The following is a 70550-nucleotide window of genomic DNA, read 5'->3' on the forward strand; positions in this document are numbered from 1 at the left end:
CATTTCCACTCCCATGTCTTGTCCAGAGTGAATCTTTCCTTCTCCATTTCAAAATTGCTACTTAAGAATATGTAGGACTTGAGTGTCTTTCCCTCTGAATAATTTCGCATTGGAACCCCTATCAAGCTGTGGGATGATGGAAATTGTTTGGGCTCTGCTGAGATCATTTGACTTGTTACAAATGTGAGTCTATTCTTATGTGCACATTGGCTCCATGGTAAATCCACAGGCAAATAAATTAGCTGACAAGCTATGATGTGACATCAATGAAACCAACAGAGAAATAAGTTGCTGAAGTTGAACAGAATTACATAAATAGTAACTATAGTTTCAAGGGTCTGCATTTGCTGATGGCCTACAATAATGTAACTCCTGACACTCATGAACTTCTTCTTCCATCTGGACTTGATGATCTGTGGAGGTCCCTTCCAGCCCCTCCATTCCAACCCCTACCAATCTATGATTTTATGATCTGTGAGACCAGAGTGCTGTCCCTAAGAATCCAACATTTCCCGCCCTCACAGAGGAACTGCACCACCGAGCGGACAGATTCAAGACCTCCAATTAGCTAAGGATAAACCAACTGTTTGTAGCAAAAATAGAGTGCCTCGGTGTAAAACCTGTTGAGAGTCTTCACCTGATCACCAGAGCATTTCAGCCACACTTGACAGATTAATTTTCAGGTAGTTCTCCACTTCCTTTTTTTTAAAGCACATGTACCCAAATCACTTATAATATGTACATATGAGTATATATTGTATATACCCATCCAACTGTCTTCCTATGTTTGTAACAGAAAATACTGGAAATTCACTGAAACACCAAATAAGACAGGCTTGATTCACTGGCCTCAATACATGTATCTAAAGCCATCTCAAACTCTCTCAGCTGAGAGATGTCTCAGTGTGGGCAGACACAACACAGGACCTCCAGGAGATGCACATCCTTCCAGTCCAGCTCAAAGTCACACAGGATTTCCTCGGGCATCCCAATGGCACAGGAGATGTGTGCTCAGTTAAGTGATTCAAGTCCAGGTTTTCCAGATGAGACAAGGCTGCCAAGGTTCAGATGTGAACTTTTAGGCATTTATTGAAGCATAACACATTAGAAGTTTGCTTTGTACCATTTTTACTGTTGCATTTAACCAGCTGCAATTGGAGTCCTTTTTCTACTGGTGTTTGACATGGCACTGAGTTACAGAATTAACAGCATATTTCAAGAGCTTCCAATGCATGATCTAGCTTCTTTCCCAAGTACTGTATCTTGTTTTATTTTGTTCCTCTAGCTAGTAGAAAGTAGGTCTCACTTTTTCCAGGATGGGTCAGGTTACCAGAAGAAGCTTTCTTCCTGCTATGAAGGGTCCTCCTGCCAGTCCCAGGCTTTGGGACCAGGTCAGATCCCACTTGCCAAGACTGAAGCTGTTCACTCAGGACTCAGTATGTCACAGCCCATCCTGCTGACACCCACATCTTTCACAGTTTGAGGGTGCCTGGGCAGTGGAACCCTGGATGGGAGGCTGTACCTTCCTTTCTGGTGGAGCTGGAGGGGATTCTGCTCACTACCACAAGAAGACAGGTCATTTTTGAGGCAAAAGCATGATTAACAAGCCCTCTGCTTTGTTTTTATGAGCTGTACCAAGGTCTTCTGCTGATCTTCTGGTACGTTCATGTTCTGTAATTAGAATTAAGCTTGTGGGCTCTACCTGTATACATCACAGAATCACAGAATCATATACATTCCTTTAAATAAGCAGAACATCCTGGAGAAGTGCAATTTTCTAGCTATGCTGCCATCCATTGTATAAATCCCTGATTGCAGGAGATTTGAAGAACAACAAAACAAGAGAGTTAAGAGCTCAAATTCTTCGAAATCTTCTGAAAACGTCAGTTTAGCAGAGTAAAATGAGGTGGCAAAGCCCTTGGATATCTACAGAATTTGGCTAAGTATAATACCTTAAGATGGAAAAAGGTGTATTTTGAGTAGATATAAAGAGCTTACATTTTAATTTGTAATAGCTTCAAGTGCACTAGATTGCATATTTGTTGCAAACTGCTACGAAGACAACAAGCTAAGAAAAATGCAGGCTTGTTCAAGAATTATTCCCAAACATCAAGAATCTATGGATTATGGACTAACCCCCCAAAAGGAACGTGTATGTACATTTATGGTACACTGACTATCCCATCTGTTATAAGATAACATGTGCAAGGTGAAACACTTTATTTTTGTCCTTTGTGCTCTACAATCAGATTTTGCAAAATACTCAAACCATTTTTTTCAGGATTCTGCCTTATTCTGTAGTGTTATCCACAGGGACCCTGCCTCTTTCCTTCACTGCTAAGATGAAAGGGACAAGCCTTCCAGGAAAGCCAAGATGGATTTGTGGCAAAAGAGCTGCCTGTGGAAGTTGCAACCGGTGTCGAATACCTTCATATGAGATTATAAGGTGATGTGATTTATGGCTGCTGTTTCTCAGTGTTAGCAGCTAGTGCTTAGACTGTGACTTCTGCTGGTCAGTGCACTCCTTTCCCTGCTTGGACCAAAGTGATGGCATTCCCATATGGTGATGGCACTGCAAACAGAGTCCCTTCCTGCCTCTGTGAGCATGACATGCTTAAACTCACCAGGAAACACACCCCAGGAAAGTAAACCCCATTATTTTTGCTAAACTCCATTTTCTGAAGAACTGTGTGGGGAAGAAGTCATATGTTGTGTTTTGTTAGGAGACTTCACATATTGGCAACCATCGGCAGACTGGGAATGTATCACTGGAAACCCTGTTCCAGCTCCCAGCTTAGATCTTAGCAGAGCTTGGATGCAGCTTGTGCAACATGGCCAGACAGATTTAAAGCTGCCTTGCACCAATATATCTTGTGCTTGTAAATTACAAACTCTGCCAACATGAGGCATACTTAAAATCAATGAGGAACCTAATCCTTACTCTGATTTGGTATTGATTTAACTACACTGACTTAAATTCAAATATAGTAGACCAATAGAGTTCCCTAGCATTGACACAAAAATACAGGTCAAAATTATAAATAAATAATAAAGTAATAAAATATTATTTTATCAAGATTATTATTTTATCAAGATTATTTTTTCCCAGGTTTCCCTCTGAATATGGTTGAACAGTCACAAGCAGGCAGGTTAGTTCCTGAAAATATGTAAGAGGCAACTTAAGAACATCATGTAAAGGAAGAAACCTCCAGGAAAGGCTGGATAAACAGAAAGCAGTACATGCTAGTTCTGTCCTCAAAGCTCAGCTGTCTCTGCCTATATCCATGTGCAGAAACAGGCATGTGAATTCTACCAGTTTTCTACCAAGCTAAAAGTAACTGAAGCCACTTGCATCCATAGTCTGAGGTTAAATTAAACCATCATGGGACCTGGAGAGGATGGGATTCTGTGCCAGCTTGTAGTGGAGATTTCTTACTGGGTCTGAGCCAAAGAATATTAATAAGAAAATCAGAAGAATGGATGCATATGAATGGTAGCAATGCATAGCAAAAGGCAGATCGTTTCCTAGCAACACAGGCTTTAGGCTGGTTAGTTTGGGTTAGCATATTCTGACTAATAGCTGCAATTTTTATTTGTACTGCTGCTCACTTGCCTAACTGTGCTGAAAGAGAGAAAAAGCAATAGAGAATGTAGGACACAATCCATCTGTGGTAGACTACATGTCTGAAGGTAATATCTCTGCATGTGAGGGGCTTGTCAGCACTTTGAAAAACAATGGGCTTGAAAGCACCTCTTGAGATGGACATTTCTGCCACATGAACTAGTTCAGACTTGGGCTTTGTGCTTCAGGCAGCAAAGCCAGGGTGCAAGAGTTTCACCTCCACTGCGTTTTGGCACTTCCCTCCCTATGTCCATTCTATAATACTCCAAGAGTACCTCATGGCTGATTCTGCTCTCAGTCTCATAGCAAGAGACCCTTGATTTCACTGGTTACAGGCCCTTTTATTTTTTTTTTTTTATTATTATTTATTTATGGATGTTGTTCGTGGTATTTACACCACGTCCTCAGGGAATAATGTAGGAAACTAGCCTCAGTGTGTGTGTGTGTGCACGCGTGTGTGTGCACGTGTGTGTGTGTGTACACATAGGTCTTGGCAGATAGGGGTCTCTGCTCACCCATTGCACGGTAAATAATTAATGATTGCAGGCCTCTTAGTAACCTTTTCCAAAGATGTTTGAAAAATGCCTTGCACTGCTAGGGTGCTACAAAAGCAATTCCTAGCAAAAATCCCAACCAATCCTTTAGACACTATCTGTGATTAATATGGGCTTGATACCTGTGTCAATTAAAGGTCTGACTGGGGATTTTCACAGGTACACTTAATCAGGCTACACCAGCTCCTTAATCAAGCTCATAAGCTCTGCTTTCTCCATACAGAGCCTGCTCACCTCTCCCCAGCCTGTCAGTACTTCCAGAGCTCAGCCTCTCTCAGACTTCTGGAGAGCTGCATGTATTTTAAGTCCAATTTCCTTGCTACAAGAGGAAAGAATGTGAGAGATGTTTTAAAGAGCATGTAAGTTTTCACATTGTTCTTAACTCCTCTGTGCTGCTGGAGAGGAAAGAATTACACAGTTCATGCTGCAACACAGGGGATGGTGAAGCCAGGGAGAGCAGCCGTTGTACCCTAAAGGATGTGGCCTTGCAGTCTCGTGCTTTTACAGTGATCTGTCTGCAGGTCCAAGTATTTAAAGCCAAGGGCCAGGGCCTTGCCAGTCTTTGATATCTGTAGTGGTGATGGCACCTGCTCCTGTGTCTCACTTCTTTCCCCATGTTTTGGGATCACCACAGCCTTCCCCTCATAGGAGAAATCTGTAGAATAAATCTTTCTAGGAGCCAGAGAAATCACAGAGGAGAATGAATCATGGCAAGTGCCCAGCCATGAGAAAAGCTTATGCCACCCCTTGCACTTTACTAAGACAAAAGCAGCAGATCCACAAGACATGAAGTCACTGGAAACGAGGCTTCATTCAGTCCATGGGACTGGCTACGTCTTATATTCAATTTTTATCTGCTGTGAAAAACTGTCTGGGTAAGAAGGAAGCAAGCAGGTTTTTGACATACAAAGAAAGACAGCCCTCATCAACTGAAGAGGGAGAAGAGGTTTCATGTATTCAAGTTATTTAAAATTCTGCAGCCTTTGTTAGCAGCTGCTCAACTTGAACAAGCCAGCTCTCTCTGAAGGAGCTGTGACTGCTCCTCCTGCACTGCAGAGCTGGGAGAGTGCCCATCCACACGCGTGACTCATCCAGACAGGCCTCCAACAAAGGCTGCTCTGGCTAGGAGAAAAGTGTTAAGCCCTCAACTTTCTACTTTTCCTGGCCTAAGATGAGTAGGGGAGGGAAGGAGAGTACAGAACTATTTCTTTCCCTTTCTGCTTAGATTTAGAAAGGCTAAAGAACAGAAAGTGTCTGCGGGCAGGAAGGGATAAATGAATGCGACTAGACAATGAGACCCCAAAGCTCAGCAATTTGCTTTGAAACATCAAGCTACCTTGTCTGAGCTCACCAAGAGCCCTCTTAACTTTTCATAGATTTATTGGCAGGGGCATGTGAGCACCCACTGTGCAACTGATTTCAGCTGCAATTTTTGTGGGGTGTGTTACTGGTGGCTCCACAGCAACAGAACTGAAAAACTCAGGACAGAGAGTTAATACTAAGGCAAAAAAGAGAGCATGCTGCAAAGTGGGAAATACTGTCACACCCCCAGAAACCCATGGCATCAGAAGGCACCTAAAACCCCAGGGGTGTTGACTGCCATGGGCCACTTGCTGAGATCATGGGACTCCCTCTTCCATGGGGTAAAACACATGGCACAGCAGAGGGCATAGCAGCTCTAGACCTGCTTGTAAAGGGTGTTGATAATATACAAATAATGTATTTTCAAGGTGATATTGAATGAAGTCATCACTATTTGGCAATGTTTTGTTTAATTTTGGACCTATAATGAACCACAAAGGTAAGCTTTGGATTGTGTCAGTCTGTCACTTGAGTAAGAAGCATACTGATTGTACAATTAAATGAATTAATGAGTAAGTTAATACACCAGTGAAGCACTCCTCTTCATGGCAGAATGCGTCCCATTGAGAGCAGTGGGGTATTCCCAGTAGCTTTTACAACATAGCCAGATCACCTGTGGTTCTAAGTCAAGGATGAGTCTTCCACCTCTACCCATCTAATCTGTCCTACCAGGAACCATGGTGGATAAATTCCCTTCAGCACAGGGAGAGCAAGATGTTCCACTGAAACCTCTGCATCTCTTTCAGCCAGGCTGATTCACTGCTTCTCTGCACAAAAGGGAATTCCTGGTGGTTTGGCTCATTTCCTCACTTTCTCACTTAGTATGACTGTAAATTCTTTGAGAAGATCTTGTCTTTTTGCTCTGTGTTTTAACACCACTCAGGGGAATAACCTCTGGGCATGAGAACAGACCAGGAAAGTCCCCAAATGATAACCTGGGAAAATCCAGAGCTGAAAATCCAGCATGCTTCAGAGAGTAGGCCTGTAGAAGAAATTGGTTCTATACACATCTGCTGAAGCTGGCCTACAACTGCTTCTTGGTGAAGTAAGGGACAGAAGATGCGCCTCTTGTGAGCAGTGCACCTTCTGCAGCACCTTTTTCTGCACCCTGTGAAGATCTCAGGGATTCCCCTAGAGCTTCTAAAGAAGTGGAGTCCCTGCAGCATGACTGATTAACAGCAGAGCATGGAGACACTGTACAACACAAACCACCTCATTGCACAGAGTTCCTGCAGTAAGATCAGTTGATATAATACTGCCTGGACCCCAGGTCTGCTCTGAATGCAAAGTTTTTCAAGTCTCCATCAACACATGTAGCATTCCACAAAAGGGATAGCTATTCTTTCAGAGGCAGCTCTCTAGATCCAGGTCACTAAACCCAGAACATTCCACAGTAAAAAATACTGGGTGCCTAAAATACCTCAAAGCCCTGAAGTTGTCATCAAGAGAGACCAGTGCAGCTGTCTGCCCCAGCAGCTCAGCCTCCCTCCTTTGCACCCCTGGCCTTTTTCAGTTTCAGTCTGGAAAGGTGGAAAGGGATTTCAGGGTATCTATTCAGTCATCAGATGATTAGCTGCCAATGACTATGTTAATTTTCCTTTTCCTTTGTTGTAAGAGGCCACTTAGGGCCCTAGCCAGTGACCAGGGAAGCTGCTGGAAAGAGTCCCACTGATTTGAATGGCTGTCAAAAAAAAAAAAGCAGCCATATATGCCAAAAATTAAATACAGTTCCTCCAAATTCACTTCACACATGCCATTGCACTGTCCTCTGTTACTCGTGATTATCATTATCATTGTCATTACTAGATTTGAATTAATGCCCATGAATGCAGATGGACAGAGATTTTTACTGAACACAAATTCTGCCATTTAACTAAGACTTTCTCAGAACTTAAAACAAAGGAAAATGGTTCCAAATGCTGTTCTTTTACTTCTGCATCCCCACAGCTGCTGACCAGCTAGGGTATCCACAGCAAAATCTGAATTTCTTTTAAATGAATTGCAAAATCTGTCCAAAATTTCTTTACATACTGCAACAAATAAAATAAATAAAATAAAAATCTTAACCTGAGCAGCAGAAACTGGTAAAGCTACCACAGGAGTGTTAACAAGACAGGAATCATTAGCACTTAAAAAAAATTACATCATTTGCTCTGTACTTTAAAAACCAAACTATAATTTCATCTTTTAACTTTATAGATAATGGTGAGTTTGTGGGAAAGGAAATTGTTCTGTCAGCTTTGCATGTGTCCTATTAACACTTTTTTAATAAAAGGAGCTCAGAATCTATCACCACTTTGATCTCAGTTCAGTAAGGCTCATCTTAGCACTGGTTTTAATATGGACATCTAATTGTGTTTAATCATCTTCTGCAAAAATCAATTTAGTTGACGTGATACTGACCAGGACTGGTCAGCAGAGATAGGAAAGATCTGTGTTCTAGCTACTCCATCCTATTACACTTACCCCTAAACAGATAACTAATTAATGTGGTTATCCTCACAACACCCTTGGGAGGAAGGGAAGATGCTACCCTTGGTTTGTTGGGGTTTTTTTCAGTAAAATTAAATGACTTCCTCAAAGTCACCTAGTAAATATATGACAGTGCACAGAATTATTTTCTTGTTTCAAGCTGGCACCTTCACTCCTAAATCAGTTCTTTGCTTAAAATTAAGACATCTGTCACTAACCAACCTGAAGCTAATCACAACCTGTTTTGATAGTCAGCTCTTCTTAAACAGCTGCTTCAAACACTGCTCAGTTTTGAATTGAATTTGTCCTGCAGAGTGCAAACCCCATGCCAGTGCTCAATGAACATAAGGTTTTCCACCCAGAGCACAAAAGTTAATTTCAGGCATATTTTACCATGGAGTTTGCTTGGAAAGCTCTGGGCTTGCCTCATGGCACTCTTTGTAATTCATGTCATAACTTAGATCTGCATTATTAACCATAACATTTTATATTTATAGAGCATCCTCCAGCCAAGGATCTCAGTATACTTCCTATCTATTATTAAAAGCTTTCAACATTCCTGCAAAGTGAATTTGACATCATTTAGGAGATGGAAAAACTAGGACACAGAGAGGAAAAAAGGCCACAAATTACAAAAGAGGCTAGTTGAAGATTTGTAAATTATTTTGCTTGGGAAAACATAAATAAATAATTTCTAATATGTTTAAAAGGTCTGAGACTTCACAAGAGTAATAAAGTTGCTCAGCCAACCATGACCAGCATAGGTGTGCCTAGAGATGATAGTGCTTGATACAGTCTACAGTAATTCCCAAAACAGTCATGAGAATATTACATATTTCTTGGTTTATTATCACAGACTGTACATGCAATTATCTGTGGCACATACTTATTTTTACTCTAAAGAAAGTCACACATATTTGATTTTCATAATAGCCAGCAAAGTCTTGTCAAAGGTGACTTGTGCTAGTTGTCAGCTCTAGCTATGAAGTATGTTTTGTTGTGTTTAATTGGCCTTTAGTTCACAGAATCACAGAATGTTAGGGGTTGGAAGGGACCTTGAAAGATCATCCAGTCCAACCTCCCTGCCAGAGCAGGATTACCTAGAGTAGGTCACACAGGAAGATATCTAGGCAGGTTTTGAATGTCTCCAGAGGAGGAGGCTCTACAACCTCTCTGGGCTGCCTGTTCCACTGCTCTGTCACATTCACGGAGGGAAAGTTTTTCCTTAAGTTCACATGGAACCTCCTATGTTCCAGCTTTCACCTGTTGCCCCTTGTCCTGTCGCTGGACATCACTGAGTGGAGCCTGGCTCTGTCTTCCTGACACTCACCCTTCATATCTTTATAAACATGAATGAGGTCATCCCTCTGTCTCCTCTTCCCCAAACTAGAGACCCAGCTCCCTCAGCCCTTCCTCACAAGGAAAGTTCCTCTTTACTCCTGTCAAGAATAATCTGCAGTTATCTGAGTGGCAGCAGAGAAGTATACCACAGTAGCTTGGAAGAGGCTGGCATCTTACGGACAAAGCTGCTTTAAGACAAACTGCTTCAGCTGGAGTCAATGGCTGATTCCCTCAGGATACTTCATCAAGGGTCAGCAGCTCGTCTGGTGAACCCTGATCGATGCCACGGGTACAGACTGGAGGTTTGCTTGTTTGGTGTTGTAAGAAAATCAGATTTTTCTTACTTTGTGGCTCACATTTGTGAAGTACAATAAAGGATGATTATTCTGCAGGCACTCAAAGGTTTTTCAAGAGAAGACAGAAGGAAAATATTCTTGACTTACAAGTAAAACCAAATAGACGCTTAATATGCTTTATGTCATCTAAAATATAGGAAAATCTTGGGATATTCTCTAACAAGCGCTCTGGTGTAAGTAAAAAAAAAAAAAAGCTTCAACTTTACTACAAATCTACTGAGCAGCCAAACAGACTAAACATTGCAGACTTGTTGCACTGCAATTACATGCAGCGTTTATGCCACCTACAGGCATCAACACCAGCTTGTCAACAGGTTTGCCTACCAGACTTTCTAAGTACTTCAGCTTTTTTGGACTCCTGTGAGAAACAGTTAGCCCTGACCCTCGACCCATAAAAACATTCTGTTCAGCTAATTAAAAATTAACACAAGCATTTAATTAATTTGATCCACTAAACAAACTTGCCTCTTTCTTATCACTTAGGTACTGTGACTATGAAGCAATGAGGATACTGAATTTAACTATATCAAGTGACTTTTGTTACTTGTGTTGGAATGGCCCTTTAAAGGCCATCTAAAACAATCCCCTCTGCAGAAAGCAGGGATTTCTTCAACTAGATGAGGCTGCTCAGTCCTCCCTCCAACCTGACCTGGAATGTTCCCACGGATGGAGCAATCTACCACCTCTCTCTGACAGTTTCACCAGACTCACTGCAAAAAGGTTTCTTCCTCATATCTAATCCAAATCCACGCTCCTTTAGTTTAAAATCATCACCCCTTGTTCTTTTGCAACAGGCCATGCTAAAAAGATTGTCCCCATCTTTCTTATAGTCCACTCCAAGTACTGAAAGCTCACCCACAATAAGGTCTCCTCTAAACCTTCTCTTCTCCAGACTGAACAATCCCAGCTTTCTCAGCCCTTCCTCATAAGAGAGGTGCTCCAGCCCTCTGATCATTTTTGTGGTTTCTGGACCTGCTCCAGCAAGTCCATCCATGTCTTTCTTGTACTGAGGACCCTAGAGGTGGATACAGTACCATTGGTGGGGTCTCACCAGAGCAAAGAAGAGGGGCAGAATCATCACCCTTGACTTCCTGGCCAAGCTTCCTTTGATACAGCTCAGGATGCAATCGGCCTCTGGGATGCAAGCACAGATTATGGGTGGCAAGTGTTAGAGCAAACCCAGAAGTAGCCTACAGCCTCCACTGAAACCCAGCAGCAGCCTCCAGCCTCCATTGAAACCCAGCAGCTTTGAGAGTGATATACAGACATCCCAACAGCACATGTTCCTGGGCCCAAAATAAGAAATGCAATTTTGAGGAGAGATTTATAAAAGAGTTTGAGGAGCCTCTTTTTATGCAGATAAAATAATTTGTAGTTACTTTTACGAAGGCAAGTGATGTGAATGGAAGGTTTCCAACAAAGACATCATCTCCAGCAGAACTGTACAGTTTCATGTCACTGTGTTGGGGAATGGGCTATTTTCAAAGCTGGGGAGTGGGGGATATGGATGGCACCTGGAAGACCACTGTCCAGGTTCCCCCTACAGCCAGGTTCTTCCACATCTCTCCTGAGAATTGACTCCACTGACTGTTCATATTCCCAGGCCAAAGATGATCACAGGCCACAATCCTGCAGCTGCCATCTCTATCCTCCTTGGAGCTTAATTTCCTGAGAAGTAAGTCAGAACACACACAAGATAATTAAAAGATGTTCCCTTCTCATTCCTTCCTCACCCCACGGGACATTTTAGACTATATGCTGTTTACCAGACACAAAACAGTCTGTTGTTAAATAGAAACACTTGCTTCTACTTTAAATAACCCAGCAGATGTTACTGCGTTTTTGCTGTAATCTCTGAGATTCTTCTACAGTCAGCCAGCTATGGACAGTGCCAGGGGGATTCATTTTTGCATTCAAGCCTCTCAGGATGCCATCAAGCCCTTGGTACAAAGAGAGCTTGGGTGAGCTCATGATGTACTGTGCTAACAGCTGGTCTGAGAGTGGCTGGTCTGGTTTTTGGGTGCCTAAATTGTGCCACAGACCGGGACAGAAGAGGCAGCTGACTCAGAGGTTTAGCACTCATGGAGGTGTGAAGGTTAAGTGCTCTTGCATCCTGAATCTTCAGTGTCTCTTTCTAGGCTTCCTTCATCTTTACATTTGACAAAAGAATCACTTCAGTCATCACTTCTACAATATCTTTCTCAAGTTCCCGCAGGTCCCTCCTGCTCACCTCTACCCTTCTTCTCGCAAAAGGAGGCAGAAAGGAACTACAATTTGGACGCACATCAAAATTATTGTCTTCAGCTGCATTACTTTCACCTTTATCAACACTGTGATCATCTCCCAAGAACAAGCTGATGGCAATCTGAGCTCCAGCCTTTGGCCAGACTTCAACCAAGCTCCATTACTGAAAGGAAGATTGTGCCATGACTTAGGAAGCCCATTATCAGTTTTGGGGCACAAAACCCCTTTGCGACTCTGGGTACCTCCTTTAACTTCTACATGATCTTGATTCATTCTGTTAACTCTTCAGCATATCTTATATAAAGCAAGGACAATCTTTAATTTGGAACAATGCAGTGAGATGGTACTGATGAGCATTTAGACTCCCTGTAGAAATGAGGCACCCAAACCTACAGAAATGCTGTCATTTTAGTGAGAGCACATGAAGCTGCATGTATGAGGTGACCTGCTCCCCATTAAGGTACACAGAGAAATTTGCTGTGCCTACAACAGGACCATACGAAATCTGAGGAGCCTGCTGAAGGCTCTGGCCCAGATGATGTGAATTCTGTGTGAACAATGTTCATTTCCCATCAAACTGATTAGATTTTTTTTCTGGCAGTCAATGCCAGGATTTATTCCTCCAATGGAAGGGTAACGTGACTAGACACAGAGCTTTGATTTGAGACATCGGATATACCTGGTTAGGTTATGTACAATCAGCACTTCTGCTTGGCTGCTTCGCTAATAACTACAATGCTTGGATAAAAAAAAATCTTTAGGCAGTCTCTCAAGTGCTTCATTGCCTGTAACTAAACGCCGCGATATGCCACTGACATAAACCACAGGCACGAAGCAGCTCCGTTGGCCTTTCCCCACTTTAATCCCGACTTCCCGCGCCCCAGGCCGCGCAGCACTCTGCCACATCCGCTCCTAGCAGCGCCTGCCGGCCCAACCACCGCGCTTCTCCCGGACTCCGCCCTACTGCCATGCGTGGTGACGCAACCCATCAGTATCTTTCTCATTGGTTGCTTGGCCTATGACAGCACTTTAAAGTGCGCCTCTCTGTGATTGGTTTGCGAAGGGAGCGCGGTGCGGGCTTTGATTGGCAGCCGGGGAGAAGAGGCGAGCGGGATTGGTTGTTGAATAGTGGACGCGTGGTGCATCGTGGGGTGGTGTGTGCGCGTGGGTTTCATGGCGGCCATCGGTGTCCACCTGGGTGCTACCTGTGCCTGTGCTGCTGTCTATAAGGTGAAGGGCTGTCTCCCGGGCTGTTACCTGAGTGAGCTGGGACGGAGGCGTTGTGGACTCTCGGGAGTCCCTGCCGTGAGGGTGGCTGCGATCACCTCTGTTCCTTCAGGGCGCTGCGGGGTCAGGGAGCGAGTATAAGCCGTGACGGAATGTGGCTGGGCTCACGGGTGGTGCCTCTGTCTATAGGATGGCCGCGCCGACGTGGTCGCCAATGACGCCGGGGATAGGGTCACACCAGCGGTCGTTGCTTTCTCGGAAAGCGAGGAGGTGAGGCTTCCTTTCTAACGTGGGGGTTTGGAGGGGCGGGGAGTCTTTGCCTGATGTTCGCTTACTTTTTTTTCCCTTAATGTATTTTTCCTTCAGGTTGTTGGCTTAGCTGCAAAACAAAGTAGAATAAGAAACGTTTCAAACACTGTAGTGAAAGTAAAGCAGATCCTTGGGCGAAGGTAAGAGAACTGGTGTGAAAGGGAAGGTGAGAAGTTTAGTTCACTCCATTAAAGCTGCTCAGTGAAACGTAGTTTTAGCACTGATGTTTTAATGTAGTGTGGTAATAGTAAAGCTAACTTGCCATTGACAAGGATATGCCTTAGAAGTTCACTACGTTATGAATTACATGTTACCATAGAATGACTCAGGTTGGAAGAGATCTTGAAGAGCATCTACTCCAACCTCACTGCCATAGACAGGGACACCTTTCAACTAGACTCAACTGCTCAAGGCCTCGTCCAGCCTGGCCTTGAACAACCCCAGGGAGGAGGCATCTGCTGCCTTCCTGGACAACCTGTTCCAGAGTCTCACCACCCTCATATTGAAGAACATCTTACGAAGATCCACTCTAAACCTACTCTCCCTCAGCTTAAAATTGTTCCCTCTTGTCCTATTGCTAGAGGCACTTATGAAAAGTCCATCTCCAGTCTTCCTGCAGTTTCCCTTCTGGTATTGCAAGGCAGCTGTGAGGCCTCTTCTGCATTTCATTCCATTAGTAAAGAGATACGTAATATTTTGTGGCTAAATTAGTTTGCAGAAATGAAGTTGTGAAGCTTAGTAACAAGTTGCATGTATGTACACTAAAGTTCCTTATCTAACACATCTTGTTATCCAGATGTTTTACTGTGGCTAAAATCCACAGTTTTAATTGCGTAGAACTTTGTATTGCTTTTATTGCAATTATGAAACACATTGATGTAATAGGGGATAATGTGATTTAGAGCAGCCCTGTGGAGAAGGAATTGATCATAATAGTGGATAAAAAGCTGTACATGAGCCAACAACGTGCACTTGCAGCACGGAAATCCAGTCACATCCTGGGCTGCATGAAAAGTTGTGTGGCCAGCAGATCAAGGCAGTTGATTCTGGTACTCTGCTCTTGTGAGACCTCACCAGGAGTATTCTGTCCAGCTTTGGAGCCCTTAGTGCAAGACGGATGACAACCTGTTGGAGCAGGTCCAAAGGAGAGACACAAAAATAATCAGAGGGCTGGAACACCTGTCCTATGAAGGCACACTGAAGGAGTTGGGGTTGTTCAGCATGCACAAGAGAAAACTCCAGGGAGACCTTATTGTCACCTTTCAGTACTTAAAGGTGGTTTGTAAGAAAGATGACAGTCTTTACAGTGAGGGTGGTGAGACACTGGAACAGGTTGTCCAGGGAGGTTGTGGATGTCCCCTCTCTGGAGCTCTTCAAGGTTGGATGAGGCCTTGAGTAAACTGATCTAGTGGAGGGTGTCCCTGCCCATGGCAGGGGGGTTGGAACTAGATGATCTTCCAGGTCCCTTTCAACCTGAACCATTTTATGAATCTTTTTAACAGGACCTGTTCTGAGAGGACAAACTGTGATGGTTTTAAAGTAAAAGAGGGGAAATTTAGACTGATACAAGGAAGAATTTTTTTACATTGAGGGTGGTAAGACACTGGCTCAGGTTGCCCAGGTAGATGCTCAATCCCTGGAAACATTTGTACAGCAGTAACAGGAATTGTTGAAGTATAGCTTCATATGCAGTAGAAGTTATGAGGAATAACAGCAAGATAAATTTGTGCAATTAGCCTTGAGTATATGATTTGTTTTGTTATTTTGAATTTGTCTGGACAGCTCTGGTGACCCACAGGCAGAGAAATATATTGCAGAAAGCAAATGTTCAGTAAGTATGATCTAGTTGTGTTTTTTTTGTTGTTGTTGTGCTTCTCATAATAACTTGTATCGTTTTATTCCTTTTTTTCTTGGTGTTGTTTGTGCCACACCATGCATGTGTTCTGTAGTGATCAGCTCTCATTATGAGGTCCATTTGCTGTTTCATGGAGTATTTCTCTTGCTATAGAGAACTTTAACCATGTTCTGAAATCTGCCACCATAATATAGTCCAACAGAAAGGTGATATATATCTCAAAAGGGATGATTCATTATATATTTGGGCAATAGCACTGTGGTGTTTCTAAGTCCTGAGAGATCCTCAGGTTACAGCACAAAAATGCTTATCCACTTGGTTAAATCTCAGTATTGAATTTGGATAATACTGTTACTGGAAAACATTTTGCAAAAGGATTAAAAATACCCTGGAAATACAGCTGCAAATTTCTGTTTTTTGACTGTTGGTATTGACATGCTTGTATAATTAGTTCTTATTTTTTTAATGGCATATAAACAAATAAGTACTTTTGTTGTAAAGTTTCTTTTGTACTAAGGAAAGCTTCATAGAAAAAGTAAGTCTGGAGTCATTAAGTCTGTATGAATGGCACTCTACTGTCTCTGGGATCATAGAGGCTTTTTTTTGTAATCTTTGATAAGGTTCTTAGAAGCATTTATTTTCTTGTAGTAGAGTACAAACTCAAAAGTATTCACACAGTCCAGTGCTTATTACTTTGAAAAGGAACTAATTAAACATTACCTTTTCTTAATTATTTGCTGTCTAACAAAGGTGTGTTGATTTTGCTTGCAGGTAATTGAGAAGAATGGAAAACTTCAGTATGAAATAGATAATAAACTTATCAGCCCAGAAGATGTGGCAAAGCTAATTTTCAGTAAAATGAAAGGTATCTAATGTGTAAAATCATTAAATAGTTGTGGGGTTTTTTTTTAAATCTCTCCTTGAACTTTTTGAATGTGTTATATTGAATTTATTTAATTTTTTTAATCAACGTGTTCTACCTATGTTTATAAACAGAAACTGCTCAGTCTGCAGTGGGTTCGGATGTAAATGATGTTGTTATCACTGTACCATTTGATTTTGGAGAGGATCAGAAAAATGCCCTTGGGTAAGAGGATTAAGATCTTTCTGGGGTTTTTTAACTTGCCTAAAGCAGATTGGCTGGCAGCTTAGCAATGGGAATTCTCCTGCTGGATTGCAGTTTACAGCCGTCAGTCCAGATACTTGGATGTTGTTTCAATTGGGAAAATAGGAGAGCGGGAGATTAACTCTTGACTTCAGCAGCTTTTCATGGAATTCACTGCTGCAACCACAATGAAATTGAGTCAATTAAAAAGAAAGGGAATTTTGGTATCATCAAAGATAATGTCATTTCAGATGTGGATCTTCGGTGTCCCCTTTGAAATGCAAATAGTTTCTCATCCCTATTTCATAATTTCCCATCCTTTCATACAACAGCACTGACTGAACCAAATGGTGTTACTTTATTGAGGACTGTTTTATCAGAGAGCGAATCAGAATACACCACAGTACTCTACTTGGAAGTTCTGTTTGGAAAAAGTTATTGTGTATAAATTCTTTCATATGAAAAGGAGTACATTTAAAGCCATAATTGGCAGCATCTGTTTCTACTTTCTGATATGTAGAAGCTCTTACGTTTAACTGTCATGAAATACTTAAAAGCACATTTAAGGTTGTTCATAAAACGTTAGCAAGCTGCATATTTGCAGTGTGTATAATAAACCATGCTTTGCTTAGGTGCACAAGTTTCAAAATAACTTGGAGGAATCAACTTGCAGTGCAGTCACAGGGTTACTGAAGTTTCAAGAAGGCATGTAAAGAAAAAGCAGTGAGGTGCAGTAACTTGATTTATAACTTAAATCAGTTTTCCTAGCATGATATCACTTAGACTGATACATAAATAACTTCTAACGCTGCATTGGAAGATAGGTTGCCAAGTTTGAGAGTGGAGTTTTTCGTCTTGTAGGGGTTTTGGCTAGTTTTTATGGTACACAGAGTGATCTGTCAGTGTTTTCTTTGACAGTGAGCACACAGCAGTTAAAACTACCTAAAGAATACAGTAGCAACTGAACTTATGATACCTTCCTTTTCCAGTCACTTTGCTTTGCTGATACCATGCTGTAACCAAGTTCTGAGTTGGTGACATATGTAGTTCAGATGAAATCTTAATAGCATGTGTAACTATGGTGAAGTCTTTAAAATTAAATGCTGTTCTGCCTTATCATAGGGAAGCAGCTGCAGCTGCTGGATTTAATGTTATGAGATTAGTTCATGAACCGTCTGCTGCTCTCCTGGCTTATGGAATTGGCCAAGATTCACCCACTGGGAAAAGGTAAAATCCTAGTATTTTACTTTTCAAATGGAAACTGCTGTACTTAAATCCTGAGAAATGTTAAACGATGAAATACTATGTTGTTTTAGCAGTTAATACAAAATTAATGACTTGAGGCTTGTGTTTCTTTTTTACTCTTATTTAGAATTCATAAATCCTTAGTGTTTAAAATCCCTTTGTTCTGGTGTTGTATTATTTTTTTAATGGTTTTAAAAGATATGTTTCCAGAACCTGTCTCGCTCTTTAATGAGCAGAGTGTCATGAAGAAAACTGCATAGTTGTTTTTCAATTGAGATATGGGGTCACTTTACCCATTAGAAGAACTATGGTAGAAGAACTGAAGCAGATCCTGAGTGCAGTAGGTGCATTGGATTTCCTTGTATGAATATCCAAATAATTCACAAGATGTTCAGGATAGCAGACTGCTCTCAGTGCAGTCAGATGTGGTTTGTTTTGGTTTGTTTTTTTTTCCCCTTCTTGGCATTTTTCACCCTTCTTATCTATTTCTTGCTTATGATATTGACTGTAAAACTCAGTTCTCAATTGTGTTGTACAAAAAAGATTGGTTACTCTCACTACATAAAACAGACTAGCTTTGTCCTTTAGGGAAATGTTATCAAGTAATCAGAAGTCCTCAGATGCTTTAAATACAAACACTTCAAATCAAATTCTCTTGGCAAAACTCATCAAAACATTTTTATTTCTTTTTAACCATGGCAGCAACGTGTTGGTTTATAAACTTGGAGGAACATCACTGTCCATCACAATCATAGAAGTAAACAGTGGAATGTATCGTGTGCTTGCTACAAACACAGATGATAGCATTGGTGGAGTTTGCTTCACAGAAGCTCTAGCACAACACTTAGCTTCTGAATTTCAGAGGTAGGTTTGGAATTCCAAGCATTTTGCTGTTAGGACAGGAACTTCAAATAATTGATACTAGTTTGCTAGCTCTAGCAGACTGTCTGCATGTGGTATGACTGGAAGTTACTAAAGGAACAGTCAGCTGTTGGGAGCCAAGGAGCAAGGCTGAGAAGCTGATGGTTTTGTACTGCTGCCACACAAGCTCAGCCATGAACTGTTCTGAGTGATGTATGTGCTTACAGGCTGCTTACATTGGAATGTGCTGCCCAGGGAGGTGGTGGAGTCACCATCCCTGGAGGTGTTCAAGAGGGGATTGGACGTGGCACTTGGTGCCATGGTTTAGATAGTCGTGAAGTTTAGGGTGACAGGTTGGACTCGATGATCTTTGAGGTCTCTTCCAGCCTTCTTGATTCTATGATCATTTCAGTCACAAGCTATTGGGACAGTTTGTTTTTCTTGTTGGCATGAAGGGTATGAGCTTGAAGTCTGTGTGGCAAATCACCCTGTGATCAAGAAAAATTAAGAAGTGTGTTACCGTTAAGTTAGCTCTAGTGATGTTGAAATGGTTATTTGTGTAGACTATTTTGTTAATGTGTCTGATTCTTTATGTTCTATTTCCTACTCTCTAGTTAAAATTGGTTAACTTGTTGGCCTTTCTTAGTGTATTCTTTGCAGTCACAGGATTTGTTCAGCTGGATAATTGTTGAGGAAAAACTTAAATCTGTATGATAAACACTAAACCCTGAACTCAGGTGATCTCCGTGCACTGCATTTTAGTTGAAATTGAAATAGACAGACACTTAAAGTTCTTTGTGGTCTTTCAGTTGTGGCATTGTAAATAATGCTAAAATGTCTACAGAAAAAAACAACAAACTTCATTGCTTTGATCTGTTTTTTCCTTTCAGAAACTTAGCAGTAGCACTCAAATGCCTGATGTTCTAAACTAATACTTTTTCTATTTGTTTTGTTTTGTTTTTTAAATATAGGTCTTGTAAACATGATATCAGAGGAAATCCCAGAGCCATGATGAAGTTAATGAACAGTGCTGATATTGCAAAGCATTCTTTATCAACCCTTGGAAGTGCAAACTGCTTTGTAGATTCATTGTACGATGGATTAGATTTTGATTGTAATGTGTCCAGGTAAAGCAAATCTTGAAGCTACTGCTTTTATATAAAATCATCATAGAATGCACTGGGTTGTAAGGGACCTCTAGAGGTCATCCAGTCCAGCCCCCCTGCAGTAATTAGGGATGTCCCCACCTAGATCAGGTTGCTCAGAACCCTATCAAGCCTGACCTTGAGTAGCTCCAGAAATGGGGCCTCCACTGCCTATGGGCAACCTGTTCCAGTGTTCTTACCACCCTCATAGTAAAGAACGTATTCTTAATGACCAATCTGAATCTTCCCTTCTGGAGTTTAAAACCATTGCCCCTTGTCCTGGTGCTACATGCCTTTGTAAATAGTCCTTCCCCAGCTTTCTTGTACTGGAAGAGTGCTGTAAGGTCTCTCTGGAGCCTTCTCTTCTCCAGACTCAGCCTGTATTTGTGGAAGAGGTGCTCCAGCCCTCTGATCGTTTTTGTGGCCCTCCTCTGGACCATCTCCATCAGGTTCATGTCCTTCTTGTGTGGAGGGGCCCTAAAGCTGGGCATAGTTCTCCAGGTGAGGCCTCACCAGAGCAGAGGAGCAGAATCCTCCCTTTCAGTCTGCTGGCCACACTTCTTGTGGTGCAGCCCAGGATGTGATTTGCTTTCTGGGCTGCAAGTATGCATTGTTGGCTCATTATGTTTGAAATCCTTTTAGGTGGTATTTCGTAGTCTCAATAAACTTTTTGGTTTTAGTTCTTTTAATTTTAGAAACAGAAATTAAGACAGAAGACAAACTTGCTTTTGGCTTTGTTTCATACTGATTGGTTCTGTTTCCATTAGGTCTGCAGTAGTTGGAGTAGTAACAGCAACAATGTTGCCTTAATAGTTAGAAAACCAAGGAGATCCTGTCTTTGGAGTCTGTTGATTAAATAGATTCTGTAATTACTGAAGGCAGTCTGCCCCCCGTTACTGTGTTCATTGCTGAATTTTCCTTAAAGAAAATAAGGCTTTTGGACTTTTTTGTTTAAATGAGTTCCAGCATTGTAGGAGTCATGGAAGTCTTGATGTTGCCTTTTTCTGACAACTGGAGTAGAAAGAGGCTTTTTCTCTTGTTCATAATGCTGTGTCCTGCTCTTCTGTCTTGGGATGATTTCTGACTGAGATGTTTACTGATTGCTCTTCCAGTCAGTAGCAGCTTTAGTGAAATTAAATAGACTTTGCAGTTTTAGAAATCTGCATCTGCTGCTGTAGCGTTGGATCTGATAAAATAAGACACAGTCTGTTTGCAAGTGTGAGAAGCAAAACTTGTTCTGGCTTAGCTGACTTGCTGTATTTGTACAGGGTAAAACTTCCTCTTCAGGCTTGAAAGAGCCTGAAGCAAGCACAAGTTTGCTTTTTCCATTTCCTTAATGTACTCCCTGTGTGCAAGTCAGGACAAGGGCCATCTGACTGCCTCTCTCTCCATTTTAAAGATGATGAAGCAATTCGGGATATTTGCTGCCTTTTTTTTTTTTTCTACATATGAGTCAAGACAACAATGCTGTTTTTTCTCCAGAGCACACTGAAGAAGAATGAATGTGCATCCATGTAGGCGTTAATGATGGAATCAGTAGCACAGATATTTTCACAACAACAAATCACTTCTTCAAGATGTATCACTGGGAAATATTTTTATTCTTGTTTTTTTTTAAGTTGCCTTAGTGACAGGTATAGCTAGAGAGCCTAGGTATATTCCAAAAAGGACTGCATTTTCAGCTGTTTGTCTTTCATGGATGAAACAATACTGAATTTTATTTTTACTTTTATTTCTTTTTCCTTCTAGGGCCAGGTTTGAGCTCATCTGTTCTTCCCTTTTTAGTAAATGCATAGAAGCAATTAAAAAGCTCTTGCAGCAAGTTGGATTTACAGCAGATGATATTAATAAGGTAACAATGGAAATCACTTGTCTGTAGTATGTTTTATAACTCCCCAGGAAGAATATTTATGGGGCTTGTTATCCTTGCAGACTGAGATTGGTTCATGATGTGTTTAAACAATTTTGGCTTAGAACCAGAAAAATACCTAGGCTGAGGAACTTTAAAAGTCTTGTCTTTGATTTTAGCTAAGTGAAAGAGTCACAATCAACTCTGTTTTTACTGCTGTTTGAGTAAATAGCAGAGCATTTGTCTGCATTTGGTGTATTTGTAACTTTTGGTGGAGCCAAGGAGTACCTTCTTTAAATTTAGCATATAGACTTTTTCTGCTTTCACTGAGCTTTGGATGGGGTTTGCTGGCACTTGTGAAGAAAACTTGAGTCTTATCTTGAGGTTTATGAGTTCAGCAGATCACTTGGTGTCCCCTTGATACCCATTTTCCTCCTTCTTAGTTTAAACTTAGGAACACAAATCATAGGGTGTTTTAATACAAAAGATCGTGAGTAAAGTAGCAAATACTACTAATTTATTCAAATTTATTTTTGTCTTTGATAGAAGAGAGTAACTTCATCCCAACCCCTCTGCACCTGTGTATTGCAAATAGTACTGCATTCATTGCTCGTGGAATTGGCACATAAATTCTGCAGCAGAAGTTAGCTGGCATTTTTAATGATACTTGATGTTACTTCAGACAGTTAATGTTTGCTGTGCACATCTGAGTTTCAGTGGTAGAATAATCAGATACCATGGGGCATTGTCAGAGAACAATGTCTTTTGGTTCTGGGTGGCAGTGTGTTTCAGGTGGCCCACTGTGCTGTTTGCTTTGGGGTGGGGGAGACATTTTAACTATATAAATAAATGAACCTACTTTACAACTCTTAAGTTATGCTTTACATAAAGAAAAGCGGAAGTTAGCTTTATTTCCAGATCCAGTTGATCTCAACAAAGTTACTCTAATAAGGCTTTAAGGGGTTTTCTTGCACAAGATCAGTAAGTGACAGCTGGTTGTCAGTGACATCCCTCAGGATTTCATAGAATGGCACAGGTTGGAAGGGACCTTAGAGATCATCTACTCTAACCTCCCTGCCATGGGCAGGGACACCTCTCAGCTAGGCTTAGCTGCTCAAGGCCTCATCCAACCTGGCCTTGAACAGCCCCAGGGAGGAGGTGTCCACAACCTCCCTGGGCAACCTGTTCCAGAGTCTCACCACCCTTGTACTCAAGATCCATTCTGAATCCACTCTCCCTCTGCTTAAAACCTGTATGCCTTGTCTTGTTGCTAGATACCCTTAAGAAAAGTCCTTCCCCAGCCTTCTTGTAGAATCCTTTCAGGCAGCTATAAGGTGCCCCAGAGTCTGTTCTTCTCTAGGTTGGACAACACCAGCTCCTTCAGCCTATCCTCCTAGCAGAGAATACCATGGATACCATTTAATGTCTCAGTAACACATGATGGGCTAGCGCATGCTCGCAGCAAGTTTGCAGACAGTACCAAAGCAAGGGCGGCAATAAATACCACTGCAAGGGAAACTCTGCAGCAAGGGTAGCCAGTTGCATCCTGGGCTGCAATAGCAAGGGTGTAGCCAAGTGTTTGGCACTTGGATAGAGTATCCAGATACAGTTTTATCATTTTGGGGCTTCATGAGAGATGGAAGGTACTGATCTACTGGAGCCAATCTACTTGGAGAGCTACTGAGATGGTTTGGGCTGAGAGCTGGGTTTGCTTACCTGTAGAAGGCAGCTTAGGGGAGAATAGTTATGCCTACATTTCCCTAATCAAGACAAAACCTGGCATGGCTTTCTATAGGTGCATGGTGGAAGGATGACTGGTAAGCAGAAGAAGTTACAACATGGGCAAATTTTAGACACCAAGAAAAGAATTTGTTTGATTTCCTCCACACTACACTGAAACAAGGGCCCACAGTTTGTGGAATCTGTATAAACAGAGATAAGGTCCTGAGCAGCCTGTTGAAACTGGACCTGTTTTGGACTGATTTCCACCCTGGTGTTACTTCATGATGAATCCCTCAATTTTTTTAAATAAAAAATTAAAATCTAGCTGATGTTTACACTTCAGAACACCATTTGAAACTTGCAAGCTATTTAATTTCAAATACAAAAGTAACAAGTGAAGCAAAGATGTCATCATCTTTTAACAATTGCAGATGATAAAACATTCTAGAGGAGTCTGCATTTCTGTCTTGCAGGTTGTGACCCATCTGTTTTGTCTGTTAAGAGATCTGAAATCATTAATGCATGTTTTCTAGGTAGTTCTGTGTGGTGGGTCTGCTCGGATCCCAAAGCTGCAGCAGCTGATCAAAGAAATTTTCCCAGCTGTGGAATTACTGAATTCAATTCCTCCAGATGAGGTTATTCCCATTGGTGCAGCCACAGAGGCAGGAATTCTGCTAGGGAAAGAGAATCCTTTATTAGAAGAAGAGGCACTTATTGAGTGTTCTGCCAAAGATATTCTTCTTAAGGTAAGGCTGCCATTACTGCTCTTGTTGCAATAAATATTCAGTACTGCTTTTGCATGATGGATGTTTTATTGTTTTATCATTAGTTCTGCAGTTAGCTATAGGTCAGCAGTAAGTGGTAACTTAGATTTATCGACAAAAAAATGACACAGGAAAAACTGCCTGATTTTAAGGAGAGAGAGACTGTGTCTTTGCTGTCTTGTAATAGCTGGACTTTTTTGTGTCTTTGTAGGAATGTCTTGGTTTTATCTTCTTATTTGTTGTGACGGTAAATGTGGCAGAGAGAATGAATCTTCGGTTTCTTTTCTGGTGGATCACTGTTGTAACCCTCCCAGCTCAGTAAAGTACATAGAGAAAGGCATGAACTTTTTTTTTCTTTTTAAAGGGAGTAGACGAGTCAGGGGCTGACAAATTCACAGTGCTATTTCCATCAGGGACTCCATTACCAGCTCGAAGGCAACACACCCTGCATGCTCCTGGAAACACCTCTTCTGTATGCCTTGAACTATACGAATCATTGGGGAAAAGCCCCATGAATGAAGAAGGTAAATTTGCACAGGTGAGTATCTTTGTATTCATAGGCACTTTGAAAATTGAAAACTTTAAACTTGGAAATCAAATGGATCTAGAAAAAATAATTTAAAAAAATCAAACCAAAGCCTCTTGTTACAAAATTAGAATGGCATACATCTCTTTGAAAATGGTCTTTAAGTGTTCTTTAAATGTTATGAACTATTGAAGCACTTCAAGAAACTGAAGTTTCCCTTTTGATTTGTGAATCACTGGCACATTACTGTAGTAAGCTCACTTGGGATGAGAGATCAAAACCAGTAGCAGACACCTCCAATGTGTTAGAAATAAACCTGCTGGAGGTAATGATGTCCTTATGTACTGCTGGTTAATTTTTTTTATCTTCCTAAACTGGATAGGATCTTGGTATTAAACACCACGTTTCATTATTCACAGTGGTAAGATGTGATTAAATCCTTACCTGATACAAAGATACTACTCAGGGGTCAGGCTGTACAGAGAACACATCTTCTTAGTGATGATGTGTACCACTTGGCTTCAGTGCATCAGGGAGGGGCTGAAATGGATGGAATACTTGAGAAAATTGAGCAGTACCAAAGTGGAATATTATGGGGATAGGGGAATGATGTTGCCTAATAATTACAGAACTGATCCTAACTAAAGGAGCATGCTTAGCTTTTGCTTGGAGTTGTGGTTACTCCAGCTACCTTGGTGATAGACCTTGAAACAAACCCAAGAGCAAAAAATCTGCACTACAGGTGAATGAAATCCACTTGGGCATGCTTTGGTGTTAATAGTATGAGATGCTGAACAGAATGACTTCCACACCATGGCTGTGGTGTCATTTCCATGAAACCGCTGTGTGAGGATTAAGAGAATTGAATTGTAATGGAACATCTTTTTTTTTTTTTCTTCTTCTTTTTTTTTTTTTTAATAGATTGTACTCCAGGATTTAGATAAAAAGGAGGATGGTCTGCATGATATATTAACTGTTCTCACTATGAAAAGGTACCCAAAACACTTAACTGTTCTGCTGTTTAACTTGCTGTGTCTCACTTGGGACAAGCAGCTTTTTTTACCCTGTTACAGGATGTTTGATTTTTTTTTTTTTTTTTTTTTTCTTTTCCTTAATCTGGAGAAATTTTGGCATTTCATTGCTTGCAGGGCCCTGTCCTGGCATTCAGTAGGAGTATGGTTTCCATGTAGTACCTTCTATGCTTTCATTGTTTTGTTCATAAAGAAATACAACTGAACACAGTTATACAGATGATTTTTGACAGCTTTTGAACTGTTGAGTAGTTTAACCTTGTTTGAGAGTAGTCAGGACCTTGGAGTTCCTGTGGAAGGGGGTCAAGTAGTTCTGCTGAGCGCCCACACTTAATAAAAACTGAAATAGAATCTATCTTATTAGTTGCTAAGGAATCCATGAAGGGTTTCTCACATGCAGCATCTGTGCTGAAAATCTATGGAGAAACCTTGTTAGAGACAGGATTGCTAACTGCGAGAAAGAAGACCATAGGAAATTTGCCTTCATAAATCTGCTTTTTACAGAGTTACCTGTTTATTATGGGAAAATATGAAGTATCTTATGGCAGGGTGGAGAATGGGGATTGCATGATGTTGAATAAATTTTCTTAACTTTCTTGAGCCTTAATAGGAGTGCTTGGTCTGATTTGAAATAGTTAAAATAGTTTACAAGGATTATCAGGAGGTGGAATTCTAAGCAGTCAAGAGTATGTTTGTCCTGAAGTTCACACTGTTTTTCTAAATAATAAGAAAGCTGAAAAAACTCGAAACATTACTTGCTGTTTGAGTTCAAAATACTGTTTTCTTTTGTTAACTGTCTGGTGTTTTAATGCTTTTTGAATAGACTTCACCTGAAATACCTTGTTACTCATACAGATATTTGCACTTGACTTTCGTAAGATAGTAGAGATTATATATGCAACTGTGTAGTGCAGAAAACCTGCATTACTTTAAAGGAGTATTTAGTAACATACAGGTGAAAAAGGGAAGTTCACTAGAATACATCTATTTCTATCTAAATATTCTGTCATATGTGTAGATGAAGTAGGATTCAATACTGTCTTTAATTCTTGGATTTTGAAAATTAAGGCTTTCCTCATTGAAGGAGATCCTTGGTATTTAAAAACTACTACTTTTTAAAAGTCAGGTTGTTGTGCTTTGAGAAGATATGCTTATCTGTTGGTTGGTGTTATTCAGAGTTCTCAAGGTGAATATTCTGAACAGTATTACTTCATATTCTTTTTAGAAACATTTGCTAAATGAATCAGTTACAATATTTAAACATGTGTCTGCATCTGTTCCAAACACATAGAGATGATCCATGCTTTAATGGAGAGCAAGAAGCACATACCTAAACACTCTGAATTTCATAAATCAATGTATTCTGTATTCTGTGTTGAAGCATGTTCTTCCCTGAGTATTTTGATGCTCAGCTTTCTTCCCTCTCCATGAACACTGTTTATCTTCCCTGGAGCATGCATTAACAGATGAAGTACTGTGTTGAGATAGCCCTAAATATAACTGTTTCTTTTATCTAGGGATGGGTCCTTGCATATTACCTGCACAGATCAAGATACTGGAAAGTGTGAAATCATCACTGTTGAAGTGGCGTCATAGTCTCTTGAAAGGCAACATTTTTTTTCTATGCTGATTTTTTGTGTCTCTTGTTGGCTTTTCTGCCAAAGACTCTCTCTGAGTTTTTAATGATTCTTAGGAGACTGTTATAAACTGAATTACATTAATTTGCCACCAAGTCTGTTTGGAATGGAAAACATGGTACAAAATGCTATCAAGACTGGCCAAGGGTGGAGCATGGAATTATCACCCAATGTATAAAATACGGAGTGCAAATCCTTGTACCTGTGGTTCAGCAACAAGCGTTTTAGAGTCTAAAGATTTTTTTTCTTTTGGACTAGTTAGGCTGTGTACCCATTTACCCAGTGGATTCAACAGCATAGCAGTGAACCAGTGAGAGCTAGACTGGTAAAAATCTGCTCTGCTAACTACCAAATTGTAGTGAAATTTTCTGCTCTCAATGCTGCCTGAAATCTGATGGTTGCTCAGTGTGGTGGCTTCTTAAGCAGGTTTGGGTTTTGTTTATTTTTCTGGAGTTATCTTTAAATGGTTTTGTGGTGTGTAAGGGTTATATGTGCTTATTTATGTTACTAATAAAACATCTTTTTTTAATGTGGATCCTGACATCCTTTATTCTGTGAGGAACTGTTCTAATCTGTAAGTCATAAGACATTGTGTGGATGTAAACTGGCACATTTTTTTACATTTTGGTAGGTGAGTAGTAAGGAGGGGATAGAGCCCCCAAAGGTAGTTACCAGATTTGAGGGCCTCAGTATAAGCCCTTAAGGGGCAACAGTTCAGCACTGAGGGCCAGATGTTACCTTGTAAAATATTCCAAGTGGCACAGTAGAGTCTCAAAAATCAGACAAACCTAGAGCAAGAGATGCCTGGATTTGAAGAGACCTCTGTTCAATTACCTGTGTTATTACAGTTCTGACCAATTTTGCAACCCTCCTCTGGACCTGATCCAACATGTCCGTGTCTTTCCTGCCCTGAGTGTGCGAGAGCTCAGTTCAGTACTACAGGTGCAGTCCTGCATGAGTGGAGTAGAATCACAATGGTTTGGGTTGGAAGGGATGATGTAGTTCCAACCTCCCCTGCCCTGGGCAGGGACACCTTCCACCGGACCGTCTTACTCAAAGCCCCATTCAGTCTGGCTTGGGACTAACATGAAAGCTGTATTGATAGGAAACATCTGAGAAGCGTGCTGAGGTGACACCGTAATTAAAGACAAAAATATCTGCAACATTTCCTTGTGGCTCTTTCAGCTCTGCAGCTGGCAGACAGCGCTGAAGAGCCCGGTGGAAGCCTTCCCGCTGCTCTGCGCCTCCCCCACCCCAGGCACGGCCACTCGCGCCCTCCTAGAAACGAACAAAGCGAAATAGCTTTACATTTTGCCTCGTTTTTCTTCAGTCTAGCCGTAGGCTCCGCTGCTGCAGGGGCTCCCCCGTCCCGGGGCTTCTCTGGGCTGATGCACGCCCGCCGAAACCCCAACGCGCGCTGACGGGTGGAGGCGCGCGCGCGCCGGCACCGCTCCCTGCCTTCCGGAGGGGGGCGGAGCCGCGCGGGCGTGCTCCCGGGCTGGCGCCTCCGGTCCCGCGCGCGGGCCCCAAAGATGGAGGAGGACTGGCGAGGAGGTGAGACAGCGCTGGCATGGCTGGGTACGGGACCGCTCTGAGCGCCTCCCTCGGGCTTTTCTCTCTTCTCCTGGGGTTGAGTGGGAGGGCGCAGGAAGGCCTGCCGGTCGCGCACGGCGGTCCCTCGGCTCAGCTCCGCTCAGTTTTGCCCCTGTGCCTTCTTCCACGTCTCAGCCAGCCGGCCGCAGCGGGGCGGGAAGAGTTGGGGACCCTGTCCGCTACCTTGGAAGGGGCTTTGCCTGCTCTCCGGGGGAGGAGGGTGGGGAAAGCGACCGAGATAATGATGGAGGAGGGGGAGTGAGGGATAGGTGCTGGGGGCCTGGGGCGGCCTCGGGAAAGGTGCCTGCTGCCCGCTTTTCGTCTTCCCGAACTTCTGGCGGTGCGGCCTGGAGGTGTACTCCTCCGGGGCGGCCCTCTCCCTTTACGGGCTGGGAGCTGGGGCGGGGGCGCTTGCGCGCTGTCGGCGGGTACTGAGGCACGAATGCCCCGCGGTGCCCCCGCCTGCGCCCGGGGGAGGGAGTCACGGCCTTAGCCGCAACGCGACGCGCGGCTGTGGCTCTTCTCCCCACTGTCCCTTCCCACCTTGGCTGTGTTTCCCATGGTCTGGCAGGGAGCTGGCCCTCTGTCCATGCCTCTGTGCGGAGTGTCGCGTCCTGCTAATCCCGCCTAGCTGACAAGGCACCCGCGACCCTTTCTGGAAGAGCCCTGTGGACCTTTCTTCATTAATTCGCCATGGTTGCATGGCAAGTTCTTGATTCCACTTGACTAACTGCAGATATTTAGCAGCCTTTCTAAAGAATGGAGATTGCCTTGTTGCTGTAGTTCAGTTATAGAATGCTGTAATTGTTGGAAAATTATTTGTTTCTTAGTGCAGCTTTCACCTGTGGAAGTCTGATCTCCAGAATGCTTGTGCTTTATAAATGTACAGACTGTACAGAATAAAGGTGCAGGGGGGGAATCGTTGAAATCGCTGATGTGTTTCACTTTACCCATCAGAGAAGGGTTGAGTTTGTCTCTCTGAGACACTGTAGATGTACAAGCAACTCATGGACTGCTATCACAAATGATAATGTGGGGACTCTGGGATTTCAATTTAGCTGAGACATTAAATAAGATTCTTTACTAATTTTCTTATTGTAGCTTGGTATGTGCCATGTCTAGCTTCACTTGAGACCCTCCAAGAATTATGTAGGAAGGAAAATCTCAAATGTAAATCCATTGGAATCACCAACAGGAGTCTAAAGAGATATGAGGTGGAATATTTGTGTGACTACAAGGTAGAAGAGGTAAGAGAAACACAGACTAATTTGATCACTCTTTCAGCTGAAATTTGGAAGCGAGCCAAAGGTAGTTTTGCTCATAATATAAAGTAGCAGACTGTGAGGACAAATCCCTTGCTGGTGTCCAATGTGAAATATCGTTCAAACTTTGAATTGTAAACAGGCAGCAATGTGCCTGCTGTGTTCAGTATGTTGAAGGAAGATCTTTGTCAGAAATTACAGGTGTTAGAATGTGAAATGTTTCACTTTTGAATATCTAGAAGTTAAGCAAAATGCTGATGCATTTAGGTTGCAACTTGGTACATGTTACCATGCTTCTCCTTTATTTGCAGGTAACAATCTGTATTTCTCTCTTGACTCTTCTAGTATGATGAAGAGTTAGGGCCATGTGCTGCAACTGGATTCCTATGGCTTATTCATGCCAGTGAAATTCAGTCTCAGGATTTGGCCTTGTTTGGTTATTTGGCCTTTTTAAAATAAGCGCCAAATGTATGCTTCATTATTATAAACGCAGTACTGCATGGTTTGAATGGATTCTTCTTTTGGGAGGATGGTGGATATTAAAAGTAGTGGGGCTTAGATTGTTAGGATTTTTTTCACTAAGTTTAGAACTTCTTTTTCTTTTTTTTTCCTGGATGCAATACAGCTCTGTTCTGCTTGTGTATATGAGTCTCAGCTAGTTAGCATAACTTGTGTAATTGCCTTAACAAACTAGCCTTCTCCAGGTATACCATTTGTTCTTCCCAGCTGTTTTGTTTCTTTGCCCCTAGAGATGATATATCAAGTACCCAAAGTTGTGCTATAAGTTAATTTGCTAACAGAAGACTTGATTTTTCTTTCTCCCCAGTTCTATTTGTTATGGGGACATCAAGACCTGCCATTTCTTATCTCTCTAGGACTCTTTCGTGTTTGTCTCAGTACTCTCTGCTGCTTGATTCAGCAAAAGGAAACATGGCTAAATCTGCGTCTGTTTCTGTATTTCAAGGGCACAGAATACTATCTTGTGAAATGGAAAGGATGGCCGGAATCTTCAAATACTTGGGAACCTCAGAAAAACTTGAAATGCCCATTGCTTCTTCAAAACTTCCTTAGGGACAAGAATGAGTACTTGTCTCGGGCGAGAGAAGGCAAACCACTGAAAGTCACAAACCACATTAAAGCTTTGCAACCAGCGGTTGCAGATTACATTGTAAAGAAGGCTAAGCAAAGAATAGCTCTGCAGAGGTGGAAAGAAGAACTCAACAGGAAAAAGAATCATAAAGCGATGATTCTGGTAGAAAACACAGTGGATCTTGAAGGCCCTCCTTTAGACTTCTACTACATTAATGAGTATAAACCTGCTCCAGGAATAAATGTATTAAATGGAATAACGACTGGCTGTGAGTGCACTGACTGCCCTGCTGAGAAGTGCTGCCCAAAGGAGGCTGGATTTATTTTGGCTTACAACAAGCGAAAGAAGTTGAAAATCCAGCCTGGCTTGCCCATCTATGAATGCAATTCATTTTGTAGGTGTGGGCCTGACTGTCCGAATAGGATAGTACAGAAAGGTACACCATATTCACTTTGCATTTTCAGAACTAACAATGGCCGTGGTTGGGGAGTGAAAACCCTCCAGGAAATTAAAACCAACAGTTTTGTGATGGAGTATGTTGGAGAGGTATGTATCTATCTCATAGAGATAAATTATTTACAATAAATGAAGTGTTGGAGAAAATGTTGGCTTCTGCTGTATAATAGATAAGTCTGCTTTTGAGTTGAGAAATACAGTAAGTAGACATGCAAAATGACAGCAAAATTATATTATCAAGAACTTTCCTCCATTCCAGAGCAGTTGTGAAAGATTGAATGCAAAAATGCTTACCCCTTTGTGTCACTGAAGAATTATTTTGGGTACCTTCCCTAATAATATATCACAAGGCAAGTCTTTTTATTCATGGCAGTCATACTTTTTATTCTTCCCTGGTCATCGTTATTACTGTAATTTTTGCTGTTCCTCAAGCACAGTTGTTGGCAAACTTCTCACCCAGTTTCCCAGTCAGTCCTTTCTCAGTTTCATCTGAACTTTTAAGGCAGTATTTCCAAACATTTCTATTACTTTTGATTAACAACAAGAATAAGACTGGACATTATCTCGTTATTCAGTCACTTGCTGTTTCAAACAGTCCTTTCATGTTAGGAAATACAGACCTTGAGTTACTCTTGAGATTCTCTGTGGTCCTCTGTTTATCTGGTTAAGCCTCTGCTCTGCTTCAGAACTCTTTACATCAGTAGCTCCTGTCAGACTCTCTGATCCTGTCTGTTGTATTTCTGACAAATCTCCTTTGCTGCCAAGTTGACTTAAAAGAATTCCTTTTGGCCCTCCATCCAGATGTCTTGTATTTCTTCCACGTTTCCTGTCTCGAAACTTCCAACTTCTGCTCACACCTGTCTGGTAAATGTACAAGAGGTCACTCATTCAAAATACCTGTGTTGCTGGGTTAATGCAGAGGTGATTATGTAATTTTGTGGCTTAAAGGAAACTGTGTGTGTTTTTACCCTTTCATCTGAATCTGCTTACTCCTGGCTGCTGAGTAAGTTCTCAAATGTGATCTGTCAGAACGATTTTAGAGGGCTTTTCTGTCCAATTCCACCACGTTTGATACCTGTCTTGCTTCCACGTTGTGATTGCTGAGTCTGCACAACAGAATGCATTTAAACATAGCAGGCTGCAGATGAAGTTAAGCTGCTGCTCCTGTTGAAATAGACTGTAGTTCTTCCCTTCCTTTGAGGAGTTTCCAGATTTCTGCCATGTGCCAGTACATGCTAGCCAGTTGCACAGGTTCAGCTTTGTGAAATCAAGAGCTGGGGCTGGGCTGGCCACTAGATAAACAACATTAACCCCTCTCCCTTTCCACAGGGGAAGGAGAAGTAGAAAAAGGGAGAGAGACATACAGACTGGAAAAGAAAACTAAACCAAACCAGGACACATATCTGAGTTGTCACGAATAGGATCTTTCATTGCAGTAAAAGATAGCAGGAGGAGGAAGGAAGGAGGTGAATACTGAACTGTCAGTGTGACTAGGATGTAAGGACTGGTACATGTGGATCTTCATGCAAAGAGAGAAAGTTGAAACTTTATACATAATTTATGTGACTTCCATGAGATTTTTGTGGGTCTAATGACAAAGTTGTGTGTATAGAAACTTCAGGTAGAAACAGGTGATTGTATCTGTCATAACCAAAACTCTTAATAGAAGGTGTTGGCATTTTATTTTTCCCCAAGACAAGGTAGTGCTGTGCGTTAGCTGTAGACAAATTGCATCCAGAGAAGCCTCAGTCACTAACTAATGACTTTAGCTGCATGTATGTGTAATGGTTTGAAACTGTCTTTTTAATTTTTCTTTGCAAAGTTCAAAACAGAGAAAGTGAAAGAGTGTAAATAAGTCACTGTTGGGTGTAAGAAAGCAAAATAACGATTGTTCTAAACACTTCCATTGGATAGATAGAAATGTTTAAGAACTATTACCCAAAACAAAGTAGGCATTCTGCACATTCTGCGTTCGGCAGTGGGGGCAGTTGCTGGGCTGTCTGGCTGCTGTTTCTTCTTCTCTTCTGGCTGAAGATAACACACACTGACCTTGGCAGCTAAGTTAACTTTCTGCTTTAACTAACTCTGCTTCTCTGTCCAGGGGGGTCTGGGGGGAAGCTCCTGGGAGAGAGAGGCCCCTTTGGGAGGGTCCCCTTGGGGGGAAGCAAAGGGAGATCGGTTGTGCTTTTCTGTTGATTGTTATATATTTGTAAATGTTGTGAATTTTGTATATGTGTACATATTCATTGCATTTCATCGTAGATTGTAGACTCTGCTTGTAAATACAGCCTTCATTTGCTTCCAGACTGGGCTAGCCTGGTTACTTGTTGGTGGGGGGGGAATTTCAGCTCTCACCGACACAGTATGTCTATTCATTAGAGGTGGAATGCTCTTTCAGTAGCAAAAGGAGAATGGGATATTTTTTATTAAGCAAAGGTGTTTTTTCTAACTTGATTGTGGTTTTGGTGTTTTGGTTGCTTGTTTTTTTTTTTTTAGTAATAGTTAATAATATGATGCAGGCGTTTTTTTCCCCTCTTTTTTTTTTTAGGTGATTACAAGTGAGGAAGCAGAGCGTCGAGGCCAGCTCTATGACAACCAGGGAAATACATACTTGTTTGATTTGGACTATGACTCAGATGAATTTACAGTAGATGCAGCTCGATATGGAAATGTGTCCCACTTTGTGAATCACAGTGTAAGACCTTGTTTTGAGTACTAAGAATTTGGAGATTATCCTACATGTGCCAGAAATACCTTCTCCTGTTGTAAACGTTTTCTTACTATATTCACATCTTTTCTGGAGTATTTTGTCTCATGCCAGAGCAGCCCACCCAGTTAGATGGCATAATAAATAGAATGGAATACTCATCATTTCTTGGAGTAGAATTATCTACAAAACTTTGGGAGTGAGATGGTGCCTGAAGTGATCATCTGGTAGGACAGGGCTTATCACTGAATCTGCTGGTTTTAGGTGACCAAAACAGGATTGGTTTTGGTGTATTTTTTCCAAGTAACTAAAACACCTAATGTGTGAAAGGTACATAATAAAAGAGTCAAAGATGATAGGAATTGATGCATTATTTTGTGGCAGGTAAGGATGAATTTTATCATTCAAATATTAGTAGAAGAAAAAAGTGAAAATTCCTGTGTTTTCTTTGGCTTATTTATTTATTTATCTATTTATTTTTCCTTCTTTTTTTTCCTCTCCTAAATCTAAATTTGCCAGAGAACTCAAGAGTAAATTTTAAACAGAAAATTTTTGTATTTATTTCTCGTTCACCTGGAGTACCTGAAGCAAGATAGCTTGAACTGCATTTGTAAAGATTCCTGAACTAAGTTATTATTTCTTACTGATGTAATGTGTGTGATGCAAACAGTGTTCTACAAATACAGAAAATTAATGTCTTCAGGTTTGTGAACTGATGTTTGTTTTACATGGGCTCACCAGGGAGAAGGACAAAGAAGGGTCTTAGATACAGCCAATTGCTCTTTAATTTTGGAAACAAGAGTGAAATATTCTCACTCTTTGGTGTCAACTGAATGCCCTCACTTTTGGTTCTCTACTGTGGGATATATTTTATGTTAAAGATCAAAAAAGCATGCAGAGTTCAACAAACTCTGACTACTGACTTCTGAGAATCAAAAAAAAAAAAAAGTGTTTTCTAGTTGCTACTTAGTGTTATTGACCCTCCTTCTGCCACCCAGTTCACGGCAGATAATGCAGAAGCAATTGAAAATAAAAATTTATACACAGTAGGAAAATACTGTGTCTGGCCAAGAAGCAGTACTTAAATACAGAAGGTAGGTTGTTTTTTCTTTTTTTTCAATTTTAATTCTTGTGGATGTTGTAGGTAAATACTAGCCTTTGAATGTAACTTTGATTGCTTTGGTTGTCATCTTTTTTTTTGTCATCTTTTGAGGGCACCTTATTTTTCTTAGTAGGCTGTGGCATGTTAGTGTAGCCTGTGTACTGCCTTCTTGAAAGGACTTAAGCTATGCTTGTTCTCCTTTAATGCTATTGGAAGAACATGATTTGTTGATTTCAGAAGGTAACTTAATTTCAGGCTTGTGTCACTGAGAGAACCAGTTCTTCCTTTCTTGTGACCCTGGTTTACTTAACCACTTCCATGAAACATAGTGTGTGTTTTTCTTAACAGAAACCATGTTGGTCTTTGCCTTACAGTGTGATCCAAATCTTCAAGTCTTCAATGTGTTCATTGATAACCTTGACTTGCGTCTTCCTCGAATAGCACTGTTCTCTACACGAACTATCAAGGCTGGAGAAGAGCTAACCTTTGACTATCAGATGAAAGGTCTGCAGAATTTAACACTACTCTTGTGGGAGGGTTGGGCACTGGTGGGTTTTGTGGCAGCGTGACTGATGGTAGCACCTTAGGTTGGGCTCTGCATCCCCCTACCACAACTCTCTGGATTCTGGAACAGTCATTGCTCATTGATAGGCAATGCAGACAGGATTGCACCCGGAAGCTTTTGTGTGCACCTCTAGTTCATTGCCTCTTGTAGCACTCCTAGCTCATAGCACAGGATTATAGTTGGAATGTCTGATGAGGCAAATTATTTTGAGGGTTTGTCACTGGAATTCTCAAAGGAGTCCTCAGGCTACCATTAAAAAAAACTTCCTTTATTCAAAGTGGCCCTTCAAGCAAACAACTTTTGAAGCAATCTGGTAGTGATAGTTACAGATAGTTGTAGCAGCTGACTGAGGCACCATAGCCTTTCTGTGGATTCTGGTGTCTGTTGTTTTGCTGAGTTGGGTTCATTGATCATTGTGCAGAGACTTTGGGAAACAGAAGTGAAATACTATTGGTTCTTCTGTGATTAAGTGTTCTTAGAATGAAAGCCATGATTCACTGGAACAGCGTTTCCCAGGACTTGTTTGAGTTGCCATCATCAAAGGTTTTCCTGATGCTGTTGGACAGGGTGCAAGGTAATCTCATCTAGGCTCCCTCTCCCACAAGAGTTTGTACCAAATGACCCTTTGAGGTCCCTTCCAACCTGGGCTGTTGGACGATTCTTTTGATAATTGCCCTTCCCTTCAGTGTTGAAGGCCAGGTTGGATGGGGCTTTGAGCAACTTAAACTAGAGCAAAATATCCCTGCCTATGGCAGGGGACTTGGACTAGATGATCTTCGAAGATCCCTTTCAACCAAAACCATTATAGAAGGGGTTAAAGACTTCAATATAAAAAATTCTTGAGGTTTGCTGGCAGGGGTGTTATGTGTGACAAACTCTGCATGCAAACCCATTTATTCACAATAAGGTATTGTTCACCCTGCTATTTTATTTTCAAAGAAGCATCTCTACACTCCAGAGCTCTCTCTCGTTCTCGTAGAAGCTCTCTTAAGTACTGACAAATTGATCTTACTTGAATCCTTAAAACTGCTTATTTTGTGGTGGCTGTGACATGGCTGTTCAAGCAGGCTGCACTCTCAGCCAGTTGGTGTAGATACAGGCCTGAGGGTACGAGGCTGGAGTGTGGCCTTCCAGTATCCGAAGGGGGCCTACAGGGAAGCTGGTGAGGGACTTTCTAGGGTATCAGGAAGTGATAGGACTAGGGGAAATGGATCCAAGCTAGAGGAGGGGAGATTTACATTTGACGTTAGGAAAAAGTTCTTCACCATGAAGGTGGTGAGACACTGGAACTGGTTGTCCAAAGAGGTGGTGGAAGCCTCACGCCTGGATGTTTTTAAGGCAATACTGGTTGTGTTTCTGGACAACCTGATGTAGTGGAAAGTGTCCCTGCCCATGGCAGGGGGGATTGGAGCTAGATGATCCTGGAGGTCCCTTCTAACCCTGACAATTCTGTGATTCTGTGTTGGGCTTTGAATTCTGAGATGTCTGCCAGGTGTTGTCCAAGTAGTTGTAACATGGGTGTTGGTAGAATTGGAGCATAGCTTCACAAAGTTCTTCTAAGGACTGGGGCAGTAGCAGGCTTTTTGAAGCCATTTGAACATGTAGCATGGTTTCACTCTGTCTTTTAAAACTTTTTTGGTTTTCTGTGTTACAGGTTCAATAGATCTGACTTCAGACTCTGCTGATGGACTTAGCCCATCCAAAAAGAGGATCAGGACTGTCTGTAAATGTGGAGCCTTGTGCTGCAGAGGTTACCTCAACTGAGCTTGGGTATCCAAAGTCACAAATGCTTTATTCTTTTCAAAAAGTGTTCCATGAAGACTGTTCTTTCACACACGTCCAAGTATTCTTACAGCTACTGTAAATAAGTAACGTGAAACCAAGGCAATTACAGTTGTGATTGAAATGGCACTGGCCAAAGAAAGAGATGTAGTGTTTCAGGTGAATACAGAACTAATAACGGGGATTAAAACCTCATTTTTCTAGATCTGTTATTTAGGAAGCAGTAAAACATATCTGAAGAAAACTTTAAAATTTACCTGGTTGAAATATTTGAGTGTGAGCTTACCCCTGTAGGCTTTTTAGTAGCCTGTTCCAGTGGGATGAAATGATGTTATGTATTTTCTATACCTTGGAAAGTTTGGAGGCATTTGACTTGAATGCTAAATAATAATTGGCAGCTCTTGTTTTTTTTGTGTTTAAAGAAAGGCTCCAAGAGATTAGCAATAATATTTATGGCTATTGGGTGAAGGATTGAGGACAGCTATTGGACAGTGTCTAAATGAAGGTTCATAGGGACATAAGCTGTAAAATGTCCATTGAATTTCATGCAAATAACACGGTTGGGTTTAGCAGATTCCAGATGTAAGATCAAAATCTGGAATGTTTTTTTTTGGCTCATGTTTTGTAAATTAGAAATTTTACATACAGAAGTTTTTTGACTTGTATTGTTCTGCGTTAAGATGCTGCAGGAGATTTGCAGTTCCACAGAGAAGTTGTACATCCTGGATTATCAATAGTCACACACACTGTTTTCATTGCAGAAATTTGGCAGTCATTGCTGAAAAAAAGTGCTGGCTATGGTTTGGAAATAGATAAAAGAAACAGAGCAGCCCATGGTCTAACAGAGTTGATGCATTATGGAGACGTGCTCAGTTATCTATTAGGTGCAGAAATACCCTAGGAACTGTGTTCACAGCTGAATTTAAGTTTTTTACATACTGTGACATTTTTATCTAGTGACAGACTTTTGAGATACTTGCAGAAATGTTAACTTCAGTGAAGTTAGGCTAGGGGGTGTTATCCATTTGCTGCAGACATTTGTAAGATGTTCTTGAATGTAAAAGCTGAGAATTGTACTATTCTTCAGCTGCTTGAGTCATTGTCTTTTCTTCTTTTTCCCTGATCATCTTAGAGTTGTCTTGATCTGTTCATAATATGTGCTAAGTTTTGCTTGGCTTCGAAACACTGAAGAGCAGTTGAGGTAGATTATCAGGGGAGCAGCAGCCAAACTGCTTTATTCTTGCGGATTAAAAGTTTGTAAAATCATAGAATGTACTGGGTTGGAAAGGACCTCTCGAGGTCATCCAGTCCAACCGCCCTACAGTGAGCAGGGACATCCCCAGCTAGATTGGGTTGCTCAGAGCTCCCAATTAGCCTAACCTTGAATATGTCCAGGAATGGGCCATACACCCACTTCCCTGGGCAACCTGTTCCAGTGTTCCACCATCCTTATTGTAAAGAACTTCTTCCTAATGTCCAATCTGAATCTACCATTCTCTAGTTTAAAAAAAAACTTGCATATTGCTTACAAATCATATATATGCTGATTGGGTCAGGCAGAATAACGTTGCTGCATAAATGGATGCTAGCTATGTATCATAGGCTAGTTACCTTTATAAGGTGTACAGCTGCTGGCTCAGGTGAATGAAGTAAAGTACCCAGAAGATAACAGTTTACTTTATTTGTTAGAAAATGCCTTAAATTTCATGTTGGTTACTAGCATTCCAAAAAGCGTCTCAAGGGATAAATCAGGTTGGTTGTTCATTAAGAAGCACAGTGGCATTTGCACTGAAGATCTGGCTCTATGTCAGGAAGTGAAATTTTAATGCTACTAGCCAAAATTAGTTTCATGGTTGTGGTGAAGAGAGTCGGGCATTGAAGTACTGTGTAAGTTTTGTGATCTACAATACAAAGAGATACACTTTGAAATAAGTACTTACTAGGTGAATGTTGGCTTAGATTTAAAAGTGTTTGACATTACCAGGCTCACTAGTATCCTACACTTGGATAAATGCTCAATCTATTCTTTATTATCCCACATCTCTAACAACCTTTTATATATATATATTATATATATATATATATATATAAATTTGAAGTGGAATGTGGCAAACTCCAGCTGATCTTGTACCATTTGGAGTCATTAGTGCTCTCTTGCCTGTGGCCTGATGCAGTGATGCATTCCACATGGATGGCATCTGCAGTCTCCAGCTCCTTAGTCTGCTGCCTGCCCTGTCAGGGTAGCTGCGGCAAGAAACAGATTCTGTACCAAGTGGGTTTCTCTGGGCTCTCCCATGCAGGCTGGCACAGGGCTGGTTTGACACTTTTTGTTTACCTGTGCTGTGCCTGTTCCCATTTGATTTTGAAACTGCAAATAAATACATTTTAAAAGATAAAAAGTCTAGGAGTTGTACTTGAGTTCAGTGTCTGCCTTTTTTCCAGTGCAGTTTGTTACTAGCAGCACTGGAATAACACTGCTGTTGGTTAAGGTTAAGGGTGCTACCTCTTGTGTGATAAATAAAAGAGCCTTCTTTATGTGCTGGGAGGTGATGGCATTTGGTATTTATTGGAGGTAAACCAGTAGCTCCAGGCTCCAATGTAGAGCCTTGAACAGTATTTATCCTATTTGCATATTCACACTGCATTTGGATTGCAGCAAGTGAATTAGCCTAACAGGACACTGTGTTGTTGGTAAAACTCCTTTTGCTGTTATTATTAGTTTGGAGAAAACTGCAAAACTAGAAAAGGAGAAAAAGCTGTGGTCAGTTTCTGAAGGAGCCTAAACCAGCCTAGCTTCTGCCTTTGTTTTGCTTTGTGGTCTGTTAGCATCACTATGGCCACCAGTTCAGTGGTGTATATGCGCTTAGAGACTGGTAACCTGTGGTCTATGCTCCAGCTGGTCTTTTTTTTATTTAGTTTAATTTCTTTTTCTTTTGGTAGCAAAAGTAAAGCTGCAAGATCACCTGGAAGAAAAGTTGTCGTTTATTTTATCTCTTAAGTCAATATTTTGGTTATTTTTATGTATGTTTTAGGACTGTGTACATTAGAATATACAGTTTGTAAGCTCAGGAACACTTTCTTTTCATAATGTGTGATCTCTAGTATTGCTATCTTCCTATAGATTTTGATAAAATAAATTAAACTTAGTTTTGCTCTTGTTGTTGTCATTCTTTGGGAAAAAAAAAAAAGTAATCAAACCCTGTCAAATTTGCTTTAAGATTGCAATGTCTCAATTCCTGTCCTGTACCCAGATTTTCTAGCACTGTAAGGACTGGAGTAGCACAATCATGAGGAAGTTGTGTTTCCTATTCAGTTTATAGCTGTAACTGGTATACATTTATACTGTCAACTTGTCTAAAGCAGACTGGGATCTTGTATATTTAAGCACACAATAAATAGTGACCTTAGCTTAGTACAGTTAAGGAAAGAAGCCCACTGCTCTGTTGCACTTTATTCACAGTTACAACAGTGTCAGGCTAGCTGGAAAACACCCCAAACGTGACAACAGCTTCCAAATGTGGTCTAACCGATACCAGGAACAGTGATCAAGGTGACAGTGGAGAAATACATGGATTTGAGTATCCTTAAAACCACATATAGATGACAGCAGTATGTCTTTGTTTTCCCACCTCCTGCTGCTGTTTCCAAAGCTGGCTGGTTTAACACCACAGGTTGCTCAAGGTGGCAGAAAGATTGAGTGCATGCTTATTCAGTCATACCAAAGGTCTATTTAAGTATTTGGGACTTAAGACCACATGCAGGGGAAGCATCACGGATTTTTAGATGACTGCTGCTCAGGCACTGAAGTTTTACAAAAATCTGACTTAAATTTCCATTTTAGAAGCTAAGAATTTTGGCAAAGAGTTAGTTATTATGGCACATGGAAGGAGAATCTATTGTCTTGATTTAAAAAAAGGTATGAATTCAGTGAAGGCACCAGCATGTGGCAGAGGAGGTGACAGTTGTTGCTTTTACATAGTTAGCAAAACAACCTGCGCAGGATAACGAAGTTAGCTTCTGTTGCTGGGAGTTTGCCTCCAGAGCAAACTACTGCTGGTGGCTTTGGAGCCACATGCCACAGAATTTTAAGTTGTTCTGAAAACAAATTCAGAACAGACCAAAATGCAAAGGAGCTGATGACAAGTTGTTTGCAGCAAATTAGATCTGAACCATAGACAATGGTGTATGTGCCTCACTGAGGAGTTAAAATTAGGTGCATACACTTGCTCAGTATACAGAGAGACTTCTTGAAAATAACAATTTTGATGATTTTGTTAAAACTCCTTCTAGTAAAATGATCTGTTCTGCAGTTGTTTTCTAAAAATAACTGCAGTGAAAACTCAAAGTGCAACTGTTGCGTTGTTCGCAGAGTTGTTCCTGGATGGTGTGCTGTCCCTGCCCAACAGTTAAAGCTGTGATATTTTATTCAAACCTGAGATCATGTATGTATCAAAGCAAACTCTTAGAGCTCATTATAAAAAGTGAAACACTAAATGTCCTACCCTTAGTTTTTGTCTAGTTACTGTCCTGCAGAACTGAACCTTGGAAGATAGAAGTTTTTTTACAGTCTCTCCTAGAAATACTTCCTTGTCAGTATTTCACAGAAAGAACAATGAGGTTGTACAGGCTGCACATTCCTAGTTCTGACAGGAAGATATTTCTGGAAAAAAAAATGCATTCATTAGCACAACTGCAGATAGTGATCAGCACTAAAGAGAAAATTAATTCAGAGGTTAATAATAAATTTCAGTGTTTGTAAGTGTGATGGCATCAGTTACACTTGTCTTCAGGAGGCTTTTTTCTCACTATGTTTTCACCTGCTGCTAGCTTCTTATACAAAGAGTGCAATTTATCTGGCTGAGGCACTTCAGCACCAGGAGTCAAGGGGATTTCAAAGTCAGAGGAGCTCTGGGAGTCTCTCCTCAGTTCTAGATCAGGAGTCCTGGAGTTGTCACTTACTTCGAGCACATCATGAATGTGGGTAGTGCTAGCTCCTTCATTTTTCTCACAGTCTTTGCTCTTCAAGTCATAGAAAACATCACAGGCACAAGATTGAGTTTGACCCAGTGGCTTCCACTTACTGTTGTCAGGTTGGGTGTCTTTGGCAGTCTCCTGAGATACAGAAGCAACTGTTCTGCTCCTACCTTTGCTGATGCAACTGAAGTCCAAAGCATTTCTCTCTTGGGAGGTAATGAGTACTGTGTCCATTTGGCTGTCCAAGTCCTGGCTCCCCTGCTCTGATATGTGTGTTGACTGAGAAGAATTTTGGGAGGAGATGTGTGTGGAGTCGCTTACTCCATCAGAATCACTGAAGAGTGACTGGGACCCACCAGCATCTGCTGAAGAGGGGAAGTTTTCCTCATTTTCAGAGCTTTCTTCTAGTTTGTTACACTTAAAAAAAGCATCCCAGCAAGGGACACTGGCATTAGACTCCTGATGGTCACTAGTTGCCCCATTGAAATTTGTTGTGGAAGTGGCAGCTGGTTCATTGGAAAGAAATGGAACTGTATTTTTTTCCAATTCTTCATCGTCATCTTCATCATCATCATTTGATTCTTCACAGTCCATGAAGTCTGCCTTGAGTAAGGTGTAATTTGTGGTTGTTTTGTAACTTTCTGTTCTCTCATTAATGTTTCCTTCAGCATTTTCAGATTGTCCTGTGCTGAAGGATTTGCTCAGTTCTTTCTCCTGTTTTGGAATCTTGGGCCTTGCAGAAGTTAGTTCTGAATCAAAGAGATCATCTTCATCTGTCAAGGGGGGAAAAAAAAAAAAAAAAAGGAAAAATACAAAAATCACTAAGAAAAGACTGCATCTGTCCTAAAATTTTGTTAAGAGCAAATTTTTAATAAAAATTCATTTAGTATAAAGAGAAGACAAGGTATTTTAACCCAGATGGAGACTCAGCAGGACTTTACTGCTAACGTTTACCTTGCCTGTCTCACACAGTGCCTTACAAGGAAAACCGCCAGTCGCCATCTTTCGTGTAAGCCACAGCAGAGCAGATGTAGCCCTGGTAGACAAATTTATTCAGACCTCTGATGTTTTCCAGGTGTGGTGGGTTGAAAATTCCCCCCCAACATTAGGGAACTACCTAACCTTTTCATACTTGGTGCTTCAGAAATAGCTCCAAAAAATACCGCAAGCCCAGAGCTGTCTTTTAGGTCCCAAGTGGCGTCTTAGAGGTTGTGTACAGCATGTGTTTACCATAGTGTTAAAAAAATCCATGAGGCACTAAAAAGCCTGCCTTGTGAGGTAATGAAGAGTAATTCCACTGATACATCACCCTGTCCTCCACAACACATGAAGGGATAAAAGTGAAGTTAAAATACCCTTTACTAGGGGTGGTGGAAGGTTGTGGGATGGAACTCTGCCAGGAACTTGCAGGACAGCTGAACATTAATTGTTTTAAGATTGCAAACAAGTGTGCTTTCACACAATTAGTACTCTTACATCCTCCTAAACCCAAGTTCATTTATCTCTCTCCTTTCTAACTATTGCTTTGAACAGTGGTTAACACTATGACTTTTGGCATCTCTTCTTAGTCTTGGACTTTAAGGCATAGCAGCACCAGCAGAACCTTTACCTGTATCAGATAAGTCTCTCTTGTGGACTCTTTTCAGTGTTCCTAGGGGCTTGTACCTGGGTTCCATGTTTCTCCTGTATGACCTGCATAAAGGCTTTAATCTGAGATGAATGAAAAATGGTTCATATTTACAACTTAGAAGTTCTTTCAGGAGCAAGAATAAATCTTTTAATTTGATCTAGGTACACAGCTTCATGTTTTTCACAGGCACTGCAGCAAATGTGTCATATGAAAGGCAGCAATAGCTAGGGAAGAGTTCTTCATTCATTGGTGAGCTTAGGAAGCTTAAAGGTAGAAATCTGTCCTTTCTATATATTCACCTTAATATTTGGAAACTATATTGCCTAGAGAAGATGACAGGTTCAAAATCTGACTGCAGTTTTATTCAATAGTTGTGAAGTATCCCTTTTCTTATTAAGGAACAAAAGCAAAAGGAACAAAGAAACTAAGTCCCCATTTTTGTCAGATTGAGTGACACCACTTCTGCTCCATAACAGCTCTAAGCTGCCAACATCTGTAGCAGGGCAAGAGCAGGCCTCTGGGATGCTGTACAGACGATAGGAATTAAAGTCCTCTGTAAAAGAATCTTCTGAGAAGTAGCAATGAAAAATAGAAATAGGTCATAGAATAAAGCACGATAAATGTGTATTCACGCTCCACTCAGAGTTAGCAGCAAAGCCTCTACATGTAGACAGAAGGAACGTGTGGAATACAGACTCAGTATAATGTACAAGTGTTCTTCAGGAAGCTGAGGTCTGCAGGAATGGTTACAGAAACAAAAAAGGTACACCTGAATTATCAGGCAAGTAAAGCAAAGGGCAGTGGCCTGCTTGAGAGGGTGGGATTCAGGAGAAGAGTTGTCCTTACAAGAACAGAGATAGATCAACCCCATTCTGCAGCCACTGGTCACTTACGTTTCCATCACCTTGTCTTCTGTCCCACCCACTGGCAGTACATTGGGATAGACATTGACAGGACAGATATAGCTCAGGAAATCCTTAATCTAAATTGAAGAAGAAACAGTTTAACAAGTTGCATCAACATTTAATAATTTCATTTAATGGCAGCACTAATTAAAGCACACTCACAAGTGCTACCTGTTGTCTCAGGTAAAGACCAATGTGTCCTGTGAGCTAAACTGTATCAAAAGTGAATAGGTCTGCAACAAGAAAACAGGGCTGAAAAGATGCCAGGGACTTGGCCTCACCTAACCACCTCACAGCAACTGCCACCCCTACACAGATCATCAGTGTCTCTGAAGAAAAGGCTAGCTAGACTTGTTCCTAGGGAACATGATCCTGGGCTTCACTATCCCTGCTGCTGTAGATCTGTTTTGACATTCATTTTTCTTATTGGACTCCAAGTCCCTAGTTGGGCAGATTCCTTCTTCAAAGACTCTACCTGAAGTCACCCTTCAGCACATTACGACAAAACATCACTTTCTCCAAGCCTCACTCTCTTGTCGTCCAGATGCTCTTCAGACAGTAATTTTCAAAGAATCACATCAGGTTTGGGGCACTCCCCTTTGGCTCAGTACTGAGCACAGGAAACACTTCCAGGGTTGCAGACTGCACTCCTGCCTACACAGAGCTGGAGGACTCGCCTATCTTTGCACGTGGAGCTGCAAGTCTCTTAAGATACATTGCCTCCCATGCTCTGCCAGCAAAGCTGCCATGCTCTATGTACTATGCAGTGCCTCCATTCAAAATAATCCTGCATGGCAGAACAAATTAACCAGGATCTTAAAAACAGGACTGTCTTTTTCCAAGACTGCTGAACAGTCTGTTTCACAAATGCAAGGCTTTGTGACAGGTTAATTGTTAGTACTGATCCAGTTTCAGTTCAGTTTCTTAGGTGAGAGAATTATTTTAAGATATAGATGGAGTCATGTTAAATGAAAGTATGATTCTAGAGGGGATGCGGCCACGATCAATTTTGTTTTAGTCTTTAACACAGAAAAAGAAGTAACAGTGGCATCTACTATGTGAGAAAACTCAGTTTAAATGTGTGGGCAGGGAAAAGGAGGCAAACCCACCCCAAAGTGAGTCACAGCAGATAAACAATGTATTGAAACCCAAAATTCCAAGCTTTAAGCATTGCACAGCTGCACAATAATCCAAACTAGAAAGACAGTCAAAACAGCTGTAGCAGTGCCTTTCACCACAAAAAAACCCAGGCTTGTAATCCTGCCCTACTTCCACATGCTCTTTAGCAGCTGTATCAAAACAAAGTCCTATGTCCTTCAGCATCCAGAACTTACTATCCCCTTATGTCTTGTTACAGAAGATTTTTTTTTTGTGACATCATTCACTCCAAAATAATCAAAACCCTTTTATGCCAAGTACTACAAGTATACAAACCTCACTGTATGATGAGTGGAAAGAGAAACAAGCTCTGTATGTACTCTCTCCAGTTCTGAAAAAGAGGGGAAGCACAAACATTAGGTAACTGCTTGCCATCCTCATTCAACAGACTTAAAAAGTCCATTTTGAGACTTAGTTACACAAGCACCAGGCAAAGACACACACCTGAAGCAAGAGGTTTATGCATGGCCCAAATGCTCACCTCACTATTACACTAGTCTTCTTGATCCTTTCCCCAAACCACATAGTGGAGGGCTTGATACTGATTACATGCAAGGGAGTTCCATTTTGGCATGTCATCCCACAGGGCAGTCTGTTCCCTCGAAAACAGTCATCATCCTGTCAAGTGCATTATAAAATTAAGTGCAATCCTGACGTTTTTTCACCTAGACCATCATCTCACTTCCAACTCCTCTGAAACACTCTTTATCGTTGCATCTTGCTTCCACAGTACAGCTGACAAAGCAAATCAGAGTCCAATACCCCAATGTCTGTCTTCAGTTCTACCTGCATTCCTCCAAGCTAGAGCCTTCAGCTTGATAGATGTCCTGAAAATTGAAGGCCTTACACTCCAAGCACTCTGTGCATAGCTGCAGGTGGCATCATCTGAGGCACTTTTGGTAAGTATTAACAATTTGAATCTGACTGATCTGATCTGCTGCTTACTTCCTTTAAAAGTATAACTTATTTTTTTCAGGCTTCAAATACAATTAAACTATTTTGAACATCAGCTAATATTTTTTCCCTTTTATTTTGTATTAAAAATTTCAACCCACTAACTAGAAGTTCTCCCTCTTCTTTAAGACACCATTTAGCCCAAGTCTTCATAAACACAACAGGACCAAAAACTTAGCACCTAAAAGCAGTTTTTCACAGCAAAGCTAGCAGAGGCTTTGCAAAATGATACCCACCCAAGGATATCGACAGGCATGAATCTGAGTGTGTCGATCTGTAGTGACATGGTAGAGGATTTCTGGCATGTTTTTGAACATATCAAGTTTGTTCACGTGCACCTAGAGAAAAGGCATAGTTTACTCTTAATTACATCAATGTGTTTCCAACCTGCAGCTGGAGCAATTACACAAATGTGGTTCTGCTCTCAACAAATGCTGGTAGGTATTTAAACGCTACCCACTAATAATGTCTGAGCAGAGAAGTATCAGCCAAGAGTAACTTGGACATCTAGAACAAGCAGAACAAATTCCTGGCTGAAGAGGGATGAATATTCATCGAAGAAAGTCAGAATGTATCTGGTAAGTATTAATGTCATATGTAAAATAAGAAGGCTTTTATCAATCACAAGATAAAAGGGAGCTTGAAAACCAGGGGTTAACTTCTCCAGATGCTCCAGACTCAAATCTAGTGAAGTAATTTTGAACACAACCACAGCTTTTGAAGTGAAGTTAATGAATGCAGGCACATCCTTCACATACAGTAGTCCTCTGAACAGCCACTTCCAGCTTGGTGACTGGCCACAATCATTCCTGAAGATCTATTCTAAAGCAACAACTACAGAACCATTACCTTAATTCCAAGCTCTTCACTGAGGTTTATGAATAAATATTCATATCCATAAGCAGCTTTGCAGTTCAGCCACACGATGTGATAGCGAGACAGCGAAGTCCAGCTCTGCACCAACTCCAAGATCCCCTTTAAACATTCCTCCTGAAAAGTTCAGAAAAGGGTGTGAATCGTCTTTGAAGTTGCTTCCAAAGTGCTGTGATTTGGTAATGCCAAATGGCATCACCTTACAAGGCTAACCTAACAAAGGGGTGGGGTTAATTAATTAGTAGCTTTAACAACTTTTCTTCTCACAGCTTAGACTTACCCTGCTTGGTATATGATAAAATTTGGGATCACAAAAAGTGGTGTCCAAATATACACTCTGGATGTCTTTTACTCTGAAAGAAAGAAACGTGATACCTGAGCGAGCATTGACTGCATCACTGTACTAAGATACACCACTTCCTTTCTTCCAAAGGAGGCAATTCTTCCTCTTTCTTACAAAGAGGGGCTCATAACATTGCTTGACTCCAAATATATTTAATCCAGAATTTTGAAAGTGAGGGAAGAGAGTACATTGTTCCTGGATCGCGCGTGCTTGTGTGATCTTTTATTCCTTCTAAACCCCATGAATAACTGAAGTCTAACCTGGACCCTGAATGCAAAAGCTCCATTCTGGCTGCTTCTCCTTTTGCAAGCCTGAAATCCCCCGTATAAAGCACAGTGCCATTTCCACCTTCAAACAAAAACCTACAAACAGAAACATTTTGGTCAAACTCAAAGATATAAAGGTGTCCATTTACTGCCTTGCTTAGGGCAGGCGACCTCACTGTTTTATGATGTGATAGAAATACTCAGCTGTCTGGTCCTAAAGTAATTTCAGATAAATCCAGTAATTCAGACTCTACGTCTGGGAAATAACCTAAGCTGGGTGGACTTGAAGACAAAACCCTCCCTGTGAGGGTAGCCCAGCTGCAGCCAAAGGAATCTATTTGGCATTCATACCAGGAAGTTAGGCACCTTCTTTTTAATGCCCTACTTAAGGAGTGAAGAATTTATTTTTACTCACAAGTTTTGTATGTCATTTTTAAGTACAGTTTAAATCAAGAAAATTGTTGTCCAGAGGCATGGAGAAAAGTAATCTGCTCCACCAAGGTAACAACTTCTGTCTGGACAGATCCCAGATAGTACAGTGCTGTTCCAACCTTGACCAAAGTTGGTGGACCCTGCCACAAGAGGATTATCTCCAAGTAAGAATTTTAAATTCATTAAGTTTTTCTAGTTAAAAAAAGAAAAATAACCAACAAACAACCCACAACCAACCAAACCCAAACAAAAAAAAAAAAAGTACTTCGTAAGAACTTAATAGGACAAATTTCCCAGTAGAGAAATTTAGGGTATTAAAGGGACATACATGACTGATCCTGGACAGTGACCAGCTGGTAGAAGTGTCACCTCTATATCTTCTTTCTGGAAGAGATGGCTCAGCATTATTTTCACACTTGAGTAAGTATTACCAGTACATACTTTTGTTTTTTCCTGTAACTTACCTCACCAGATGTTTCATCTACTAAAGAAATCTGAGTTGGAGTTTCAACTTCCAGTGCAACCTGTAACAAAATGAGTAAATGCATCACAGGATTTACTGAACATTCTGCTTCATGCTTGTGGAGAAGCGTTTGTTATGTAGACATCTTTAGCACCTACTATGGCTAATGCTGTCTGTAAAATTAGGCTCATTTTCCCATAGCAAGTCATGAGTTTCCACTTCCAGTGGAAAACAAAGTTTCCTAAAACCTGTCTGAAAATAAATGGAGATACTTCAATCAAGGTGTGCATGCTAAAATGGTGAGAACATGCTGGCCACAGCTTTGTCTTATTTTTGTATGACTGCAAAGTGCAGTCCCAGAACCAGTGGATCTTGCTAGGACAGATCTCTGTACTGCAATCCTTCTTGCTGTTCCCTATTATCAGAACCAGAGTCCACAAATCACAACCAGCAAATATTTCTGTGTTTGTGCAGAGGTAATATAGACTGCAATCAGTCTCCTCTTTTCTCATATCCCATTACAAAAGAGTCCTGCAATACACATGCTCTGTGGCTGTCTGCATGGTTAATGCTCTGAAGGCTCCTCTCCCATTCTCCTGTTTTTTTTCCCTTTGTTTCAGACCATATTTGTTCTCCCACCCAAAAAAAGCCAAACTGAAAGTCTCCTGACATTACTCTCCTCAGGTATACGCTCTAGCTTCTCTCAGCTGAGCTCTCTCTCAACGCTTTGAATTCAACTGGATTAGGTGGATTCACAAGACACCACAACACACATCACCTAATTTCTAGGCAGCTCCACAAGATGCATTCAGTTGGTACTCACTCACACAAAGGCGGTAACATTTGGCTTCTCCACCAGATCCCTGAATCATATTTATTCTCCAAATTAGTCAGTTTCTTAAGGTTTCATATAAAGCTAGTTATCTTCTCCCTCAGCTTCACAATTAAACTAGGACTTCAAACAGAAAAATTCCTTATTTTGCTTTTTTCTTATACCCAGACTTACCTCCCAGGACCCACACACAGGAGTTTTATTGGATATGGAGCTTAAGAACCACACTTACAGCCTATTTAAGGCAACTCTGAGCCATAACTCCCCCTGAAGAAAAAAGAAGTTTCAGCTTGCCTGAAGCCCTTCTTGACCTTCCACTTTCCTAGAAAACTCTCCTATCCTTGTTTGGGGGATTCAGCAAAATCTTTATGCTAAGTGATGATGTAGTTACATACAGTAAGATGTGGAAAGAAACATGCTGGATTTCAAAGCCCATATCTGCAAAGGGAAGGAAATAACTACAAGTCATACCCATACATGGACACCGATTGCTTGAAGTTTAGCTCCAAACAGTGGAAATAAGTAAACTAATTAAGTTCTTTAGTGATTTTATACCACTAAAACATTTTCATGTTAGAGAGTGTCCATTTCCCAAAAAGCAAAGAAGAAAATAATATTAAAAAAAGAACATAAATACTCCAAGCAACATGGGACTTTAAATGATGCAAAGGAGAAATTAATTAACAGGTGCAAAGAGAGATGAGCAAGGTAAGGAAATGAAAGAGCAATATAAATGATCAACATATTGAGAGAGGACATTTAAAGCTGAAGTTGAAATAAAAGAAATACATTTTTTGGAGGGAAAAAGCAGATTAAGCAGTAAACCACAATAAACCAATCCCACAAAGCTACCAACAAGGAAAAGCATACTGATGCAAGTACTTCAGGCCTGGAACATTCTATCAACACCAACATTTAGATATTTCTGAGGAATGGAAGCTTCCCCTTCCCTAGAATCACTCATTGGAAAGTATTAAGTTGAAAAACAAAACAAACTCACAATGTGATTCTCCCAAAATTTGTACTTCCAGTTAGTCAACAGCAATTCCTTAGTCACAGGTGAGCAGTACAATTTCACTTTCAAACTGTAAAGAGAGAAAAAGAACACAGATGAGTGTTTTTTTAAAGCAGAGGCAGGGAACAACCTAACGACACAGCAACACCTGGCACCTTGTACATGAAAACATGCCCGCAGACTCCTCTCTCACTTGAAGAGACCTGCAGAGCAGTAAACCTGCAGGATCTGTTTTGTCCCAGGGACCTCTGAAGATCACCTAGTCCCATTATCCTGCTAGAGAAGGATCAGCTAGATTAAATTACATAGCAACATGCCCAGGTGGGTTTTAAATAACTCCAGAGATGGACACTCCACAACCTCTCTGGCCATCCTGTTCCAGTACATTGCCACTCTGAAGTGGGATCAAGACGAGTCGCTCCACTTTGTTGAGGAGACTTGTCTTCAACACAGAACCACCCCACCCCACTACCCCCCAAAAAAACCCCAAAACCTGTGTGTGCCCACGCCTGCAGATGTTAACCGTGTGGTATACTGTCACATGCACGCAGATCTTCGCTTATTTCTATAGCCACTAACGTCTATTTTGCTCACGTTTTGCTTCGCGCTAGCTACTTCCTCCTCCGGGCTCCTGGCCCTGCATGCTGCGGCACAAGGCAGGGCCAGGGAGGCAGCGGCTGAGACTGGGCCATGTCGAGGTAGCCCACAGCACGGCAGGGCAAGGCAGCCCGCCTACCCACTGTCCTCCTCAGGCAGCCCCGCCGCCAGCCCATACCTGCTCTCCAGCCTCCTCTTCAGGGCGGGCGCCCGCAGCCCCTTCATGTGATCTGAGGAGAAAGGGCACAGCCGTCACTCGAGGGAACACAGAGAGACACAGCGGGGAGGGTACAGGCGGCGCCACGGGGACGGGCGGGACTCACCCTTGTGGCAGTGCGAGAGGAAGTAGGCACGGGCGCGCAGGTTGTGGCGGTCGAAGCGGTCAATAGACACGGCAGGGTACTCGCGTAACTGACCCCCAAATCGACTCATGGTGACCAACGAAGAGCCGCTTCCGCTAATATGGCCCCGCCTCCCCCGCCTTTCAGCCAATCGTGAGGCGGCACCACCTCCTGGTAACCTATCAGAAGCGTGGCGGGAGAGACGGGAACGGCTTCTTAAAGTGGCAACGGCCGGAGGTTGCCTAGTAACGGTGCTCGGCGGTGGCCGTTGTCGGTGTGAGCGGCGTTGCGAAGGGTACTGCCATCGTGCTTTGTCTCTGCTTTCGTCTGGAGAGAGTCTCTGTTCTGCAACCCTCGCACCGAGGTGGGTCATCTTAAATGCTGGGCGGCCGGGTTGTGGCTGTGGCGGCAGGAGCAGAGTGGGGTTGCGGTCACAGAGGTGACTCAGAGCCTAATCATAAGCACACATTTGTGGATCTCTTGAGCACCAGCACGCTGCTTTTGTCTGCTCAGCACCCAAGCACAGATCCCACATCCCCTTACCTGGTTCATGGATCTTGCCTGCAGGTCCAGCTTGATGTTCACTAGCAGATATACACTCACACTTGTTCAAAATTCTCCTTGGATGCACCAGCATGGTTACTTTCCTCACTTGATACTGTGGACTGGCTGCAGTTTCTTTCCCCCTGCTCACCAGCTGGTCCTTCTTAAAGCTTGCTAGTGAGTATGGATACTTATCCCCTGTATACTTGTATTGGGGAAGATACATACACTCCTCCTTCCCAGGAGCTGGCACCAGGCATGCCACATATGACTCCAACCATTGGCATGGAGTCTTCCCCAGCAGCTGATTTTTCAGGATACATATAGTTCTGGCTCCAGTAACTGGCAGTTAGAAAATGCCCTGCTCACACCAGCAGCTGTTATCCCTGGCCAGGGGCATCTATGCTGTCAGTCTGATTCCAGGAGCTGGCACCAGTTCTCACTCACATACAGAGGTTTCACCTGGTAGCTGGCACTTAGTCCTTGAAGCACACACACACAATAAGAGCACAAGATTATGCAGGCAGACAGTTAATAAAAGATTTAACAAGTTATAAGAAGGCAGGACAGATTGTGACAATCAGGCTCAGTCAGACAAGTGTACTTGACCGGCACTGTTTTACACAGGACCAGCCTCCTTTACACTGCTTTGTGTTTATTCTCATCTTCTTCCCTCCCTGCTCCCCTTCCCCTGCACACTCCTCCTGGGTTTGTATAGCAACACCTATTCCCACACCTCTCTGAGTCTGGGGTTCTCTGCTTGTTTACATTCTCATCAGCTGCAAAGTCCAGGTTGATCTTCTGGAAATGGTGTCTGTATTTTCTTGGTAGCCCATTAGTTATTGAGTGGAATGGTTTGCTTCTTGTCACTGGTCAGTATTTGTTTTGTCAGGTCAGTGTCTCTAGATTTTGTTTCTGTTTCCTGTTTTTCCCTTAATTTCCCAACTGAGAGGTCCCTGATCAGGTAACCATGCTGCAATAAATGTTCTTATTCCACATGCCCCTATCAATTAGTGCAGCTGACCAGGTTTGGCTCTCATCTCCACCTTCTTCATAATTTACTGGTCACATTTGTGTCCCCATATGTTCTTGGTTTATGGCTTCCTCCCTTTCTTATTTTCCCTTGTTGCACTGAAAAAGGCCCTTGACCAGATGCTCTTAAAGAAGAAGACACTCTCCTCCCATGTACCCCTGTAACTTACATAAGCATTAAGAAAACTACCATATGCAAGCCCATGTTAGTTAGAGTTCTCTAGAAATTCTGCTGTGACATTAAGAAACTGTTTTCCAACAGCCAAAACAGAGGTATATGAAATCTGTTTCCCTTATATTTGCAAAGTCCACTTCACTGTTCGAAAATTCCCTTTAAATGAAAGGTATTAATATTATGCTGGATATTTTCTTACCATCCTCTTGCATTCTTTAATTTGCCTATGTCTGTCTGCTGTCTTTTGTCTCTTCTCTGAACTGCAGCTGTCTGGAGGACAGCTCATCTCATGCTCTCATACAATGACTCCAGTTCCATGCCTGGAACTCAGATGCATACAATGGACAAAGAGTACCATTTTTAAAGGGCTCAAAAAGCAGCCAAAAAATGTCAGGATGGCACTTTTATTATTTGAAGTCACCAAGCTGGCACTTTAAATATATGGTCTTTACATATGTTTTTTAAATAGGAACACCTGTGGACAGGCCAGCTGAATTAATGGTGACTCAGGAAGTGCCACACATATCTACATATCTTGGAAAGAAGCACATTCATTAGTTGAATTCAGAAGTACTTAACACTAGTAACATATATGTTATCATAAGATACTTAAATTCTTTGTAGTTTAGCATTTATTAAGATCTAATATTACTGCTAATAATGTTGACAGTCTAAAGCTCCATATTGACAGCAGTTCTCATCAAGTAGTGACGAGCATATACAAGGCATGAAAAATACTGTAATGGATACAAAAGAGCCCTCTGCAATGAGGGGGTGAAATAAATGGTGTTGAGATCAAAGACTACACTAAAGATTTAGAACACGGCTTTGTGCTCAGCATGTTAATGTGTATGTGACACCTTATAACCTACTGGGAAAATAACTTTTTTTTTTTTTTAGTAAATGACTGCCTTCAATTACAAAATGTTGCAGAGTGTGATAAAAGAATGCTGGGAATGCTGAACTGCAAGAATGTTGCCAGAAAATAAAAAAAAGAGCCCTTGTGAATATGTTTATTGATCTTTAATAAAGTGTATGCAGTAAGAGATGAAAGGCTGTCTGGCTCTTATACAATTAGACTACAGAGATGCAGACTTCTGCTATTTCTACATTATGTCTACAGTAATTCTTGCTATCATTTTTCCAAGGATTTGTATGCTGTGGTACGTTTTTTTTTCTCGTTTTCTGCCCTTTTAACTGCCTGAAGGCATTTGTGCATGTGATATGACAGCAGCATTTAACTTTTCAAGCTCTCAGGTGATACAGAAACTTGCTAAGTAAGGAAATTCTGTTTTGTGTGCAGGACTTGGAGACAGCATACCCACAAGGAGTGAGACTGTCCATTCTCTTACTACAGAACCAGAAACTTTTTCTCCTTCCTTGACAATATCTTTCTAATTACAAAGCTGAAGCTTGGTGACATTAAAGAATTAAGAAAGGGTTATATTTCTGATCTTATGTGCTAGACATGATAGTGTTCTGCTTGCAAAAGCAACATAAAATTCTATTTTAGTAGCAGAATAAGATGCACTGAAGAAATCAACTGCAGTGAAATTCAGATATTAGAAGTTAAATGATTCATTTTTTCCCCAATATACTTCAAATCCACCCCTACTGAGTTTCTCCTGATGGTGTAATTTTTCTTTTCTTTTTTTTTAACAGTTTGTGTTTCATCTTGTCCCAGTTCTGCCCTGGTCAGTTTTGCAGATGCTTAACCTATTTACTATTTCTCAGCAGATGGGGTTTGTGTGAGGAGAAAGTCAGTGACAGTTCAGATTTTGATTGGACAAGGGTAGAACAGGATGAATTTTAGTATTCTGCTATGCCTCCATATTAAATGTATTTCTTAAGATCTCTTTTTGCCATCTGCACTGTGGCCTTATGCCTTGCCATATATTTCCTCTTTCCCCTCCTCTCCCATCCTGTTTGCTGTTCTTCAGAGCCCAGCTCTGAAGAACTGTCTGCCCCAAAGGGTTGTCAGCTACAAAGATGTGAAATTTAAAAATAAATAAATAGTGTGGGTTGGTTATTTTTAATGCATTAATATGCACGAATAAATTTTATATGGGTTACATCAAGGTGTAGATGAATTTACAGCAGTAGAAATTAGTTTATTTGAGATCACGTAGTTCATTTAATTTGGTTCCAATTGCTGAGAACATTTTCTAATCTCAGTCTTTGAGGAGAAGATAATAGTGTACTGCCTGTAATTCCTGTGGTTTGAAGTTTTGTTCTGACCATTTCTATATATCCCTAACAAAATTGCTTGCTTCCAAATTTTTTATTGAACTTTAAAAAATCTAATTTCAGGAAAAAAGTTTGAAGTTTCTGGAGTTATGGCTAAAGCTGACATCAAACCAAAATCTGTCCATCATGCCAAAGAATGGTCAGATGTTGTAGAGAACTTATACAGATTTCAGCAAGCTGGATACAGAGATGAGGTTGAATATAAACAAGTAAAACAAGTTGATATGGTAAGATTTAGAACTCTGCAAGGGTTATTACTTTGAACTTCTGTCTCATGCTAGTCAATTAAATACAAATGTGGGTGCTGCCTCTTTCCTTTCATTTAGGCTAATTTCTGATTATTATTTTTTCTCCTCCCAGTTCTGACTGGAATTTCTGAGCTATTATTAACTGTGCAGGATAACACAGAAGTGAAACAGCCTGTGGTTCTGTTCCCCTGCACTTATGCATTTGGAAGCAGTATAGATTTCTTTGAATAGATGTAGCTGCTATCTAAAAGAGCAACTCTGTTTTGAGGAGAGGAATGCATTAGAGGGGGTTTTCTCTGAAGTCTCCTCATTACTCTGCCAATAGAGTTGTTTGGAAACTCGTCTGTTGTCCAGAGAGTCAGTCCTGTGTCATTGCTGCCCACTTCAGTTGTACAGCTGAATTGTGAGGTAGCGTGATCAGACTGTGTGCACCCTCAAAACTTGGCTTCTCTTGAAACTGTCCACAATAGAAATATTTGATGCCAGCTGTGGTAAAGGGGGTTGTGACACAGGCTTTGATTAACTGAGAACATCGAGGACTTGATAATTTTCTTGCTGTAGTTGGTGGAAATATTCCCTTAGCACATCAAATGAGCTAATAAATCATGGTGTGCTGGTTTGGGGCCAGACAGATCGTCTCTTGCCCCGAAAGGGACAAAAGAATGAGACTCACGCAAACGGATTGGAGAGTGATGGAAAGTTTAAATGGAAAAGTAATTGGTGAAGTTACAGAGAACTACAAGCTACAAAGCATAGTGACAAAGAGTATCCCAAAGCATACAGAACCCCTCACAGAATTCCCAGAGGCTTCCCAATCCTTCCCTTCTTCCCACCTGAGGGTAAACCCAAAACCCCCAGGGCTCTTTCTTCCCCCTCCCACTGCTAGGCAAGTCTCAGGCTGGCCAGGTCTGAGACTGCCCCCCCCCTCCATTCTCCTCCTGGCATTAGGCCTAGACAGGCCTAAGAGGCCTTGAGGATACTCCCCCGGCATTACCCGATAAGAGAGGACATCTCCCAGGGGAGCAGAGAGGGAAGAAAGAGGAAGAGAATGACTCTGCAGATGGCCTTATAGGGTGCAGAATTTATGGGTAGAAATAAGTCGTTTCCTGTGTCCACCTCTGTGGGTGGGCACCCAGGACACCAGAGGTGTATCTCATGCAGCAGTGGCAGGGGGCACCCAGCCTAAACTGCCACACATGGCCAGACATTCAGTGGCTACTTGAGATTCAGAATGGCAGCACAGAGGTTAATACAGCAAACAACATATTACCTTGATTAGATCTCTGTAATTTATCTTCCAAAGAAGCATATGTATAAGTATTAAAAAATCCACTTTTAAAACATCTTAACCTCCTGTGTACATCAGAAAGAGCAGAATGTTCCTAAGAAAGTCACTCCTCACCCACTGAAATCAAAACACTGGTATGCATAATAAGATGCAGTTTTTTATTTTGTTGTGGGCTGGGATACCACTGTAAACTTGTGGTGTAAATTCCTTGAACTGTGCAAAAGGAAATCATGCAATTAGTGTGTTGGAATCAGTCTGTTTAAGATTTATGGCAGAGCATAACCATAGGCAATTAAACAGTGATAAAAGTTCCTCAGTGTAAAATGAGCATGCATTCTGTTTAAATTTGCTGGGATCTGGGAGTGATTCCCTTTCAACTTAGACATTTTGAAGTGTCTTATTTAGTCCATATTATGTTTCCATAATGCAGTTGTTATTAATCAGGCAATGATAATGCAGATGGAATGAACATGAAGGCTGTTTAGACAAAAAATGCACATAACTCAGCTGTATGCCCAAGCTGATAAGGTCAGTGATGAAACTGCCGCTTCTAGGGCTCTCTGGAATGCTCTAGCTTGACATCCTATTGTTGACCTTGTCTGGAAAAGAAATAAAATCCTTATTAACTGCTTTTTTAAGGTTCAGTTTGATCAGAAATAGTCACACATGTTCAAGCTGCAGACAGCTACTAAATCCACAAAGCTATTTGATGTATGAGTGCTCAAGCCTTTAGCTTAAAGCTTCACATCATAGAATACTGAAGAAAACCATGATGGTGCTTCAGCAAGACTAATTCTGCTGTCTTTGAGACTATGACACACAGAGCTCACTTTATTTTTATGAAATTGCTAATTAAAGGCACATTTTTCATGGTCAGAAACATCCAGAAGAAACCTTTAAGTGTCTGTCAGTCTTACAGCAGCAGACTCTCTCAGCCTCTCGGATTACTGAATAATTGAACAGCATGAATGTTTTATTCATAAATGAGGACTTTTGAAAGCTTTGACTGACTTTTAAAATTACTCTATCAAATATTCTTACATCCTTATTTCTAGACTTTTCTGGTCACATAGTTCTTTATATCAGACAACAAAAGTGGTTTCTGACATCTGACTCTTAATTGTTGGTGGGGTTTTTTTGTTTGTGGGGTTTTTTTAAGTTAAGCAAATTTAGATGCAGATCAGGTTTTCCCATGGAAACATACCCTATATTCTTTGCAATATAATGTAGAAATATTGTTTAATGTGACCATGTTCAGGTGAATGTATATAACTTCTATTCTATTTGTAGGTAGAATGTTGGCCAGAAACTGGATTTGTAAAGAAACTTCAGAGAAGGGACAATACGTTTTATTATTACAATAAGCAGAGAGAATGTGAAGAGAAAGAAGTCTGTAAAGTGAAAATTTATGTGTATTAGTTTTGTTATTGTTTCAATTTGTGTTATATTTGAAATCTGTTTGTTAGAACCTGTAAGTAAATGAGGCTGTGTAATCTGATTTACCTTAAGTATTGATGTCATTCTTGGACAGAAGGGGGAATACTGGAAATTTAGAGATGTCTGGAACTAAAGACATAGGAATTTCACTTTTTTCCTGCTGTAACCAAAAGTCCTTAATTTCCCTAGTTACAGATGTTTTGACCCAAAGATATAAAAGGTGGTAAATGGGCATCACAGTTTTGGTTTAACTGTGTGTAAAGTCTGTTAGAGCACAGGTATCAATCTTCACTCAAAACAATGTAATCTTGTTGACACTGGCTAACATCAGCCACAGTCTCTTGGTTTGTGACTACAAAGGGCCAAAGTAAGGCTGAAATGGTATTTAAAACTGCCTTGGACAATAGCGAGAACAAGCAAATCATGTAGTGAAAAACATTGAACAATCAAGTAGCAAGGACCATTGCTGAGCTGCAGATTTGAAAACTGGTTCTTGTCATAGAAAAAGTGACTCAGACTTTCTGAGCAATAGGTAAGGTATCCCCTAAGTATCGTTGTTAGGTGCAAGTATTAATTACTAGAGAAGGAAGTATTAATTGACCTGACAGCAAATGCTTTCTTATGAAGGGGAAAGAAAAAGATTGTGGATTTACACACAGTAAGTTCAGGGAGTATAAAATTGCAGGGAGAAGAGAAAATCCATACTGTGTACTATTTAAGGTTAGGTAACTTATGCAGATGATACGTGGGATTTGCATCTCATCTAACTTCAAATATCAACTTGTCAACGTCTACACCCAGTCCTGTCATTTAGGCACCTGTTGTTCCAAATGGAGAGAAGTTGGCTCTTCTGGGCACAATTTGTTTCATTTAAATGTAGATATGTAACATTTGCTTTCAACATGTTGCTGTGACATCAGCTCTGCAGAAGCTGTTCAGATGTGTGCCACTCTGAGACACTTGGTAAATGCAAGGTACCATACTTGTCTATCAATATCTGAGGGGTGGGTGTCAAGTGGAAGGGGCCAATCTCTTTTTGGTGGTGTACAGTAATAAGCCCAGGAACAATGGATACAAACTTGAACATAGAAGGTTTCACCTCAACGTGAGGAGAAACTTCTTGACAGTGAGGGTGACAGAGCACTGGAACAGGCTGCCCAGAGGGATTGTAGAGTCTCCTTCTCTGGAGACTTTCCAAACCCACCTGGATGCATTCCTGTGCAGCCTGCCCTAGGTGATCCTGCTTTGGCAGCAGGATTGGACTCAATGATCTCTTGAGGTCCCTTCCAACCTCTAATGTTCTGTGATTACTTACCTTCACTCATTTGGGAATGCAAGTAAGTGCCAAAACTGTAGAAAATTGACCAGGCCAGATTATTGTTATGTCAATCTGTAGATGTGTTCACGGTAGTTACACAAAATATGTTATTAGTATCTCCTGTCTCTAGACTGTAAAGGGGTATCTTAACAAAGCTTCAGGCATAGATTATCAGTGTACAGCTGACAGCCTGTTTTATGGATATTCTTACTTTGTTTGAACCTACAATGGTAACCAGCTTGGGATGTGAAATAGAGAACTTGCAGCTTCAAGTCAAAGTTAGTGTTCAAAATATCTCATTGATAATAGGTAATGATCTAGTCACCTTATTTAGGCTGCTTGGAAGTTTTTTGCTTAAATTTCTATGAGCTTTGTTAGAGAAATGACTGAAAGGTACTCAGGCCACTGTGAAGCTTTTTCTTGTTGTTGTTCCAGGAAGGTTCTGATGGCATGAAAATAGAGAGCTGCTGCAATGACAGAAATAAAGCATTGCCACAGTACATTTATCTTCAGATTTTCATTATGATTTCCTTTTTATTTGGATTTCTCTGGATGCACTTTTTGAGAGGGATTTTTGCATTCTTTGCAATCACCTAGGGGGAACATAACAATTATCAGGAAAGCCTGTGTATTTTGTACCTTTTAAAGAGTGAATCTCACTTTAATTTCATAGATTGCTAAAAAAGAGCTCTTCCAGTGAACATGAAAAGAGCCTAAAAATTCACTAAAGTAGATGTGTAGCCATCTCACATTTATTGACAGAATTGATTTGCATCAGGACACACAAAGTAAGTGAGACTGTTTGGTACTAACTGGGAAGATGCATTAACAGGAAGTCTCTCTCTGTCTTTCCTTTAAGTATTGAAAGACTGCAGTAAGGTATTCCTGGAACCCTCTCTTCTCCAGGTTGAAAACCCCAACTGTCTCAGCAGGAAAGGTGTGCCAGCCCTCTTAACTGTTTTTGGGGCCTCCTCTGAACCTGTTCCAACAGGTCCATGTCTGTCTTTTATTGAGGACTCCAGAGCAGGCGACAGTACTACAGGTGGGGTCTCACCAGAGCAGAGCAGAGGGGTACAATCACCTCCCTTGACCTGCTGGCCACACTGCTTTTGTTGCAGCCCAGGCTATGGTTCACTTTCTGGAATGCAAGCACATAATTGTCAGGTTATGCCCAATTATTTGTCCATTATTTACCCCTCAATTTAAGGTCACCAAGTTGTGAAAATGTATGGGAAGGAACCAATCTGAGGTAATTTCAGGGGTGACACAACAGTTCATATCAGGATAAATAACTTATTTCTGAAGGCCATTACAAAAACTTTTTTTAGTAAAATTTGGTAACTTTAAAGAGAGATAAAAATCACATCTTTCCATTTTACTGCTAAGAGATGGAAGTACCTGCTATTTTGCTGATTAGAGTCTTAGTAAATCTGTGAAAATACTTGCCAAGGTACTTTCCTTATCTGATGGTATTCTTGTCATGGAACTCTGTAATGCTTCCAGTGACTACTTGCAGCAGCTCCAGAAATGGATGATGGCAAAGCTCCCTCTTAAGCAAGTGCTTACCAGCTGTCCAGGTCTGCTGTATCTGCCTATTTCTAATTCACCTCCTGGCTTCATACAAGACAGGAATAAATGCTTTCTCTGCCTCCTGAAGCTCATATAAGGAGGTAGAACATTTCCCAGACTGTTTTCCAGGCTTTGTGTTTGACAGCTAGAAATGAAATGGCAAGGGTGCAACCTCTCTGAATTCATCCAGTTACATTGGGGAAATAAAAGCTATGTTTGTGTGTTGTAGGCTGTTTTTTCTGTTTTCAGCCTTTACTTGAATTTGTTATGGAATTGTGTTGTCTGAAAGTAGAACTATGGTTATTTGATTACTTTGCAGTCTCAGAAGCTCAAAGCACCACACAGAAAGACGGGAAAAGGTTTTAATTTTCACTTTGGTACCGAAGTGGACAGTTGTCTTGCCAGCTAAATAGACAGCTGAACATGAACTTTGGATTTTCAAAAATTATTTCCTTATTTCAAGGTTTTGAAAATAGTCTGGCTTGAAACTTATTATAGATAAAGCATAGAGTGGCTTAGGTTGAAAGGGACCTTAGAGATCATCTACTCCAACCTCCCCACCATGTGCAGAGACACCTCTCAACTAGATTCAGGTGCTCAAGACCTCATCCAACCTGGCCTTGAACACACCCAGGCAGGAGGCATCCACAACCTCCCTGGGCAGCCTATTCCAAAAATCCCACCACTCTCATACAGAAGAACTTCCTCCTAAGAATGTCTAAACCTACTGCCCTCAGCTTCAAACCATTCCCCCTTGTCCTATTGCTAGACACCGTTATGAAAAGTCCCTCTCCAGCCTTCCTGTAGGATCCCTTCAGGTATTGGAAGGCAGCTTTAAGGTCCACCCCAGAGTCTTCTCTAGGCTGACCAGCCCCAGCTCCCTCAGCTTATCCTCACAGCAGAAGTATTCCAGCCCTTGGGAAAATTTCTAAATCAAGAGCTGTTAATGCTGCTGTTCCTCACATTGTCTGATACAAATGAAGTGTTGCTTGGTGTTGCTTTATGGCCTTTGCAGGTTCTCTCGTGTTACCCGAGTTCCCCTGGATTCGCATTTACTTGTAGGAGCTGCTTTCTTAGTAGCCTGCCTGTGTTGACAAGTTGTAATTACTCCCTTCTTGCAGCTGAGACTGCATTTGCTTCAAGTCTGAGGTGCAGCACCCTTGCAAACAGTTTTTGGGAGGGTCCCTGCTGAATATCTACTGTCAGGAGAGTTCCAGTTCAGCACCAAAAAAACCCTGCATTGTAACTTTGAACAAACATCACCATTTTTATAGATACTCTGTTCAGCCAGTGCATTTACATATCTCAGTGCTGGAACAGTATTTTTGCTCCTTGGTGCTTTTGTGGCTCTTTTTTTCTTCAATACTCTTCCACATTTTCTGCCTCCACAGGCACCCCATGACCATGGATCCCTTGAAAATCCTATCCAGTATCCTGTTCCCCGGCACCCTTACCCACCCCTGGCCTCAGACCTTGAGACTTTTTCTTCCACTCCCCATCTAGTGAGCTTGACATTTGCTAGAAAATTAAATGTACATGGGATGAAATTCACTAAGGAAAATGTAAACAGCCAGGCTGCTGTGAGTGCTGGCATTTACACACCTCCAGTGAGCACGTATAGCCTCATCCCTCTGGTGCTGGCACTCAGATCTGTGGTTCCTGTCACTCACAGGCCCTTCTCCAGGGGCTGGCACATAGGTTAGTGGGATGATGACATGGAAAAAGTAAATAGAAGATGACATGGAAAAAGAATAGGAATTAAGAAGAAGACAGGCCAGACTGCAGGGATCAGTCACAGGACTTAGGTGAATGTCCTGCCTGATAACCTGCCCATGTCTGACCCCCCCCAACCTCCATCCTTGCCATCTTCCCATCTTTATTCCACCCTGATCTTTTCCTTCCTATGTCTCCCTTCCTTCCTTTAAACACCCCATAGGAAGTTTCATGCAGTATCCCAAGCTCTCAAATGTTCCTCAATATTCATACTATGTTTCTTCCTTTTTTCAAGTTACAAAATTAAGGTTGGAGTAGTTCTTTTAATGGCCTGATAAGCTCTGACCTCATTTCACCTGCTCATTAATGTCTGTGTGCTTAATTTGGTGTTTTCCTCATTATTTGCTATTTCTTTGATACAGAAGAGTCCTTAACCAATAACTTCCAGAACCAGATGCTTTCATATTTCACAGATCCTTGTGCCAAGGCAGGCAGCTTGGCTGCAGTGTGAGAGATGATGCTATGTAGAGGCATCTACATGCAGCAGGACCTCTGTGGTGCTGCTGCTGCAGATATCCAGGCAGCTGGCGGTTCTCAGGACACGGAGACAAAAGGAAGGGAATGCCTGAAAACAGGTGGAGGATGGGGAAGGCAGGGGAAAAAATAGCCTGAATTCAGGGAAGGACAAGGGTGTGTAAGGATTCAACCACATAGATGCATGAGCATTTTGCCAGTGATATTGTATCCACAGAAACCTCCTCCCTCGCTGGCAGTAGCTCAGCTCTTGCTGACTGGGGAAGCAGGATACAGTCCCAGCTCTTCACTGCAGATGTTCATTCTGCCTGGGCAGGAGTACCAGCATGCCTTAGCCAAGGTGAAGGTGTCCTGCTTGGGGGGATAATCTTCTGGCAGCTGCTCGGTTTTGCAAGGGGGATGGAACAAAAAGGAGGTAGACCAGACGTGTGGCAGGTTCTTCATTTTTGCCCAGGGTGCCTAGAGGATGTCAGCTGAGCTATGCTGGCCTGCAGAACATCCTTGCACCAAATACAGAATGCTTTCAAGGAACAGTCAGTGCTGGGAAGAACCAGCAGGTGGGCTGTGGGTGCTCCAAGACAGGTGCTAGAATGCTGTGCATGGAGAAAGCCAGGCAGGCTCTACACAGGGATGTGTTGGGCAGTATTTCTCCTGGAGGAAAGAGTGTGGTGGCCTCATAGATCTACCTCTTTCCATGGCTCTGTCTCCTAAAGCTGCAGACAGCAGAGCTTTTGCTCTGTAACTCTGTTCTGTGGCTGCAGTGGGTAGAGCCTGCCAACTACTTCCCTCCCTGATGAATCCATCTTCATCTTGTTCAGAAAGAACTTGAGTCACAGCCCAGAGGAACCCTGCTTCTTTCCATTGACTCTTCAAAAAAGAGGAAGTCTATGTACCAAGGGCTGAAAGACAACTGGTTTGAGGAGATGCTCATTAAAAACAGGATTTTTTTTTTAAATAGCCTATCACTTACAACTTTGGTCCCAACAAGTGAAAAAGATGCAACTGGATTAATATTTTGTCAGACCAGTGCAATGTGTCAACAAGGAAGGAAGATTTATGTATCTGAAGGATGAGTTCATAAAAAGTGTTTAGAAGAGATACTTATTGGTAGTATGCATATTGCAAGAAGATTATTGACAATGCAAAAGAAGCAGAAGAAATATATTAGCTTAAGTATGCAACAGACAGAAGACATTAAAAGGTCATTCAGAATCTTAGTTTAGGAATAGCTTCTCTGTTATTTACAATTTTATCATTTGTATCCATCAGCCAGGAAAAAAAAAAACACACCAAATGTTCATTATTCTTGTTTTATTATAACAGGACAAAGTAGTAGGATTCATCTACACCAGATGACATTATTCACTATCCATAACCAAGGAGGATGTGAAGCATCACTTGCTACATATAAACACTTTCAGTTCAGAAGTCTGGGTTCCTGGTCACTCTGAATCTTAAGACCAGTAACTCAGGACTCTGTAATTCAATCATTTAACAAACTTTGGAGAGGTGCCAAAGGACTGATAGAGGGTCAACATGCTCTGGTAATTAAAAGAGAATGACACCACACTGGATAAATGGCTTCTAATCAGGGATAAATTAACAAAGAGATCCTGAAAAAGGAGTTGCAAAGGATTTTCCTTTGTGCTCAGCTGATCAGATGCATCTTGGCTGATTTTAATATCAGCAACAAGCCACAGGAGAAATGAAGAAACGTGTATTCTGGAGTTGTTTGGTTTGGGTTTTTTTTTCTGAAACATCTCATTTTACTGCCTTAAGACTATCACAGTTTTTAACCACTATCATCAATCTCAGCCCAGAATTACCTAAATAAAAGCAACGACTGGTGCTTTGTGAGCCCCTGAGATGAGAGGTTCAAACCTCTCACATGGGATGGAGCTCTCCACCCTCAGACTCTGTGAAAATCAAACTTTTAGGAAGGTAACAGCTCCCCCATGCAAATGGAATTTAAATTACTAATTTTTCAATTCAGAGGCTGTAGCTGCTGCAGGTTTTGAATTGCACTGCTCATGAAAAGGAAAAAGCTGGCAGTGCCAGCTGGAAACATTTCAGCACAGGAGGCAGCAGTCTGGATTTCAGGCAGGTGTTTGAGTCATGCTGTGGCTAACTGCTGTTTAATGGAGCATATGCCTCAGGGACACTAAGTTTGGGAAGGAAATCTCCTCCTGCATGTGCTTGGCTGCCAAGTAGTCTTAGAGTGACTTGGGAAGATGCAGGAGTCATGCAGACCCTCGCTGCTGGTGTGATGACCTCTCCTGGCACAGTGAGGAAGACCTTTCACCTCAACCTGTCTGCAGAGAGCATCACAAACCCCTGCACTCCAAGGATGTGGTGGTGCCAAGGGAACTATATGTGCATAATGAGGAAGAACAGAAACGGGGAGATTTTTCTTTTCTGTTCACCCTGCTGTGGCAAGCTCAAATCACAAGACAGAAACCCTGCAAAATCAGGAGGTGGTACTGTCCTTGAGATTTATTAAAAGTAGCATTTTTGTCCTCTTGAGAAGACAGCAACAATCCAGATCTCCCTGTTTTGTTACTGCCACCCTCCCTGTGCTGACAAGCAATGCTGTGCAAGTGGAAAATGCAGCAAATGAGAAGACTGCTTTTGTTGTTAACCTTCACCATTGTCCTCAGTTCAGCTCCTACACAGACTCCAAACATAGAAACAACTGATGCCAGATTGAGCTTCTTTCCCCTGCTCTTCAAAGAAATGTTTTGCAACAGGTTCACAGGTGCTGCCTCACTTTGAGTTTGCCACCAACCTGAAAGAAGAGCTGGATGTTGTTAAATTTCTTGTACATGCAACAGAGGCTCAGAGGGAAAAGTTCATTATATATAATGAAACATTTATCTTTTTGAAGCTTGTTTTTTCTCAAAAAACAAAATCTTGAAGGTAATTTTTCTCAACATCTTCTATCAAAAGTTGTGGCTTCCAGCTGAGGCTTTGCTTATGAAGGAACAGATGGGAAAGCTTCTGTGCTACATTAAATAAGATAACATAAAAGAGGGAGAATCCACAATCCCCAGGAAACTCAAATTGTTGGAAAACCAAAAGGAGAGGGAAGATTATAATAAATAATTTGGACACACATCCCCCAACTCTAATTGTTTTAGTTTCTTGATTTATTCAGCCTCTCATCTGATCTCTAAGAGCTAAACATAAATGTGGAAAAAGTAAAATTAAATAGTTTTGCAGTACCATGTAAAGCCTTTGACTCTATGTCCCATCTCCAAGGAATCTGCAGGGCTTAATTTGTGAGCTCATGCCTCCCCCTGGTGACTGCCTCCCCTAAGCCCCTCCTTGGTTGCAAAAAACAGAAGGCCATGGTATTTCCCCCTTCTTTTGAGCTAATGTTGCTCCGTGTCCCAGGCGATGACTGCAATGTCTGGGGAGCTGGTGGATACAGGCTGCTCACATCAGCTTCAACCCTGCAGTGCCAGTGCTGGTTGTTCTAGCAGTGCCATGTTCCCCTGTGTGGCCTCTTCCCCCTTGGTCCCACTGCCACTGGAGTTCTTCATTAGCACTAAAATATTGTGTGAACCCCTGTTTGAGAGAAAATCTCTGAAAGCTGTAAGGTAGAGGCTCAAATAAAGTTGCTAGAAGATGAGAGAGACAAGCAAGGACCTTAGGCCATGTGTGCTAGAAATACTTGCTGATTTTTTTTTCCAGTTTGAATATGTCTGTGATACCACTTGGTATCAGTTTAAGAATCTCTTGGTCCTTACAGGCAGCTACTAAGTAAAACCAACTATGGGAACAGCAAAACAAAGTTTTTGGTTTCTTTCTCTTTTCACAGGGAACCTTCAGGAACCCTGTGTCCTTGCAGCAGACACATGCCCTTAACACATGCAAATGCAGGAAATGTGCAATCTCAGTACTGCAGGAATAAAAAAAAATCATTCCCCTTGCTCTGGATTGGCTAAGAAATGCTGAAAGTCCTCAGACTGGTTTTCCTCTTTGCCAGGCAGGGTTGGGTGAATCTTTCCATAGAGGGAGACAGACACAACTCTTCTGGCACAACAGAGAGGGATCTCAGTGTTATAAGTGTCCATTTTACTTTGCCTTCTAGAGCATTTCCTTGACTTAGAGGCTGTTGGATCTTATTTAGGACACAGATGAGTTTAAAGTCCATTGTAATGAAGCAAGTTTGTTAATCGTGTTCCCTTTGGGCTTAAAAACACAGGTGAAAACAGTTCCTGAGTTGTCCAGGAATTTTGGGTTGTGGAAGTTTCGTTAGAAAGCTCCAAAGAAAATTGTATCCTTTCAAAGTAAAGCATGCCAAATAGAATAGCCAAAGGGCCATGGTGCTGGGAGCTGAAGGCTGATTTAATGGTGCAAAAAACAATTACCAGGCTGTAATCACTGAGGGCTGTGTTGGGAAGCTGAAATTACTATGGGGAAGGAGACAGGCGAGCAGTGGCTGCTGTTGCTGGAGCTGTAGACTAAGATAAATTGCAGCAGAAAGCCAGTGTTAACAAAGAATTATGGAATAAATTGATGCATTAGAAAACCCAGCACACTAGATCACTTGAAAGGACATGCAGAGCATCAGAGAGATGGGTTATGAAGAGCTAAAGACAGCATTGCCTCCACAGATGAGTTACTGACCTCCACTTCAGGACTTGGACAGCCAGCCAAGTGAGTTACAGAGGCAGCAGCACCAATGACAGTGATGTATAATTAGCCTTGGGATATATTTTAAAATTTTCATATAAATGCTGAATTAAATGTTTGCCCAGAGTACAGGAAAAAGCACATGATGGCCTTTAGAATAAATAAAATATTAGGCAGGAAAGAGCATTTCTGTTTTTACGAGTCTGCAGTTCTGATATTCTGAAGAGACTCCAAAGCTCTCTACAATTTATAGGCCAAATCTATTTCTTGAAAGCCATGTCAGGACTATTTTTGAGAAAGCAGAGATACAGCTCAGCCTGTTAAACCTTGGAACTGTTCTAACAGTTAGGCACAGCCAGCTGTGACAAATGTAAACCACACTAAACAACAACATGGGAAGGCAAATTGTGTACAGCCTGAGTGGAACAAACTTTTGCAATGTTAAACCATCTGAGATTTCCTTTTATATTTCTTGCATTAAAAATCAGGTTGCTTTTTTATGTAAGTCCCGAAAAGCATGTGTGCTTTTCACTCAATATTGATATACTTACTTTAAATTGAGAGGTGAGTCAGTGTTATGGGGAAGTCATGGATGCACTTGTTTTGAATTTAGTGTTAGCAGCTTGTCTTTATTCTTAGACAATACAACTTGATAGGGTTTCTGAAAACAAAAGAAAAGAAAACAAAACCAGTCTGTGTGAAAAAAATCCCCAATCAATTGGGCCAATGTTTTTACTATTTGTTCAATTCCACTGGGTAGTAAAAAGGGCACACAGGATGGCAGAAAACCAACGGCTCTGTTATGTCATCTCTTCTGTGAGTGAGCACCAGCAGACAACTTTTGGTCCCCTTGCACACCCACATTGCAGCACTGCCCAGCCAGGGAGGATACAGAGTATCTGTGAAGAAGACTGAGAGCATTCTGATGTATTTTGAGTACCTGTGTTTTGTTAAGGTAGGGAGGTCTTTAACCACACGTATCAGGACTCATTTTCCAAGGGAGACTTTTGATGAGCTCTGAAATACAAGCTCCATGGATCCTGCATCTTGAGTCATGTGTATCAGCAGGGTTTGTTCCCGGAGCTCTGGCTACAGGAGAGGACCACACCAAATACATCCTATTCCACGCATGGAGTAGGATCTCCTGCCAAAATATTATTTTTCCTGAGTTTGTGCTTGTATAATGAGGACTTCAGAGTGAAAATGATGTTTGGTTTTCTTCCCCCATTTTATACTGTTTT

At 41.4% G+C, this 70550-nt stretch overlaps 4 protein-coding genes across 4 annotated transcripts; 3 read left to right on the top strand and 1 right to left on the bottom strand.

The window, feature by feature from the left end:
- The first annotated feature begins 13124 nt into the window (after positions 1 to 13124).
- On the top strand, positions 13125 to 27386 carry HSPA14 (heat shock protein family A (Hsp70) member 14). Its single transcript, XM_054399751.1, has 14 exons — positions 13125 to 13181; positions 13368 to 13448; positions 13545 to 13627; positions 15270 to 15318; positions 16114 to 16207; positions 16339 to 16429; positions 17570 to 17674; positions 18395 to 18556; positions 19525 to 19680; positions 21448 to 21550; positions 23803 to 24015; positions 24398 to 24571; positions 25481 to 25551; positions 27108 to 27386. Exons 1-14 carry the CDS (start codon positions 13125 to 13127, stop codon positions 27184 to 27186), a joined length of 1518 nt encoding a protein of 505 aa, XP_054255726.1. The 3' UTR covers positions 27187 to 27386.
- A 1373-nt stretch (positions 27387 to 28759) lies between these two features.
- Positions 28760 to 37766, top strand: SUV39H2 (SUV39H2 histone lysine methyltransferase). Its single transcript, XM_054399774.1, has 6 exons — positions 28760 to 28781; positions 29922 to 30067; positions 31047 to 31718; positions 34177 to 34323; positions 35812 to 35941; positions 37657 to 37766. The coding sequence occupies exons 1-6, from the start codon at positions 28760 to 28762 to the stop codon at positions 37764 to 37766; spliced, it is 1227 nt and encodes a 408-aa protein (XP_054255749.1).
- Positions 37767 to 42554: 4788 nt separating this feature from the next.
- Positions 42555 to 52658, bottom strand: DCLRE1C (DNA cross-link repair 1C). Its single transcript, XM_054399775.1, has 14 exons — positions 52550 to 52658; positions 52405 to 52456; positions 51615 to 51699; positions 49784 to 49843; positions 49648 to 49703; positions 48882 to 48983; positions 48559 to 48631; positions 48255 to 48395; positions 47642 to 47743; positions 46933 to 47069; positions 46728 to 46782; positions 45282 to 45370; positions 44368 to 44468; positions 42555 to 43531 (listed from the first exon to the last, which is right to left on the bottom strand). Exons 1-14 carry the CDS (start codon positions 52656 to 52658, stop codon positions 42555 to 42557), a joined length of 2139 nt encoding a protein of 712 aa, XP_054255750.1.
- A 3977-nt stretch (positions 52659 to 56635) lies between these two features.
- MEIG1 (meiosis/spermiogenesis associated 1) lies at positions 56636 to 59519 on the top strand. Its single transcript, XM_054399862.1, has 2 exons — positions 56636 to 56791; positions 59391 to 59519. The coding sequence occupies exons 1-2, from the start codon at positions 56654 to 56656 to the stop codon at positions 59517 to 59519; spliced, it is 267 nt and encodes an 88-aa protein (XP_054255837.1). The 5' UTR covers positions 56636 to 56653.
- Positions 59520 to 70550: the final 11031 nt, after the last annotated feature.

Source organism: Indicator indicator, chromosome 3 (assembly GCF_027791375.1).
Source record: "Indicator indicator isolate 239-I01 chromosome 3, UM_Iind_1.1, whole genome shotgun sequence".
Taxonomy (NCBI): Eukaryota; Metazoa; Chordata; class Aves; order Piciformes; family Indicatoridae; genus Indicator; species Indicator indicator.

Excerpts from the sequence above, each read along its gene's own strand:
- HSPA14 (XM_054399751.1), top strand. The coding sequence starts at position 13,125 with ATGGCGGCCATCGGTGTCCACCTGGGTGCTACCTGTGCCTGTGCTGCT. Across the intron at positions 13,182-13,367 it reads CCTGTGCTGCTGTCTATAAG|GATGGCCGCGCCGACGTGGT; the intron begins GTGAAGGGCTGT and ends CTCTGTCTATAG. Across the intron at positions 24,016-24,397 it reads CCAAAGATATTCTTCTTAAG|GGAGTAGACGAGTCAGGGGC; the intron begins GTAAGGCTGCCA and ends TTCTTTTTAAAG.
- SUV39H2 (XM_054399774.1), top strand. The coding sequence starts at position 28,760 with ATGGAGGAGGACTGGCGAGGAG. Across the intron at positions 28,782-29,921 it reads GGAGGAGGACTGGCGAGGAG|CTTGGTATGTGCCATGTCTA; the intron begins GTGAGACAGCGC and ends TTCTTATTGTAG. Across the intron at positions 31,719-34,176 it reads TGATGGAGTATGTTGGAGAG|GTGATTACAAGTGAGGAAGC; the intron begins GTATGTATCTAT and ends TTTTTTTTTTAG.
- DCLRE1C (XM_054399775.1), bottom strand. The coding sequence starts at position 52,658 with ATGAGTCGATTTGGGGGTCAGTTACGCGAGTACCCTGCCGTGTCTATT. Across the intron at positions 49,704-49,783 it reads TAGATGAAACATCTGGTGAG|AAAGAAGATATAGAGGTGAC; the intron begins GTAAGTTACAGG and ends CATCTCTTCCAG. Across the intron at positions 48,984-49,647 it reads CACTGTCCAGGATCAGTCAT|GTTTTTGTTTGAAGGTGGAA; the intron begins GTATGTCCCTTT and ends TTCTGTTTGTAG.
- MEIG1 (XM_054399862.1), top strand. The coding sequence starts at position 56,654 with ATGGCTAAAGCTGACATCAAACCAAAATCTGTCCATCATGCCAAAGAA. Across the intron at positions 56,792-59,390 it reads AAGTAAAACAAGTTGATATG|GTAGAATGTTGGCCAGAAAC; the intron begins GTAAGATTTAGA and ends TTCTATTTGTAG.